The 72,089-nt window shown below is 29.7% G+C and overlaps 4 protein-coding genes and 2 pseudogenes across 7 annotated transcripts; 5 read left to right on the top strand and 1 right to left on the bottom strand.

Moving 5' to 3' along the window:
• The first annotated feature begins 20,324 nt into the window (after positions 1–20,324).
• Positions 20,325–24,995, top strand: LOC111282216 (flavonoid 3',5'-methyltransferase-like). The gene is made up of 6 exons (XM_022870222.2): positions 20,325–20,461; positions 23,323–23,409; positions 23,494–23,579; positions 23,886–24,030; positions 24,166–24,297; positions 24,441–24,995. The coding sequence occupies exons 2-6, from the start codon at positions 23,359–23,361 to the stop codon at positions 24,729–24,731; spliced, it is 705 nt and encodes a 234-aa protein (XP_022725957.2). The 5' UTR covers positions 20,325–20,461; positions 23,323–23,358; the 3' UTR covers positions 24,732–24,995.
• A 1,065-nt stretch (positions 24,996–26,060) lies between these two features.
• Positions 26,061–26,750, top strand: LOC111281510 (caffeoyl-CoA O-methyltransferase pseudogene; annotated as a pseudogene).
• Positions 26,751–28,454: 1,704 nt separating this feature from the next.
• LOC111282399 (uncharacterized) lies at positions 28,455–32,854 on the top strand. 3 transcript variants are annotated; one of them, XM_022870466.2, is made up of 9 exons: positions 28,455–28,719; positions 30,355–30,464; positions 30,853–30,921; positions 31,196–31,311; positions 31,391–31,445; positions 31,699–31,819; positions 32,022–32,069; positions 32,266–32,360; positions 32,507–32,854. In XM_022870466.2, exons 1-9 carry the CDS (start codon positions 28,626–28,628, stop codon positions 32,603–32,605), a joined length of 807 nt encoding a protein of 268 aa, XP_022726201.1. In that variant the 5' UTR covers positions 28,455–28,625; the 3' UTR covers positions 32,606–32,854. The 3 variants fall into 3 exon arrangements, with proteins under 3 accessions (XP_022726201.1, XP_089616813.1, XP_089616812.1); XM_089760686.1 differs by lacking the exon at positions 28,455–28,719 and adding an exon at positions 29,999–30,193 and having other exon boundaries at positions 32,507–32,744; XM_089760687.1 differs by lacking the exons at positions 28,455–28,719; positions 32,266–32,360 and adding an exon at positions 29,990–30,193 and having other exon boundaries at positions 32,507–32,704.
• A 1,542-nt stretch (positions 32,855–34,396) lies between these two features.
• Positions 34,397–39,062, top strand: LOC111282499 (65-kDa microtubule-associated protein 8-like). Its single transcript, XM_022870611.2, has 11 exons — positions 34,397–34,530; positions 34,629–34,832; positions 35,373–35,630; positions 35,712–35,924; positions 36,218–36,373; positions 36,454–36,613; positions 36,702–36,853; positions 36,947–37,034; positions 37,374–37,447; positions 38,338–38,412; positions 38,508–39,062. The coding sequence occupies exons 1-11, from the start codon at positions 34,435–34,437 to the stop codon at positions 38,829–38,831; spliced, it is 1,800 nt and encodes a 599-aa protein (XP_022726346.1). The 5' UTR covers positions 34,397–34,434; the 3' UTR covers positions 38,832–39,062.
• A 69-nt stretch (positions 39,063–39,131) lies between these two features.
• LOC149518695 (uncharacterized) lies at positions 39,132–40,523 on the bottom strand (annotated as a pseudogene).
• On the top strand, positions 40,467–59,306 carry LOC111281509 (mitochondrial import receptor subunit TOM20-like). 2 transcript variants are annotated; one of them, XM_089760684.1, is made up of 7 exons: positions 40,467–40,737; positions 40,815–40,893; positions 40,973–41,142; positions 41,239–41,286; positions 42,054–42,133; positions 42,240–42,325; positions 58,070–59,306. In XM_089760684.1, the coding sequence occupies exons 1-5, from the start codon at positions 40,639–40,641 to the stop codon at positions 42,063–42,065; spliced, it is 408 nt and encodes a 135-aa protein (XP_089616810.1). In that variant the 5' UTR covers positions 40,467–40,638; the 3' UTR covers positions 42,066–42,133; positions 42,240–42,325; positions 58,070–59,306. The 2 variants fall into 2 exon arrangements, with proteins under 2 accessions (XP_089616810.1, XP_089616809.1); XM_089760683.1 differs by having other exon boundaries at positions 42,048–42,133; positions 58,070–59,304.
• The last annotated feature ends 12,783 nt before the right edge of the window (positions 59,307–72,089 follow it).

The following is a 72,089-nucleotide window of genomic DNA, read 5'->3' as shown; positions in this document are numbered from 1 at the left end:
GGCTTTGTCATTTCTAAATAAATGCAAAAAATATATTTCTATAAAATTTTTTCTTCAATTTCACAAATGAGAAAATCTAAATTCGAATTTGGAAATTTAAGGATGTATTAAGGAAACTAAGATAGGATTCGAGCTTTTTATTTAAAATAATTAAAATCAAAGCAAACTCTTGATTGAAAATTAATATAAAATTTCATGATTTTTTTTATAATCTTTGGTTTTTTAGTGAAAGGTGTAAAAAACTGAAGAGTAGTCAACATGGACATTAAGCAGAGTTGTTAATGGATATTTGTTGCTTTCTAGTTGTAGGCTAAAGTTAAATCAGAATCTTATACATCTTTGGCGTATTTGTTCTAAAATATTATTACTATATCAAGGTGCGATCAAATGCTTTGAAATTATTATATCATTATAATGGCAAGCATTTATTAATAGTGAAATGAATTAGCAAGTTTATTAAAATGAAGCATTTACTATTTATTCTTATAAAGACGTCGTAGTTTGGAGATTGAAAAAAAAATAAAATCAAATGACACATCTTAAAAATAAGATATAAATTAATTAAATTTAATTTTAAATTTAATTTTACAACTATTATTAGTAGTCACATCAATCAACATAATTCATCACTTATATGGTAATATTATTGGTTGGTAGGGACAACCTAAAGACAACTCTATAGCTATGATAGTCTCCTTCGATCGGAGGCACATATTGACACGTGTTTGTGTTTAATTGCTTTAATATTTGTAAAAATTTTTTTATATAAATTAAGATTTTAAATCATTTTTTTTTTAAATTTTAGATATTTTTAGAAAAGATTGATTAAAGGTAAATAAATAAATAAGTTTTTCAATGCTTGATTAAAGATTTATTTGAATGAATAGTAAAATTGATTTTAATGAGATTAAAAATAATAATGATATTAAAATTAATTATTATAATAGTAAAATTGAATATTATAGCAATAAAATTAAAATTAATAATGAAATATATGTTTAGATGTAAATGTAACGGTAAGTGTAGTGAAAAAAATTATTATTAAATATATTAAATTTAAATTTATATATAATTAAATTTATATTATATATTTAATACTTATAAAATTAATAACTTTTAAAAATTATTTTTATATATAAAAAATCAAAGTAAAAAAAAAATAAGAGAACAAAAATGGAATGTAAATTTTAGGTGTAATAAGGATATAATAATCATGTAAGTATAAATATAAGGGCAAAGTAAGAAGTGAAAAGTAAACAATGAAGGCAATATGGTCCATAAGTATCACGGTGAGCCAGTAAATGGCCAACATTGAAGACTAAGAAAGAGTCGGTCATTTTCTTACGAAGGCTTATCGGGGATGAAATTAAATGAATGATGCCTTGGATGTCTCGTGTGCCTTTGTTGTATCATGAAGAAAACGAGCCATGGATACTGTTGTTAGGGTTATGAGGTGTTGTGAGTTACGCTCCGTTGATGGTGCTTAGGTAATTTGGTGCAAAGCAATTTTTTTCTGCTACTTATGGCTTGGTTCAGGTAGAATTCATTTACGGGAAATCAAATCCACCAAGAACCTCGGAGCAATTGATCAAAGCATGGAAGAAAACGGAAAGAATGAGATTAAGACCTCTCATCGATAAAATCACTCCTGATTATTAGATTTGAAAAGCAAAACGACCTTAAGACATAGTACTCCCTCCTGATGATAGCTCACACCAATTGGTTAATCTTTCGAAAGAAGTGTAATTATCAGAAGTTAGCTTGTCAAGAAAGAATTAGAAGCTGAAAAAGAAAAAGTAAGAAGAGAAAATTTGAGACTTCATGAAAAGGTAAGACAATTGAAATATGAAACAAAGATACAGAGGAGTAGATTAGAAAAAGTCATAAAAGAATAGGATGTGGCCAATAGTGATTTGAAAGATCTATATCAGGAAAATAAGAGGTACGAGTCCAATTCAAAACCAAAAAAGTTACCAAGTCTTACCTTAGTCGTCAATGCGAAATGGATGAGCTTCAAGAGGAAACAAACCAATGGAAGGGCAAAGCTTAAGACAAGCAAAAGGAAGCCATCAAAATTTCTCAAAAATACTAGAATTGGAAAGGGTTATACTCTACAACCTCAGCAAGATTTGTGAAATGCCAAAAAAAAAAGGAAAAGTTGAAAGTCATGCTTGTAAAAAAGAGAAAAAAGCACTTTAAAGTACTAAATGAAAAAGAATCACTTCACCAGGTGATCCAAAGGTTAGAGATGCGACTGTAAGACCACAAGAGCCATATTTCAGCAATAATAGATGAGTGGCATAGAAGAAAAAAAGATTGAATCTTCACATATGATTTAAAAAAGGATGCTCGCATGAGATGAAAAACAGAAAGCTTACGGAGACAATAGTACATAAAGCACATGACTAATCAAGTTTGCAAGGTAGTGAAGAAAGCATGGGAGATGGTTGAAAATGTATAAGCATTAAAAAGAAAAGTCAATCCCATAGGAGAATGTGGACAGGGCATAGTGAACTTTCTAGATGAGGTGAAAAACCGTTATAAACAAGTGAAACACTTTTATGAATATAATTCTAGGATGGTAAATCTCATGTAATAAAGTTGTATAGAATCAATAAAAATTTTTAGTGTTGAAATTAGTCCAAGAGCAAATATCTTTCACTTGCATTCATGCATCATGTATATCATTTTCATAAAATAAGTGAAAAATAAAATTTTTAACACATAGTTAATTTTTTTTCTATAAAAAAAAATTTATGGTAATAAAGGTTCAAAAATAGCTCACCCATCAAAAATTTTAACCCAACCTACTCGTCATTCATATAATACTAAGACTCAAACAAGAATCATGGAGCAAGAATAAGCCAGTTGATTTGAGAGAATCTAGAAAGTTCAAGAAGAACTAAGAAGAGATCTCAGTACAATAATGGATATGCTCAGGAAACTTGACAAAGGAAAAGCAGTGGAAGAAAATCTTAGTTTTCAAGAGCAATCGCCAGATATGATAGATCCTGTTCACCTTCTAGGGTTTGAGCCATGATCGACCTAACTTTCTCAAAAAACTAGAGTACAAATTTTTACTCTCAGTGGATATCCCAATCCTTATCTAAGAATGATATTCACACCTATTCCAAGATAATTTTAAAATTTTGTTAATCCTGTTATGATGAAAAAATCACTTGAACCAATCTTAGTTTCTTATTTGAATGATCCAAATGAGAGAGAAAAGCTATGGATAAAGATACTTGAGAAAGTGAAAGATATTAGTGCCCAAGAAAAGATGAAGTTATTGAAAAAAAGGCTTAGGGCCGTAGAAGGAATGAATTTTTATGGCTTCATAGATACAGCTGACCTTTGTTTAGTCTTAGATGTGGTCATTCCACCAAAATTTAAGGTCTTTGAATTTAAAAAATATGATGGCACAAAATGTCCAATGACTCATATCTCCATGTATTATAGTAAGATGGTAGCATATGCTCTTGATAAGAAGTTATTGATGTACGTATTTTAAGATAACCTTATGAGATCTATAGTCAGATGATATGTTCAACTAGACAGAACTCGTATTCATTCTTGGCAAAAGCTCACAAAAGCATTTTTTACATAATACCAACATGTCGAGGACTAGCTCCAGATTATCTATCTTTACAAGGTATGAAAAAAAAAAGTAACTAAGAGCTTCAAAGAATATGCACAAAGATGGAGAGATGTTACTACATAAGTTCAACCTTCTCTCATCAAAAAATAGATAACTGTCTTATTTGTGAACACTCTAAAAATATCGTACTATGAGAGATTGATAGGCAATGTAACCAAAAACTTTATAGATATGGTGATAGCGGGTGAGATTATCGAAAGTACCATAAAGAATGGCAAGCTCGATGCAGGAGCGACAAGTGGAGCGAAAAAAGGTAGAGCTCTTAAAAAGAAAGAAAATGAAGTTCAGGTGGTGAACTATGTGACGCAACAGTTTAGAGGTTTCACGCCCTACCTTGCACTAGTTTACCAGACCCATTACCCTTCCGTAAATAATGTTACAGTAATTTCTTATCCATATCAATCATACCAGTCATTACCACAACCAACTTATTCACCTCATTTTCAGTCATCTTTTTGGACACCCACCTACAATCGTCCTGCTGCATCCACCAAACTAGAATGGAGGCCTAATCTTACTAGTGGTCCAAAAGCCCCGAAAACTACCCAAGAAAAAATTACTTTTGATCCCATGCCCAAGACATACATGAATTTATACCCTTAACTTATCGAGAAACATTTACTAGCCCTTGTTATTATTAAACATTTGAAACTTTCGTTTCCCAAATAGTATGGCCCTAATGTATATTATGATTATCATTATGAAAACCCAGGCCATTCTATTAAGAACTGTACTGCCTTGAAGTGCAAAGAATAATGATTAATCAATGAAAGGGTGTTAAATTTTGAAACCAACCAATAAAAAACTCTAAATGTTAATGGGAACCCTTTTTCGAACCATACTAGACCATCAATAAATGCTTTAATTGACGAGCAAGCAAGCTATGTGAGGAAAAGGATAAAGGAAGTTAAAACTCTAATGGTTAAGGTGTTTAAAGCTTTGGTTAAGGCTGATATGTTGAAATCAATAGAACCTCAGCATTGCTCTAAAGTGATTAACCCCATTGAGATTGTAATTATCACAAAAGTGCTTTGGAGCATTCTATCGAGAGTTGTCATCAACTTCGTCAATTAAAGCATCTTCCAACCAATCGTGACAATTAAAGTTTTTTATTTTTTTTTATATAAGAATGATAAGGTAGTACCATGAAAATATGATTGTGATATCATAGTCAATCGAGATATTACGAACATAATGGACGTAAGAGGTATAACTCAAAGTGAAAGGTGTTATATTCCAGAAGCTCTAGAGAAAGTCAAGAAAGAGAAAGCCAAAAAAGAGAAAGTAAAGGTCACAAAAAAAGAGGAAAGTTAGAATAATCCTATTACAGTCCCATAAAAAGAATGTCAAAAGTTAGTCTCTAAGAGTGAAGCTTGTGAATTTCTAAAGTTAATAAAACACAACGAGTATAGTGTGGTAGAATAGTTGAACAAGATGCCAGCTAGAATTTCGTTATTATCATTATTGTTAAGTTCAAAGTCACACCGTAATGCTCTACTGAAAGTACTCAATCAAGCATATGTGTCTCATAATGTATCTATTAAATATGTAGAACAGCTTATTGGTAATCTGATAATTTCAAATTATATCTCTTTTAATGATGAAGAGATTTTTTTTGAAGGTCGAGAAAGTACCAATGCTCTTCACATTACTGTAAAGTGTAAGAGTCATATAATGGCTAAGATTTTGATCGATAATGGTTCATCCATTAATGTTATGCCTATGACTATTTTGGTAAAACTTTTTATTGATGGATCTTATATGAAGTCTAGTTATATGATAGTTTGAGCCTTCCATGAGACCCGAAGAGAGGTGTTAGGAGACATAAAAATGCCATTACAAATTGGCTTGTGCACTTTTAACATGAAATTCTAAGTTAAGGATATCTCTCCCTCATGCAGTTACTTGTTGGAAAGGCCATAGATTCATATGACCGATGTTATTCCATCTTTATTGCATTAAAAAATCAAATTCATTATTGTTGGAAAATTAACATGTGTGGTAGAAAAAGAAGATTTACTGGTAACTCAATCAGTAAATACTTTTTATGTGAAATTAACAGATAAGGCATTATAATGTTCTTATAGATCTTTCGATATCGTTAACGTAACCTATATGGCTGAAAAATCTAAATTGTATTCATCATACTTATCTATGACAACTAAAATGATTGTCAAACAGTTTACCAAAATGAGATGGTGACCTAAAACTGGACTATAGAAGAATCTACAAGGAATTATAAAGCCATTGGTAATATATGACAAGAAAGATAGATTCGACTTAGGATATAAGCTAACAAGAGAAGACAGAATGAAAATGGTGAATGAAAAAAAAAAGATGATAGCTAATCTTGAGGGATATGAGTCGAAGTCAGAGCTTATGGTCATTTCATACCTCTATGATTCCTTTCATTCAAAAGCATATATTTACCTAGATTTACCTGGAGCCCTAAGTGCAAGACTTGTGAAAGAATTTTTAGAGCTGGTCATTCAAATAGTGGATGACGAAGAAAAGAAGAGTTAAGATAAAGAGTTGTTCGTGCACCCTTGTCCTTCAGATTTTGAGCTAGATAATTGAAAAGTCATAGAGCTGTCTGTTGTCTTTAAAACTTATAAAAAGTAATGTATTATGAAACTTTAAATCCCTAATTGCTTTTATAAGCATTGGGTGATCTTTTATGGTGTCTTTATGTTTGTCATTTTAATAAATGACTTAGAAGATGCATCCATATTTCTTCTATTATTTTTATCTTCATTTTACTTTCCATTTTCTTTTTTCATCATTTTTTTATCATTCTATTTTTGTGTGCCAATATTCTTTTCATCTTACCCTTTGTAGGGTCCCAAATAATGAACACGAAGATAATCATGACAATAATCTCAGATTTGATTTTGAAAACTTAATTCATATTGATAAACTTGATAATGAAGAAGGTTTAGATAATTGCACATTACCTCTCGATTTGTTAAAATTAATAAAGCATAAAGATAAGCCAATTAAACCCTACCAAAAAATTATCGAATTAGTGAATTTGAGAGACGGTGAAAATAAAAAATAGGTCAAAATTGGTACATCCATTTTACTAGTAAAAAGATAAAAGCTAGCAGAGCTGCTCCAAGAATATGTGGATGTGTTCGCGTGAACTTATCAGAATATACCAAGACTCAACACTGATATTGTAGAGCATAAGTTACCTTTAAAATTAGAATATAAGTCGGTGCAGTAAAAGCTAAGGTGCATGAAACCAAAGATGCTGTTGAAAATTAAAAAAGAAGTGAAAAAGTAATTTAATGCTAAATTTTTGAAGGTGATAAAATATCCTGAATGGGTAGCCAACATAATGCCAGTTTTCAAGAAGGATGAAAAAGTGAGAATGTGTGTCAATTATCGAGATTTGAATAGGGCAAGCCCTAAAGATAATTTTTCTCTACCTCACATCGATACTCTAGTGGATAATACTGCTAGGCATTCCATATTTTCCTTTATGAATGGCTTTTTAGGCTACAATCAGATTAAAATGACTCGAGATGATATGAAAAAAACTACATTTGTGACTATGTAAGGGATATTTTGTTACAAAGTCATGCCTTTTGGGTTAAAAAATGCTTATGCCACTTATCAAAGAACAATTGTGACTTTTTTTCATGATATGATGCATAAAAAAATAGAGGTATATGTGGATGTTATATTCACGAAATCTCGTGAATAAGAGGATTGCGTAGTCAACCTTAAAATGTTGTTTGACAGGTTGAAAAGATTTCAGCTAAAGTTGAATCTTGCTAAATGTACATTTGGTGCTAAATCAAGTAAATTATTGGGCTTTGTGGTTACTGAAAGAAGAATTGAAATGGACCTGGATAAGATACAAGCCATCCATAACTTATCTCCTTCTCGTACCTCAAAAAAAGTACAAGGTTTCCTAAGAAGATTGAACTATATTGCTCGTTTCATCTCTCAACTCACCTATAAGTGCTATAATATTTTTAAGCTTCTTAGAAAACATGATCTAGGAGAATGGAATGATGAATGCCAAGAAGCTTTTGATAAGATTAAAGAATACTTGTCAAATCTAATTGTGTTAATGTCACCAATCTCGGGGAAATCTTTGATTTTATACTTAATAGTGTATGAAAATTCAATGGGATGTGTGCTAAGGTAAAAAGATGAAACTAATAGGATAGAACAAGAAATTTACTACTTAAGTAAAAAATTCACTGATTACGAGTTCAAGTATTCATTATTAGAGAAGATGTGTTGTGCATTGGCCTGGACAGCTTGAAGGCTCCAACAATACATGCTTTATTATACCACTTGGCTCATAGCAAAGTTGGATCCTATTAAATATATATTCAAGAAGCCTTCATTGATGGAGAGAATAGCGTGGTGGCAAGTTATGCTTTTAAAATATGATATTATTTATATGACTCAAAAGGCTATTAAATGAAGTACGATAGCCGAGTTTCTTGTTGATTGTGCAATCGAAGATTATAAGCCAATGAAACTGAATTTTTCTAATGAAAATGTGGTGGCCATTAAAGAAAATGAACCTGTTAGAAAGTCCTGAAAGATGTATTTTAATGGAGCTGCTAATGCTTTAGGTCATGGTATTGGGGTAATTTTAATATCTTTTGATGAACATTATTATTCCATCACAGCTAGGTTAAATTTTAATTGCACAAACAATATGGCTGAATACGAGGCCTGTGTTATAGGTCTACAAGCAGTAATTAAAAAAAAGATCAAAGTGTTGGATGAGTTTGGAGATTCAGCTCTAGTAATCTATCAGTTACAAGAAGAATGAGAGACAAGAGATTTCAAGTTGATTCGATACCATAAATACGTCTCTGAGTTGGTCAAATAATTTGAAAAAGTTTAGTTTGAGCATCTGCCTAGAGAGGAGAACTAAATTGCTAATGCACTGACTACTCTAACTGCAATGATTATAATAGATGCAAATACTAAAATCTAACCCATCAAGCTGAATGTAAAGAATGAACCAAATTGCTGATGCATTACTACTCCAGTTGTAGTGATTACAATAGATGTAAATACTAAAATTTAGCCCATCAAGCTGAATGTAAAGAATGAACTAGCACATTATTCAGGTATCGAAAAAGAAATTGATGGAAAGCCATGGTTTCATGACATTATGCGATACATTAAAAGCTAAAAATATCCAAAACATGCAACAGAAAATGATAAGAGGACTATCAGAAGGTTGGCTGAGTTTTTTCTTAGATGGAGATGTCCTCTATAAAAAAGATTGAGATCAAATGCTCTTAAGATGTATGAATATAGCTGAAGTGAAGAAGATTATTAAAAAAGTGCATGATGGAGTTTGTGGGGCACATGTAAATGGTCATATGATTGTAAAGCAAATTATGAGGGTCGGTTACTATTAGTTGATAACAGAGAATGACTGTATTATGCTAGAAGATGCCATAAGTGTCAGATCTAGACTGACAAAATCCACGCTTTTCCAATAACATTACACGTTTTGACTCTTCCATGACCATTCTCTATATGGGGCATGGATGTCAAATGTCCCATTACTCCAAAAGCTTTGAATGTGCATAGATTCATCTTTGCGATGATTGATTACTTCATCAAGTTAGTAGAAGTTACATCATATGCTAGCGTGACTTGATCTGTGATATGCAAGTTCATAAAAAAAGAGATAATATATAGATATAAACTTTTAGAGATAATTATTTTTGATAATGCCAAAAACTTGAACAGAAAAATAATGAATGAAATGTGCACTCAATTCAAGATCCATCATCGTAATTCAACACCATATCGTCTAAAGATGAATGGGGCAGTGGAGGCTATAAATAAGAATATCAAAAGAATCTTAGAGAAAATGATTGATACTTATAAAGATTGGTATGAGAAATTACCTTTTGCTTTGCATGCTTATAGAACATTGGTTCGAACATCTACTAAAGCCACCCCATTCTCTTTGTTATATGGAATGAAAGCTATGCTATCAGTCAAAGTAAAAATTCTCTCGCTGAGAGTCTTGATGAAGGTAGAGTTAGAGGAAGCAGAATGGGTTCGAAATCGCTATGAGCAGTAGAATCTCATTGAAGAAAAAAGAGTTACAGCACTTTGTCATGGTCAATTTTATCAAAAGAGGATGATGAGAGTACATGACAAGAAAATCTATCCTTGTCGCTTTAGGGAAGGAGATTTAATGCTGAAAAAGATCATTCCAAATCAACATGACAATTAAAGAAAATAGACACCAAATTGGGAAGGCCCGTACATGGTAAAAAAGACTTTTTTTAGTGGGACATTAATTTTGACAGAGATGGATTGAGGTGATTTACCTACTTCGATAAATTCAGATGCTGTAAAAAAATATTTTACTTAAAAAAATATAAAAAATAAAAAGTAAAAAAAATGACATATCTAAGCTAAAAACCTAAAAATACAGCTTGAATGCGAAAGAGAAGCATCATCAAGAGAAGATTCCACAACACAAGGGCAAGTATAGTTTGAAGAACTATGAAGAATCAAGGAAGTCATCTGATTTAGTTTTAGAAAAAGAATATGAGAATATTTTGTTCATGATTATTTTATGATCATTATTTGGGCACCTTTGTTTATACTCAAACACTTTGCCATGCACTTAATATTAGTATAATGAAATATGTTATCTTTCCTTTGAAAATAATGCCTATCCATTCCTTTATTCTTATTTGATATTTTCATTCACCGTAAAAATAGGAAAAATGTGTGATTGCATTTTGTTTGTCTTGAACTTAAAATGATGAAAAGAAAAACAAACACGAAAGATCTTAGCATTACTTTTTAAAAGTTGATAAAGGCAGATGAAAAGGGATGAGAAAAGCATGACAAGATATTAATGTTGTAGACATTCAAAGAAGAGAAGTATTGTTAGGGAAGAATACAATGGTCAGATGTTAAGAATAGATTGGTCATATGGCAATTTTGATAAAAGAAACTAAAAAGCAAGAGATTTCAAGAACGATTTTACCATAATAAATAATTTTGATTGCATTACATGCATTGCATTTAGAGCACTCACTACATGCATCCATGAATAATGAGGACAGAGACTTTTCATTTCCTAATGAAAAACAAGATTAAACAAAAGATTTCAAAATAAAAAAATTTACTTGTTCAAAAATGAGAACTCAATTTGGAGAACATATGAGATTTTTAAAGTTATTAAGCCTCTGCTGTGATGAGCTTTTTCAAGATGAAATTTTTAAAGTTATTGAGCCTATACTGAGAGGAGCTTTTTCAAGATAAGATTTTTAAAGTTATTGAGCCTTTGCTAAGATGAGCTTTTTCAAGATGAGAATTTTTAAAGTTGTTGAGCCTCTACTTAGAGGAGCTTTTCTAGATGAGATTTTTAAAATTGTTGAATCTCTGCTGAAAGGAGCTTTTTTAACATGAGAATTTTTTTAAGTTGTTGAGCTTCTGCTGAGAGGAGCCTTTTTTATATTTTATATTTTCAAAAGTTGTCGAGCCTCAAGTGAGAGGAGCATTTTTTATTTAACGAGAAAAACTTTCTGAGTAGTTTATGTTCAAAAAAAAAAATCTTTTTGGATTTCGGATAAAATTGTTATCTTTTTCTTTGCCATATTCTTGATTCCCAGCAATGCGCAATAAGGGACAATTGTATACATCAAATTTATTCAAATTTTAATTAATAGTTTTCGAGCTATTGGGTCGAGACCCAATTTCAATTTAACTAGGCTTCAGGCATGATTTCAATTCAACAGGGCTTAAAGTCTGATTTCGATCGGGCCCGAAGCCTATTTTGTTCTTTAAAGCCCAGCCTGCCTTTTATTTTCTTTGTTTTATTAAATTAAACAAAACTATAAAAATACAAAAAAAAGAGGGGGTTGATAGCAGTGGTGCCTTGCACGGCACCACTGGCCACCCACCCCTCTAGTCACCTATACCCTGTAAATCTTATCATAGCCATCATACCCTACCACTACCAGATAAGATAAAAGAAATAAAAAGGGTAAGAGGGCTCGTGCTTGCATCTCCATGTCGAGCCCTATGCCACCTACTCAGGCACAGGGCATGGCTGAAGCTCTATAAATAGAGCTCCTGGTCGAACCCAAAAAAAGACAGGATGAAGGGATGCTGCCAAAAAAGGAAGAAAAAAAAATACTCTACCAAAAAATAAACACAAAACAAAGAAAACACAAAAACTCAGTTCCCTGGAACGGGAAACCCAGCGCCGAGAGCCTTTGTAAAAAAAAAAAAAACAACGAAGTCAGTTTAAAAAAAAAGAAAAAGTCAGAATAAAAAAAGGTTTAATCGAAACTTCAAGAGTAGATCTAGGTTATTTGGGTTTTTTTTTCAATGAAAAAGAGGTTGGATCTGTATTCAAGTGATCAAGATGAGCATTTTGGTGTTTTTTTTAAATTTTTTGACATTGACAACGGTGGTCGGAGCTCATCGTCGGCGATGACTATAACGGTCGTCATGGCGGACAGTCACCTACCCCAGATCGATCTAAAAAAAAAAAGAAAAAGAGATTTTTTTCAGACAGAGGGGGTGAAATGAAGTAATTTTTTTTTTTTTTATAAAGTTGCCAATAGCCAAAACGACGTCGTTTCATTTAAACACCAAAACAACATCGTTTTAAGCTCAGGATCCGAGCGTCAACCAGTCGACCCAACCCGAGGTCCACACAACCAATCCGACAACCCGACTCACCATTTGACCTATGACCGGTCTAATTGAGCTGGACTGAATCACTGAATCAGATTTGAATCGGCCCGAACCGTTGAACCCATGCCAAACCAACCCCAAACCGTTGAACATTACCAGACCGTTGGACCGACATTGATCGAACCGTTGATAAGTTCGGTTCAGGTAAAAAAATTTTTTTTTTTTAATTTTAAAATTTTTTTTAATATTATTTTTGTTATTAATATTTATGCATGCTAAAATGTTTAAATTTGCTAGAATAAATTTTTTTTTGTTTTATAATATTAACAAATAAAAATAAATAATGAAATATATAGTAAAAATCTGTGATAATTTTTTTAAAAATAAATCTTATAAAATAATAAAAAAATAAGAAATTTTTTTTTATTTGACAATAAGATTTAAAGGTGTTTCAAGTAGTGACACCTACGAAATCTCTAAATAAAAAGATTTTTTTTGAATACTGTCAGTGTATTGGAGTATTTATTAAAAATTTTTAAAACAATAAAAAAAATTTTTTGTTATAAAATAATAAATAAAAATTAACTAATAAATTAAGAATAAGTAATAAAAAATAAGAAAAAAAATTTATCCAATGATGAGATTCTAAAAGTATTTCGAGTAGAGATGCTTTAAGAACTCCCTAGGTGAGAAGATATTTTTTTTAAATATTACTAGTGTCTTGGAATATTTATAAAAAATCTTTAATATAATAAAAACTCCTCTTTTCTCTATTTTTTTAAACGAAAATATTAATAAAAATTAATAATTTTTTTAAAATAAAAAATAAGATGTGTGCATCAACATGTCATTATTTGCATTGCATGCATGATATAAGTTTTGTGAAAAGTAAATTCAGGCCTCCGAGGATGGGATTTTAAAGTATTCCGAAAAACGGTGCCTAAGAAATTTCTAGGTGAGAAAAACTTCTTCTAATGTTACCAATGTATTGGAACATTTTAAGAATTATTTCAACAAAAGGGTTCAAATTTATTTTTCTCAAATTAAACTTGAATAATAAATATGAAATAAAATTAAAGGAAAAACCAAAAAATGCAATAAACAAAAAAAAATCAAGGAAATTACTTTATAAACACTGAAATTAAGATTGTTTTCTATCAAAATCAAAGAATAACATGTAGTTAATCGGTATCATTTCTTAAATGGGCACTGTGGAGGCGTTAATCCTTCCTCACACGTAACTGACTCCTGAACTCAGGTAGACCCTAAAATTATCCTTTTAATAAATTTTAATTAATTTTAAGATTTCATTAAAATGATATGCTTTAATAGGTGGCCAATCACACCTAGTCAAAAAAGATTGATAGCGACTCCGTTATTTTTTTATTTTTATTTTTAAATTCGTTGGGCGGACACAAAACTATTACAACAATACTCAAAACTCAGAAGTCAAAATCTAATGTTGGCCAGCTTTACCGAGCTCATGAGCTACGATGTGTGGTTTCAATCTTTTCACCTCGTTATTTTTTGACACTATAGTGAAAAATACACTCAATTAAGATTTATTCTTAGTTTTTGATCTAGTAATAACTAATAATGTTTTTCATCATTTGATAGCACAAAAGAGAGTTATAGATAATATTGTAATGAGATTTGATTTACACAAGTCAAAACATACGAAAACTTGTTTCTAGTAGGTTTTAGAATTTGCATTCATATATTGTATAAAGTTAAATATAAGATCTAGTTTAGATGATTCATATTTCTTTAAAGATAAATTTTTTTACTATAAAAATAAGTTTCTTTTTTCTTTATGATGCAGCTCTTTCAAAAATGCTATAGTATAGTCGATAACTTTCAACAATTGCCGCGAGCTATAGCTAAAGAATAGAACAATAAAAAGACGAAAAGGAAGCATAGAAGAGAGAAATATAGAAAAAAAACTAGAGAAATTAAAGAATGTTAAGCATCCAACTTACTACCAATTGGCTATAAGTGGAGATATCTAACTTAAATATAAGATTACAGGATATTTGATATTTATTAGACACGAATAACCCACTTTAGTAAGCTCTCATCATTTATAGGCAGAAATAAAAGAAGTTTACTACGTGACAAATTTGGAAAAGGTAATAAAAATAAAACCTGGCTCTGATCCATATTAAGCACCTAATTTAAAACCAATTGGCAATAAGTGAAGCGACTCAACCTGAATATAAGACCACAAAAAATTGAATATTTATTAAATGTAAAACAACACCATTTTAACAGGCCCCATAACGTATAAATAAAGATGAAAGAAACATTTCATGTGATAAATTTGAAAAATGGCAACAGAAAAAAATTCTAACTTTGATATCATGTTAAGTATCTAACTTACTACCAATTGGCTATAAATGGAAAGACTTAACTTAAATATAAGACTATAGGATATTTGATATTTATTAAACCTAAAATAACCCACTTTAATAGAGAAAAGAATTAAAATTGTATTTTCAACAGAATAAGTGTACAATTCTCATTTCTCCTATTTTATGCTTAGAGTTCATTTGAACAAGAGGTAAGATTGATTCTAGTGAGATTAAAAACTGTGATGATAATGAGATTAGCCATTATAACGATGAGATTGAGTACTATAAGAGTGAAATTAAAATCAACAATGAGATATGTATTTAGATGTAAAAACAATAATAGCGATGAGATGAAGTATAATGAAAATAAAAAATAATTATTAAAAACATTTAATTAAAACTTGTATATAATAAATATATAATATATATTTGATAGTTTTAAATAATAAATTATTAAAAATATAAAAAAATTTATATTAAATAATAATTTTATTTAAAAAATGAATATGCTAAAAAGTATTTAATATTAATTAGTTTATTATATAATTATAAAATCTTATTTATTTATATTAAATTAATAAAGTTATTTAAAATTTTTAAAATAAAAAAAAAGAAGTTAAGTCAAAACGATATTTTTGGCTTTACATTATAATTTCAAGGGTAAAAGGGAAAAAAAAAAGGAGGAAGAATATGGTTATTTTTGGAAATGATTACTGCAATGAGGTTAAAAATTTCTCACTTAACCCAGATCCAATTCAATTTTTACTTTCAATACGTTGAAAATACCTCAGCTGCACTGAAATCCTATCATCCAAATGACAAATCCCAACACAATTGGACCAAAAAAAAAAAATACTAATCTCACCACATTGACACTTTGGTAGAATCCAGATCCACCCTTAGCTGATAGCAACAACCAAGATTCTCGGTTGCCATCTCTCCTCTTTCTTTCCATAGTTATTAACGTACAACTAAAAAAGTAAAATAGTGAAATGTAAACAAAGGCCCAGCCTGTTAACAGGCCTTACAAATATATAACCAAATCCACTAGGCTCAATGAACAGATGACATGTAACAATTTAACAAATATATGCAGATGATGTCATTATTTACACAGTTCTTGGTAGGGCAGAGAGCTGTTGCGAATTCGTCGGATGCAATTTTGTTATTAAGGATTTATTTGAATGGGCAATTGATTTTGATAAAATTAACAGTAGTAATTACGATGAAATTAAAATTAATAATGATATATGTAATTTTATAAATTTTTTTGTCATCTTAATAAATAATTAAATTTTATAAAAAATAATAAAAAAGGGATTAAAAAAAGAAGAAGACTGCACTGAAAATATTTAGTAGTGTTTAGTTTATGAAAATAAGAGTGTTTTTCATTTTTAATTTTATAAAAAATGAAAACAAGTTTAAAAATTTATTTAATTGAAAATTTTTAAAAATATTTTTAGAAAATGAAAATAAGTCCAATTTAGAAAAAAAATTGTTTTGATTATTTTTAATGAAAGCAAATTGAAGAAAATGGAAAAGTTGAAAACACAAAATTTTTTTTTTTCATTTTAAAACAAATATCTATAGAGTCCAAATTCGAATCATTAGATCTTAAAAAAAAAAAAACCTCTCACATTTCTTCTCCATTTTATAACCTTAAAACCCAATTAACCTTTCATTCTCATCTTTCTTCGTAACCTTGGGATTTTATGAATTTTTTAAACCATAGCCATCCAAGCAATTAATGAGTGCCTAGGAACGTGATGCTGGAACCCTTTGCCAAGCCACTTTCATCTGTTGAGTCTGATTTCCTTGCTTTAAAAAGCAGTGGAATAACAAGAAACGGGAGCTTTTCTAAACTAGTCTCCCTTTAGTCTGCTGTTGCAAAAAAAAAAAAAAAATCTAGTTTTTTAACAGTCTCAAGAAAATTATAGTTAGAGCATTATTTCATTTTAGAAAGAGATGAATAAGTGTCATGAATTTAAGAAAGAGTCCTGAATTTCATATCGAACATAATAGAAGGGTCATTGGGATATAAAATAGTTCACACAATCTCTTCATTGTGAGATACCTTTTGTAAGACAAAATCAATGAAGTCAGAGGGACCAGAGCGGACAATACCTCACAAAAGTATAAACTGTGACGGTCAGACTGATTCAGGACGTTGGATGAGTGGATGCCTGGGTCCCGGAGCCGCACGGGTTCGGAGCTTAAGTCTCGACCCGTGACAAGTGATATCAGAGCCAGTCCTAAACCGTTTAATCTACGCTAAGCGCCTCGAGAGAAGTAGACAAGGTGGTCAGCCTCCGTAACGAGGACGTCACGAGGTTGGGTACAGGAGAATGTCTCCCGCACCTAAGGGGGAGTCCTAAATCTCACATCGAACATAATATGATGGTCACTGGGATATAAAAAGATTCACACAATCTCTTCCTTATGAGATGCCTTTTGTAAGATAAAACCGTAAGATCAAGAGGATCAGAGCGAACAATACCTCACAAGAGTGTGAACTGTGACGATCAGGTTGATTCGAGACACCGGATGAATGAATGCCAAAGTCCCAAAATCGCATGGATTCAGAACGTAAATCTCGACCCGTGATACAAACACCAAGCAGACCGTTCAGTTTGGCAACAACATAACAACATTTACATTACAGTTTTCTCCTTTGAATAAATATTCACAAAATGATATTATGAATTCTTCAAAAGCTTTTGATATTAAATATTCACGAACCCCTCAATCAATTACCTAACACCCAAATATGAAGAAAATGTGAAGATTCAAAATTAGAAGCCCTGCTGCTGCAAAAATTAATTTGAAGCAAAAGACATAACAAGAACCACTTAATTATTTAATTATTATTTTTATATTTTTTATTTTGAAAATGAATATACCAAACATATTTTTATAATTTTTATTTTTGAAAATAAATTTTTATTTTGTGTACATATTTTCTAAAAGTTTAACAACAAAAAATAAAAATAAAAAAATATTATCATTAACGAATCGCAGCCTTATTTTTTCATTGATCGTTAAGTCTCCAATCACAAATCACAGGTACAGCACTATTAAAAAGGCAGCATCACTTATTTATGTTATCCAAATAACATCAAAGTGGTTAGACTCTCCAACGACACCTAATTGGAATGAGTCGGTGATCCAATTGGACTGGACTCCAAATGCTGGTAAAATATTGCTGTCATGTTGAAATTCTGGAAACCCAATTTTCAACTGCTCCAAATGAGATCTTCAGTGCTGAAGATCTCATTTGGAAACTGTCGTTTCTAACGTAGAAAATCATTCGTGGGCTTAGCGTTTAAATTCAAAATCACCTGAATATTGAATCATCATGCCCTGTCTGGTTCATTTGATTGGATTTCAATCGTGAAAAAACTTTGGAAATGTTATCAGCCAACGCGTTGTTGACTAGAGTTAGAGATTCAGGGCTTTTTTTTTTTTTTTTTAGAGCTGGTAAAGAAAGCATTAACTCATTGCTGACTTCAAAGAGTCTTTTAAACCATTTTTTTCAAGTTCTTGGTGAAGGTTGGCTTACCAGCTACACGTAAAATCCAAGCATCCAAACTACCAAGGACAAAAAGAAAGCCTTTAACGATTGAAAAAACTTGAATCCAGACCTCCTTCTCAGCAGCAATCTGGGACTTTTTTTTTTTTTTCTAGACAAATACTTCTCAACTTTTCATACAACGAAGCTTAAATATTATACAATACAATTAAATTTGATAATTTATATATTTATATTATATAAAATATTAATAATTAATATATTTATATTATATTTTATACAAATATTATATGTCATAATTTGTATTAACATAAAATATATTTTAATTTTTGTCAAATTTGTTTATAATATTTATTAAAAATTTAAATTATATTACTTTAATATTTTTTTATTAATTTTATCTCATTATCTCTTTGTCTTTTAAATTATCAAGTCAACACATATCCTTTAATAACTTTAAACACCGAAAGGATTAATAAAGGAAAAAAATCAACCTTGGAAATAAAACCTCGACCTAAACCACTGTTAGACGGGACGGCTATAGAAAAGTAAGAATTGGAACTTACAAAATTCAAAACCGAGTTTCTAGATAATGGGCCTTGATCCATCTCTGTACCTAAACATAGAGAAGAGCAATATGGTTTCCAACTAAGTATTTCGTACAAAATTTTACTTTTTTGACTTTTGTTTTTTTTTTTTGAAGAAAAATTAAAAAATAAATAAATTATTTAATTTTTTATATTAAGATAAAATATAATGTATCTATAACTTAAAATAAGTTATTATAAATCGTATATTTAAAATAATTTTAACGAATAATCACAGACATGATTCAAACTTAAAGTTTTTTTATTAAAAAAAATAAATTTTAATCGATTAAACAAATCATTTTTTAATTTTTTGACTCACTATTTAATGATATAAAAAGATATAAAAATTTTGATTTTGAATTAATTTTTTACTATGTTTATCTTATGTATAAAAAAGTGTATTTCGTAAGAGAATGTAGATATAACATAATTTATTTACTTTAAAAAATAATATTTAATAAATTTAAAATTAAAATTTCACAATATGAGAATTTTTATCTTTACTATCTTTGTTTTTATAAAAAAAAAAAATACTCGATAAATTACGAGCTAAACAAAAAGAAATATACTGTACCGTATAGAGAAATGGGTAACTCAAAAAATGACATCTTGTTTTCAATTAAACTAACAAGCAATAATTATTCCTAATTATTACTCTTGTTTTGCTTTTAAGGACAAACTTTTACAAATTACTCCGCCCTTTCCGGCAATCCGCTCCCTAGATTTCACATCTTTGGAACTTTTTCTTTTAAGATTTTACCTACTTAACGGGTAATTTCTTTCTTTTTCTTTTACTCTTTGGTATTGGATAAGTAATTTTTTATTTTTTTATAGCAAATCTAATTTTAAAATAAAAAAAAATTATAAGTGCTCAAATTTGAAATTTAAAATTTTTAAATATTATTTCCTAAAAATTATTTATACAAAACAATTTAATTAAATTTTAGATTCAAATAATTATAATTTTTAAGTAATAGGTTCTTTCATAAAAAAAAAAAAATACAAGCAAATTAGTCTTATTTCTTGAACTACATAAGTCTTGTTATACCAAACCCAATTTACAAGGCTGACAAACGAAAAATGTCCAAAAAAAAATTCACGTGTCTCGACTTCGACTGAATTTTATTTTTGTTGCATTAAAAATTACATCAATAATTTTTTTTTATAATATATAAGTTGATTTTTTTATATATCTTATACATGAAACTTAGTTATTCCTGCATTACATGCGTTGAATAAATTAAAACACTAAATTAGACATAGAAAATTATAGTAAGAAATATTTTATTTTAGGACAAAATTCACAGGGGTAATTATTCTTAACCTTGAAATTTACAAACTAAGAAAAAAATTTTAAATCATTTTACAAAAAGATAAATTAAAAAGCAAGAAAAACGACATACTTTAATAAAGAGTGTCTTAATGTCAACATGCAAAGTTGTTGGATTAGACACTCTGACGTGTTTTATTTAAAGTATGTATCACATGAGAATAAATATGGCAATAATAATAAAATTCAAATATGGTTTGCCTATAAAAGGATAAAGAGAGGGAGAGAAAATTTCTAACAAAATCATTGAGAGAGTTAGTGAGTGAAATTTGTCCATTGTTGCTGAGTCAGTGTTGGAAGAGTTTCCAAAGCTAAAGAGTGCTTAGATATCAAGCAAAGGTAATTCATTTCTCTTTTCTCTTTCTTTTTTTTTTTTCTCATTTATTTTGTAACATTTTCTTCTAAATAAATATTGGGTATAATAATAAATTCCATGAGTTATGAGGTTCTTCAATCTCAAACATCATTTGAATTGTTTTGTTCAAAATATTTTTCTAAATCAAGTGATTAAGAAAACATTAGTACTATGTTAATTTTTTTGCTTGTGTTATAATTTTGCCAAAGGCTATTTCTTTTATTGGCTTGATTATTGGATGGCAAATGACTCTTAGCTTTCAAAAAATGGAGACACATCAGATATCTTATCTTTAATCTGTAGAAGAATCTGCCACGTGGCTATAGTTAGATTTTTTTTTTCTTTTTTTTTAATTAATGCCAAATTGAGATAATTTAGATTTTTGAAAAATTTTCAATCTAACTTTTAAATTTTTATTCTATTACTATTTAATTCAACAAAATATTACGTATATAAATTTTTTTTAAATCAATAATTTTTAAAAATCAACTTTAATAACGTATCAATCTATTTAAAGCTTAGCCTACAGAGATAATTTAGAATTTGTTTCCTTCATGTTAAAATTAATTATATTTCACTTTATTGTTGGTATAAATGTAATGTAGTAAGAATCATTGCGGGACACTTGCATTTAGGGTTGACATCACCTCGAACCCGATCCGACTCGAAATAAATAAAATATTATTTTTTAATTATAAATATTTAAAAATATTATTATATAAATATATATAATTAAAAATTTTAAAAATTATTTATATATATCGGGTCGGATCGGATCGGATTTACTTAAAATTTGATCTCAATTTTTTTTTTCATGTCACTTGATCCGATCCGACCTGATACTCGATTTTTTTTAAAAAAAAATTAACCTAAAAGATCAAGTCGAACTGAAATCCATGGATACGAGTTGTTTTTACCTTCTCTACTGCATTGGCTAAAAATATACAGAGAAAGAAAGAGTGAAGCATATTTTGTGGAGTACCACAAAGAAGGATACAATTGGGATTTTGGCGAGGGTAATTATTTTATTATTATTTAAGGGCAAGAGGCCCCTGAATAATAAAAATATTTAAATATTATCGTAATCAAAACTTGGAAGACTTATCATAATCTTAGACTCTTGCTTCTTCCTTGTAACTACTACCACTTTTTTTTTTTTTTTAATATTGTTGATGCCATCAGTCCATATGTATTTGACTGGCAATGAAAGTGAAATTAAAATCATTACAAGAAATATTATCTTTAATAATAAAACTATATATTTGGAGTAATTTATATAAATATTGTAATTTTTTTTTCAGGCCATAGTTTTATGTTGTTATAGTCAAGTACAAATTATATTTTACAACAAAAAAATATAAATTTGTTACTAATACTTTTAACGACGTTATAATTTTATAACACGTTGTAGTGATTTGAAATATAAAAAATTTTATGTTTTAATAAATATTGCAAGTCATCTTTTGCAATAAAATCATGCATAGAAATTACTGTAAATATATTTTCTAACATAATTATTTATATTAATATAATATAATATTTTTATTATTAAATAAAAGAGATCCTTTCGTTTTTGGACTCTCCTTCCTCCTTTTGTCAAACGAAGTTGTTAGCTAGAAATTGAACCATAATTGTGAAATATTGCTAGTAATTAAATCATTTTTTAAAAAGATTAACTACTACTAATAATTAGTAGTACTGCGATAGGTTGCTTGTAAACTGAGAATTTTGGGAGGGGAAGGGGCCCAGTTGGGTGGATTGATAGAGATAATGATATCAATGATGACACTTTGGACTCCAAATTAAACTCTGCTTTTGCGGACAGGGGAAATGTCTAACAAATTCTCGTGAATGACTGTGACGGATATAAAATTTTTTTAAAAATATTTATTTATAATTTATATAAAATATTAAAATAATTAATTATTACTATAAATTTTTATATTTAAAAAATAATTTCATTATTGTTAGTATTATCAAAAACTCCACATCATTAATTAAATAATTATTTAATAAAAAATTAAAATTTAATTTCATAAATTTATCAATTCTATTAATAAAAAATATTTTTAAAAAATTTTCTTTTAAAATTTTTTATTTTCTAAAATTTGAAAGTATTAATGAAGGGCGGCTGCTTTAGGGACCATCTTTCCATATTCTCTATAGAACATGGTTTTATAAAAATGTTTGACAACTTTGATTTGGTGATTGGAATAGTTACCACCAAACAGGAGGTGTTGAATAGTTTACAACTATGGTGTAAGATAGCTACTGTTTTGGGTAATAATATATATGGTATGCCGAAAGTTACGTGCATCCTCAGTCACTCTGTCTTTTTTGGTTTGATATGGAGAAAATAAAAAAAATAAGTGAAAATACATATTCAACTTAAATTAATATTTTATTCTTTTTTTTTTCATTTTTTATTTAACATTTTTTTCAAATATTGTAATTTTTTTTTACCAAAGATGTTATAGTTTGAAAATTAAAAAAATATTATAACTATTAAGATTTGATTTTTATATTTATTAAATATCACATTTTAAAATAAATATACGAATCAATTAAATTACATTTTAAATTTTAAATATATTAAATTTATTACTAGTATTTTTCATTTTGTTTCGTACTAATAGTGATTTTTGTTGACTCTTTTCCATTTTTCTTTTATGTTCATTCGTGGATTACAACATAATAAATCATTTATGAAAGCGAAATGCTAACTTAAAAATATTCATATGCTTTATACAATTGACCCAAGTTAATAATCAGTATTCATCTCATCTATTATAAAATAAAATCACTTGCAAATTATTTGCTCGTTGCAATTCATTGTATAAAAAAGGAAGAATCGGTGAAGCGATTGCAAGAGTTTTAAACCATGGCAGATTGGAGCAAGAAGGCCATCCTTAGAAACGATGCCCTTCTACAGGTATTTCATATCACAAGAGTTATCTGCATGGTTTTTTTTTTTTTTTTATATTACCATGTCTTTAATTTTCTTATTTAATTGTAGTACATCTTGCAAACAAGTGCCTATCCGAAAGAACATGAGCAATTGAAGGAATTAAGAGAGGCCAGTGCCCAGAAGTATAAAGAATTGTACGTTGTTCTTTTTTTATGGTCAAATTAATGGTGATAGTTTTATCTGGATTTATGGTATAAGTAGAATCAAAGTTTTAGACGGATTTATCTTGTTTCATATCTTGTTTTGCATGATTCAAGAATCAAAACATTAAATTCTTCACTTGGGATGTATTTTGGGATGATCTTTTTTCTAGTGTAACATTCTTGTCAACTCCTTGATGTTATAATTTTTATTTGTAATTTGATAATGTAATAATTCATAAAAAAATTAGAGAAAATACCACAGTTAAAAATGCCATATTTACTTGAATTTCTATACAGGAGCGTCATGAATGTGCCTGTTGATGAAGCTCAGTTTATATCTATGCTTCTAAAGCTCATGAATGCCAAGAAGACCCTGGAAATTGGAGTTTTTACGGGCTATTCTCTTCTTGCTACTGCCCTTGCATTGCCTGAGGATGGCAAGGTATTATTTTATGTCATTGATCTCTCTGTTTTTCTTTTTCTTTTACTTATCATTAATTTACCAGTAAAACGATCTTGTAGCTACCTGATTTGATTAATTTCTAAGTACCAATTGAAAAAATTATCCTTTTGGCAGGTTATAGCAATTGATCCTGACAAAGAAGCTTATGAGACCGGATCACCATTTATTAAGAAAGCTGGAATGCAGCATAAGATCAAGTTCATCCCATCAGATGCCTTTTTAGTTTTAGATGATCTGATTAAAAATGTAAGTATATATATAATAACACTTGATGTTTTACAAGTTTGAAAACTCGACTGCTAAACATAAAATGGGTTGTCTTCAATCCACTTCGTATCATGCTATTTACTTAATTAATATCTGCTTTGATTTAATTTCAAACTTTGCAGGGCGAAGAAGGGACCATCGATTTCATATTTGTGGATGCATATAAAAGCGATTATCTTAAATTTCATGAGTTAACGCTGAAATTGGTGAAAATCGGAGGAATTATAGCTTATGACAACACTTTATGGTATGGCTCAGTTGCAGAATCAGAAAAGGAAGTGATGGACGACCTTATTAAGAGGTTCAGAAATTTTGTGATCGAATTCAATAGCTTTATTGCAGCTGATCCTCGAGTTGAGTCGTCGCTCCTTTCAATTGGCGATGGCCTAACTCTCTGCAGGCGTCTTCACTAGAGAAAAACCAACCATAACTCAGTATTTGACTCTTCCATGTTGGTGAAGTAGTTTGAAACATAATAAACTTGCATATTGTTGCTTCAATCAGTTAGAATAATCTTTGACATATATATTAGCATTGCTTTTGAACCTTGGACATTGTCTTGTGAAATTGCATGTGCGGGCTTGTTTAGATAGAAAATTTGTATTGTAATTGTCAACAGTCATGTAATCTATAAATAGAATACTAAATTCTTAAAAAAAATGAATTATATTTTGTCATTTGAGATGGAGTCTTGAAGTTTAAAATTATATTTTGCACTTTTATTAGCAAGGTTTGTGTTGGTGCCAAACTAATAGCCCGAGTAAAATTTTGAAATTAAAAAAAAGAAAAGAAAAAAAGCAATGAAAAATAAGGAAATGGTTTCTGTGTTTGTATTCTAATATTTAAATTAAAGTTCGATCAAAAAAATAAATAAATAAGAATATTAAAAAAAAAAGAAAATGAAGATTGATTCAACAGTACTTGAAAGATGCTATTTATACTGTAAGGTGACTGGTCTAGGAGATCTTATATAAGCCCTAGGGTCAAAGAAAACTTGGTAAGTTGATAATGTGTTAGCATCTAGGGAATTCTAGTGAGTGGACTGATGAGGTGGTCAGATTGATATCACGTCGGAGAATTAAGTCGGCTTGATTCGTCAGTTCAATCAAAAAATTAAAATTACTCCTAATTATTTACCATCTCTAATAAAGAAAAATGGCTATTCTACCTTTTGGATAAAAAAATGCACCTAACAGTTTGGACTCCGTTAACTCTGAACCAGAGCGACCCTCAAGTGATTCTTCTCAATTTGTAAATCCCATGGATTCTTCACAATCTGAGAAAAGGCCCAGTTTGTCAAATTACTCACTGTCAACATTTAGTAGGTTTCTGGATTTTGCAAAAGAAACACTGGCAAAATCTATGCTAGTAGGAGTATAATTTATACTTTCATCATTTTTTTTTTTGGTGAGCATTCTTTTATTATATCAATTCTAGCAATACAAGACTGGATTTAGTAAATTAATTTGACAAAACTTAGAACAAAAACCACCTCTGGAAAGGTCTTGATGAAGAGCCATATATTCTTCCATTCATTCTCAGTAAAAATTTGCATTTTCCGGAATTGTAAAATCGTGAAGAGAGCCCAGAAAAAGGTGGAGTAAAACAAGGGGAAAAGGAATTTATTATTTATTTGCTTTCAAGCTAATACACGCAGAAGACAACGCTTAATAGAAGCCACCTAGAAAAACCCAGGGAGATCATAGAAAAAATTTATTAGAAAAAGTAAACAGAAAAATGAATGGTCGATTAGCCTTCTCCAATGATGAAGAAATGGAGAAAATCAGAAGAACATTTGTATTAAAATAGTACTATTGGCCTTCTCTAATTAGAATATTGTACTCTGACAAGTCCAATTTTGGTTCTTTTTATTGCAGGAGCATCATGAATGTGCCCGCTGATGAAGCGCAGTTCCGATCTATGCTTCTAAAGATCATGAATGCCGAGAAGACAATGGAAATCGGAGTTTTTACAGGTTATTCCCTTCTTGCCGCCGCCCTTGCATTGCCAAATTTTTGTCATCTTTCTTTCAGTTGACAAAATTAATTGCAAGAAGATGAATTGATGACCTTCGATTTAATATTTGTGTAAGCCGAAAAGAAGGATTCTATGAAATTTCATGAGCAAGTGCTGAAATTGGTGGAGGTAGGAGGAATAATAGCTTACGATATCACCTTACAGTTTGGGTCAGTCTTATGCCAGGTGGAGAAGGATGAGATGCCTGAAAATGTATGGAGAACCAGGGAGTATGTAATTCAATTTAATAGTTTATTAGCAGTTGATCATCGAGTTGAATCATCCCTCCTTTACCATCGGTGATGTTGTCAGTCTCTGTAGGCGCCTGTAATAGTGAAAAAATGTTGGTTATATGGCTTTTTCTTTTAGGCTGTAACTTGTAAGGATAAAACAGCAAAGCTTGGCTCTAATTTCAACTTTCTCAACAGGGACAATAGCATAAAACATGGTAAATTCTCTAATCTATAATGGGGAATATTTGCCATTGCCTCTCGAATTTCTTTATTACTAGGCAAATCCTTCAGCCATGTGAGAAACAAAGACAGCTGAGGCGGTGGCGTTTGTGGAAGCAGTGTGGGTGACATCCATGATTCCTGTTGGCCTGTTGCCCTGCCTTTAAGGCTCAAAAGGGTCTCCTCCAAAGCTTCTTTCTTTTTAATTTGCCTTCGCTCAATCTCGCCATGTAAGACCATTCGGCAGTCTATCAAATCTCAAATTCAGAGCATCCGTAGATAAAAGACATTACACAATCAAGTGAACTTAGCCAGCTTGCTTAACTTCCAAACACATAAAGCCATTTTTATGTTTTCTTTTTGTCGTCAGGGTGTTTTTATCAATTGCAAAATTTCATGATTAGTCCCCACCCGACTCACGCGTTTCCCCGGCTCGACAAAACACCTCCTTCGGCCTTCAATAATAAACACGGATGTGTGTGAACCAATCTCTTGAAGGAGAGTGGCGTTGGCTTAAACTCTAACATGGATATTTTGTTTTCATTGTTGAAACAGTTTCTCCGACTTTAATCAATCCATGGTCGGAGTGTTGCCTGCCATGTGGAATCTAATGGATTGCTTTGGACATCTTGCCTTTGATCAAGGGATACATACACTCTCTACGCTCACAAGAGTTTTCAATTCTCATATTCCCAAAAAAAAAAAAAAAAAGAGTTTTCTATTTTCACAGAGTTTCCTTCTCCTTTTAAAGTCCAAGTTTCCTTTTTTTTTTTTTTAACAATAAACGAAATTTTACCATGTTGGATCAATTGATTGGAGAATTTGTTTGAATGACGTATAGTCAACTCTACCTTGCATATTAAGCTTTCGATTTAGAAACTATATTATCTATAATTTTTTATTACAATATTATAATTGTCTAATTACAATAAAAAAATTATGTAAAGATTCACTATTCATAAATGTAAAATCTATATTTTAATGGATTTTATATAATTTTATATTATAATTTATTAATTGTACTATAATTATTGTAAATAAAATAATTCCTTTAATTTAGGACTGATTTATAAGGAGAAATTGAATGAATTTTAATGCAGTCGGAAGTATATTAATCCCATAACATTCAAGAATAACATCACATATTATACCATATCTAAAATATTAAAAGAGTTTCTAAATTTTATCACATAAATTTTTATATTTTTATTAAATTCAAATAAATTTTTATTCTTTTATTTGTATCAAATATGCTCTTATTCAAAATAAAAGATTGATTTATATTAATAATTTCTTTAGATATAAATTAAATGATAAGAAATTATTTATATACAAATTAAAATTTAAGTGCTTATTTGAATATAAAAAAAAACCAATAACTTATTGGATACAATAATATAAGAATTTATTTAAATAAAATAATAAAATTTATGTGCTTTTTAAAATATTTTTGCTATACTTGATTTATCCAAAAAAAAAAAAGATATTATGCACACGAGCTTTCAATTAACTATTATAGAATATGCGAAAATCAATTGAAAAAAAAAATAGTTTACCACTTAGAAAGTTAATCCAGAAGCAAAAAAAGCCTATTCCCCCAGGCAAAGCAGAAAAAATTATCAGGGTAGTTTTGACTTTTGATATTGAGCCCACTGCCTCATTTGCATAAGAAGTCTGGGGCCAACCTGAACCGTTTCCCTTCTCTCTCTCTTTCATTCTTGTTGCTTTCTGGTTGCATTTTTTTTCCTGTTTTATGCTCTTATCATCCGAGAGTGCTATAACTAGAAGGAATAGAAATAAAAATATTGTGGTGATTAAAGGCGTTTTCTGAGATTAGGAATGAGTGTAGTTAGGACTCAAGGAAGCTGCCTGGCGATCCGCTCTCTCTCTACTTCTTCCATCAATCGTTGCCCTCACGGCTCTGCTTCTTCAGGTATTCTCTCTTAATTCGATGCTCATTTTATCAATTGAAATATATATTTCCAGCGGTTCTTAGTTCTTAATGCCCCCTGCAATGGTGTAAATTATAGAATTTTCAGATTTGCTCAAATGACTAATAATCAGTTTCCTTTTTTGTCGGATTTATGATTCTAACGTAGAACTCAAAATGGTTTTTTTTTTTTTTTTACAACAAAAACGAAACCAAAAAAAAAGAAAAAAGGGATAATGATGAATATTTTTCAATGGGGGACATAAGCACTATCTCAACGAATCTGATGTTTTAATGGGTGGACATTCTGTCATTTCCTTGTATCAGAAGCTAGAAGTTTGACGCTTATTTCAAGCCCACGAAAAAAGGAAAAAATTTTTTTCTTTACTGATTAATCTACATTAGAATCTTCCTCCATTGCCCACTCATTGATCTCTCTTGACTTTCATTATGTCGGATTTGGCGCAATTTAGGGTTTCTGTAGCAGTCCAACCGTTTTCCCTTAGTTCAATCATTATCCTTCTATTTCTCCGTGACCCCCACAGTAACGGACCATGATTAGCCGGTGGACGCAGGCCACCCCATCCGAAGCCTAGACGAATCCAACACTATTTCTTCTTTTTTAATAAAATATTTTTGAAGATTTTTTTGTGTTCACAAGATAGACCACTTTCATGTACCCCATTTTGGTACGAAGTTGACCATCTGATGTGACGTTTGATTTAATCTAGTTATACTATGATTAAAAATCTTTTATCTTTAAATATAATCCCTTTTCTTTTTCTTTCTTCTACTAATATTTGCTTAGAATTTACTACACCCGCTTTCTGTTGGCGATTCCCTCACGCCTGCTCGTAGAGCGTGTTGTACAGATTCCGACCATTTTGGATCAAGTGCTCACATGGGAGACGATACTGACGTGTCCATCTGGTCGGGGAAGGAGGTCCCACGTTAACAGCTAATGCGCGTCCATATTCTAAAACTCATTGTTTTTTTTATTCTTTGAGTTTGTCGGGTGAATTACGACAGTGCCATTGAGATTAAATCTTCTAACTTTCTACACTACCATTGGCAAAATATTAACTCTTGGGGCTTTGTCGTATAAATTATGTAAGTTTAGGAGCGCGTGCACAAGAACCTCGTCTCTCGGTTGTCCATGTCCGTTAACGGCAGTAGCCACTAGGCCAGTCATCTGATGTTGGTACTTGGGACCCACAAGTTTATAGAGCAGTGCCTCTGAGAAAAAGGTAAGAGCTGCTGTATCCACTGCAATGATTTGTTTCATTAAAATACAAAAATCATGGACCAATTCTTGCTGGACGCAACAAAACGAGCTGTGGAAAATGGAATAGGATGTTTCTGGACCACCTGATTTTTTCTTCTTCTTTTTGTCGAGTGAAAAGTATTAGGAGCTTTGAGAGTCGAGGGTCTTCGACGTCGGCTGATATGAAATGGTTTGGAGTAGCTCTTGAGCCAGGTTGCTAAGAACCAAAAAATGGTCTATCTACTGCTTGATTTATGATATATATATATATATATATATTTTTTTTTTTTTTACTTTTTTGGATTGAAGCTGTGACTCTAGATAAAATTTGGATGGCAAAGGTAAAAAGAAAGAGCTCAAATGGTTGTGTGCAGATGCTGCTACATGTGGGACGCCTACTTGGATTGGTAAGGGCCTTACTTGTGTTTGTTTCAAGCGAAAGGAAGCTTATGAACGGATCTACATTAACTTGACACCCCAACAGGCAAGTACATGATGATCATTTTCGTTATTAAAATTGACAAACAAAAACTTTATGCATTGAATGTTGCATACAATTTGTAACTAAAATTATATTGAAAAAAAGGTTACTTCTTTACTCATGGTAATCCTGAACAAAAATTAAGTTTCTCAGAGTTGGCCAGCTCGCCACTTTGTCTCGATTGTGCTTTTTAGGAGATCAACACCATAAAAATTATCACATTGCACTTTAAACCATTTTGAGCAAGAATGCAATATGCATAACATTAGGCTACCTTTTTTTTTTTTTCCCTGATTTTTCGTTTTTCTTCCAAAATTTCTTTACATTGTTTTATTGTTTGACTTATTCATGTAAATTCCCTATATGTGATAGTTATGTTTGCAAATTGCAGCAAGAAAGATTGAAGAGGTTGAAGCACCGTATGAAGGTTTACTTTGATGGTTCTAGGCCAGATCACCAGGTTTGCTTTTTACGTTTTCTTTTTCTTTTTTTTTTTTTTTTCACAAATTTGATATGTTAATGTGAAGGTGCTTTAAACTATAATATTGTCCATGGAGGACACTAACTTGAATTGGAGGGCCTATGTTCTCCTGAAAACAATAAAATCTCCTTACACATTAGGATGCAATAGCTATATCTAACGATGGTGTAATCTAAGTTATCAGTTCTATTTACACTTTTTGTCAGAAACTATTTCCTGTCAGCCAACTTATAGAAAGTTTTCATGAAAACAGGAAGCGCTGAGAGCATTATGGTCTGCTACGTACCCTGGACAGGAGCTCCATGGCTTGATATCTGATCAGTGGAAAGAAATGGGATGGCAAGGAAGGGATCCATCTACTGATTTCAGGTTGGCTTTACTCTACTGCTTTTGTTTGGCTTATTCTTTCTTTTGTTCTGTGTCTGACCTTTTTTTCCTGGTCAAACAGAGGTGCTGGATTCATTTCTTTGGAGAACCTGTTATTCTTTGCCAAGACATTCTCGGTAAGTAATGAATCTGAGATTTCTAATCAGCTAGCCAATTCGCTTAAGCACTGTCAAGACTCTAGAGCATTGTTTGGTATAAGTTACAGTTCTTGCTTTCAAGTCATTTGCTCTAAACTCTGTTTATGGCATCAGATAATACAGAAATCACTTTGTGAGAGGATCAACTATATAGTTTAGGAGCCGCTGCCAAGTAAATTTACCACCACTATTTTGCATTGTTCAATCTGAGACTTGTCACTTGTTATTGCAGACATCATTTCAACGTTTATTACAAAAGCAGGGAGGAAAGCGAGCTGCATGGGAGTATCCCTTTGCTGTTGCTGGTGTAAATATTACATTTATGATCATGCAAATGCTAGACCTTGATGCCTGTGAGTGGAAAATGAATACCTTAACTATGTTCATTTTGAACTTCTGAATATCCTATCAAGTAATTAATTTTTGAAGTATAATAATTTGGTGTGTGATTCCTTGTTCAGTAGTCTGGCTATATTGCTAATGCTCACTTACTTTTCCTGAAATTAGTTCATTTAACATGAGGATGCAAGCTAATGCCAACATATTCATTTGCAGCGAAGCCGAGGACGTTTATCAGATCAGTTTTCTTACAGATGTTATCAGGTAAGAGCATGCAGCTAACCCTAGTAAAAAAGCATGAGGGTTGTTTCCGGTCTAAGTATTGCCTTACCTATCGATGGTGAAATGGCTCAGATAAAAATGTACAGCAGTTGGCAAATCTGCTTGAATATAAACTATTACATGCACCAATTGACTGGATTATTTCTCTGTGATTCCCTTTTCTCCAATAACTGTTCAGAAAATGAATGGGCCTTTGACTTGCTTTACTGTGTGGCTTTCGTGGTTATGGACAAGCAATGGCTGGAGAGAAATGCCACATATATGGAGTTCAATGTGAGAAACTCGCTCATAATGTTGCATCTGCACCTATGAAAGTTCTTTTTCCCCAATTAGTGCTTGCAAAGGCAATTATGGCTAAATCTTTACTAATTTTCCTGCTGGTTGCTGGTTGTAAAACCTTGTCTGCCTGTTTTCTTCAGGATGTTTTGAAATCAACTCGGACTCAGCTGGAGAGAGAACTTCTAAAGGATGATGTCCTACGGATTGAAGACATGCCTTCTTATAGCCTTCTCTGTTAGCAATAACCCAAACACCATTTCAGTCCCATGATATATTTATTTTTAACTTTAAAGTTGTACAATCCCTCGTCTGTTCCTCTTTTTCTCGTAAATGGATCCATAAACTCATCATTTTGATACTTGTTTCTTCTTTGATGGATTCCACCACTCCAACCCACTAGAAATTCAAAAGGTAGTCAAGGGTCTATAGTTGTAACTCTTACCTATAACTCTGCCTTGTGAAGTTAAAAATTATATAATCAATGTATCAAAAACGAAATTATATATTATTATGCTATATATTAACGGTAGATTTCTAAATTGCACAATTGAATCAAATTTATAAGATTGACATATATCTGTTTAAAAGGCTGCAAAAATTAAAAAATTAAATCATTCTAGAACATTATATAAAAAAAATTAAAAACTTTATATTTTCCCTAATGCCCATGGTCTCTAATCTTAAGTTGGAAGCTTTTTGTCCGCACAATGAGGTTGCAAAGCAGCTGCATGATAGACAAGTTGGAGACCCAAGTTGGAGATCTCACTTTTCCTTTTCAAGACAGGTACTTGTAACTATAAAGTAAAAGAGCTTGGTTTTAAGATTACTTCTTTATATAAGTAGGCCCTGATTTAGCCATCCTTGGCACCCTTGGCATCTAATCCTCAAAATCCCCACACCTAAATTCATTCTTGAATGAGGGCTAATGATAAGGAAGAGACACCTTAATTCCCATTATATCTTGTTAAAAAGGTGAATTAATGAGGTAGAATGTATTGGGTTGAAAATGATTCACTAACTAATCCCAAACAGCATGAACATTATGTTCCTTAATCAAAATGGGATCTCAAAATTATTGCAAATTGGGATATCTTTGAGCCTTCACAATTATATGGTACTACTCCATGTTAGAAAAGATCAATTGCTCAAGACTGAACCATTGCATCAGATGGTTCAGATTCTCCAAACCAGTGCAACGAGGCCTCCCTCAAAGTCTGATCAGTGGCATTTTGCACCTGAATCACATTATGAAAGCATAACCGTTAAATTAAGAATTTAATTTAATTAATTTATGTAATCACTTTTAAATGATGACATTCAGTAAGTTAGGGGTTTAAATTTCAACACTTTAATTTATTTTTTTAATTTCAGACCGACCTTTTAAAAGAAAAAAAAAAAAAAAAAACAAACATAATTGCTTTTGAGTCTGACATTTTAACACTGGGTGTAAAACTATTCCATTCGGGCACTGGTTGCGTAGGAATCAAAGTTCCCCTTAAATCTAAATCTAAGACTTTACGTATGCTATATGTTCATAGGATACATAAAATCTTGATTATTGCAATAAGAAACATCACTTTTTTTTTAAAAAAAAGAATGTAGTACGAGAATAAAAGAAGAGATTATAAATATTAAGATTTGAAAATATTATTTAAGTAAACCAATCGAGTTAAATTACATATTTATAAGAAACATCACTTTACTATATTCAAGAAAGAACCTCATCTTAACTTATTAAACTGGAGAGAGTCATATTGTCATTTTTCATATTTAAAATCAAAATAATGAGGAGAGGGAAAGGCTGAACCTGGAAAATCCACAAAACTGGATGACCCTTGAACCCAAAGCTTTGGGAGCACCCAGTCACCCACCTCTGTCAGCCTTGTCTTTTAAGCAAAAACTCACACCCAAAAGCTGACAGCCCATTATTCTCTCTCTCAATATTGCTTGATTGCTTATACAAAGAATTCAAACCAACAGCTTCCACCTTCTTGTATTCCAAGTGTCCTAGCCAAAGCGTCCAGTTTCTAGCAGTTTCAAGTGTCCCAGTAAAAGCTGTCATCGATACATGGATCATCAGATGGGATCATTTCAAGTGCCTCCGGGAATGAGAAGCTCTGCATTGTTAGAAACATCATGTGGATATCTACTCCAAGAACTGCAGGCAAAAAATTTTTCTTTTTTTTTTTTTTGCACCTTTTAATATTTGACATAAGCTGTGCTTGTAATCTGCTTTACATTTTCTGATATTGTAATGGATAGATGATATGGGACGAAGTTGGAGAAGATCAGTTAGAAAGAGAAAAGGTTCTACTAGAATTAGAACAGGAGTGTCTGGAGGTCTACAGGAGAAAAGTGGACCGTGCAAATATATCAAGGGCTCGCCTGCATCAGGAATTGGCAGAATCTGAGGCTGAATTTACTCACCTTCTTTTGTCACTTGGTGAACGATCTCTTCCTGGACGGGTACCTTTCATCAATCTATGCCCTGTTTGAAGCCAGTATTCACATTTAACTTATACAAAATAAAAAACCCCAAAAATGCATGGTGTTGCATATATTTCAAAACATTAAATGCCCAAAAGGAACAACATTTCATTAATTTTTGTCACAAGGAACAACAGAGAAGAAATTTCCCCTGTTACTCTAAAAATTAGGCAAAAATGCAGAGCTTTGATTAGAGGTGTAAACAAATTGAATATGAATGATGTTTGCTACGTTGGTGATCTATTCGTTTGATTAAAAGAACCTTTCATGAACCAATTTCGTTTTATTTGTAATCTATTCATTTAATTAACGAAACCTGAATATTGTTGATTCATTAAGTATAATAAATGAATATAAATAAACAAAAATCGAGCTCACAACCTAACTTTGACGTACACCCTTAGCTTTGATCCAGTCAAGATGCAGAGTAGGAGCATCTAGCATGGGAGTTGTGACGAAAGTATTTCTTAATGTTTATTGCTTGGTTTCATGACCTCCTTCTACTTATTGTCTCTGCAGCCAGAGAAAATGTCAGGAACACTAAAGCAACAGCTCGATTCCATTTCTCCAGCATTGCGAGATATGCGGTTGAGGAAAGAAGAGAGAGTAAACCAGTTCCTTGATGTACAAGGGCAAATTCAGAAAATCTCTGCCGAAATTGCTGGCCAATCGGAGTATGACGAATCAATAACAAATGTCAAAGTGAACAAGAATGATCTTTCTTTGAAGAGACTCGAGGAATATAAGAATGAGCTTCAAAGACTCCACAATGAAAAGGTACAATAAAATATCCTTGTACTTGTATCAAGGAAGTTGTACAGATCTAATACTTTTCTTTCCTGTTTCGTTCTTCCGAAGAACAACAGACTCCAGCAAGTGGAAAAATATATAACTGCTGTTCACAATTTGTCTGCCACCTTGGCGATAGAATCCTCCATGATTATTACAAAGGTTCACCCGAGCTTGAATGAATTGTGTGGGATTTCAAAAAACATAAGTGATGGCATCTTGGCCAAACTCAACAGCACTGTGGAGTCTCTCCAAGAAGAAAAGCAAAAGCGGCTTGAGAAGGTAAAATGACATGTTGGCATTCTTGTGAATAAATCTTGTTAGAGGAGCTGCCACTCTGATGTCGGTCTGTAGTAAAAAGTACACATAAATGACAACATAAACATAAATGATGGTAAAAACAGAAGACTCTGATTACTGGAGTGACCGGCCTTCCCTTCCTCAATTTGCCATGAATAACATAAGATTCTTCCACAATCACTTGTTCTTCCTTTTCCTTGATAGCCTACAGCTCAATCATAAGGTAAAAGTTTTTCATGACAAAATCTTTTGTTTGATTTCTGTCAACTTTGCAGCTCCACCATCTTGGTAAAGCATTGAAAAACTTGTGGAGCCTAATGGATACATCCTATGGAGATCGCTACTTGTTTTCCAACATTATTGATCTATTATCAGTTCCATCAGCAGAAGCATCTGATCCTGGAAGCCTTACCCTGGATATAATCCAACAGGTTGGTCTAGAAGATCATCATCACTTCAAACTATCAGAACAACTATATATCTGAAAATTTTTTTTTTTTAATGTTTCAAGGCTGAAGCTGAAGTCAAGAGATTGGATCAATTAAAGGCAAGCAAAATGAAAGAGCTATTTCTAAAGAAACAGAAAGAGCTTGAAGAGATATGCAACAAATCACACATGGAGATTCCTTCAAGATCGGAGATGGAAAATATACTAAACCTGATAAACTCAGGTGGGATTGAACACTTAACATGTTTTTCAAAATTTATTTTCTTGTTTAAATCTGAGGTAATCAATGATCTAACTATAACATACAAAAGGGGAGATTGACCATGCCGATCTCCTCATGAGCATGGATGAACAGATATCAAGAGCAAAAGAAGAAACCTCTAGCAGAAAATTCATAATGGAGAAGGTGGAAAAATGGATGCTTGCCCGATATGAGGAGCGCTGGCTTGAAGAATATAGCATGGTTAATGATCTTACAACAATCTATCTGCATAATTAGTTGGTTATATCTCTCACTGAATCTGTTTCATTTTCCCTATTTCATAAATATTTTCAGGATGATAATAGATATTCAGTCAGCAGAGGTGCTCACAGGAACCTAAGACGTGCAGAAAAGGCGCGAGTAACAGTCAACAAAATCCCTGGTAAATTAGAAAAGCTCCTTCATATCAGAAAAAGTCATTCTCCATAGAAGCTGAAGCCCTTGTTGCATTGACCTACTTTTGTCAAACCAGAAACTTTTTATAAGGTGCATAAGCATAAGTAATAGAACACTGAATTCATTAACCAGCCAGAACTACACAGTTATAAAAATGTGCCGAGTTAATCACTGAACTATGGTACATAATCAATTAGATTGTGTGAAGCCTTCAGCATTCTACCTTGAAGCATGCAGTGTCAAACAGTGAATCTTATTGTGTGCATGAATGTTTGTATTTATGTTTTTTTGGACATATAAATTCTCACAAAATAGTTTCATGCAGCATTGGTGGATTCACTCATAGCAAAAACTAAGAGTTGGGAAGAAGAAAGAAGGAAAGTTTTCTTGTATGATGAGGTAAGATCATATATTCCTTTGATTACATATTGACAAAACGTCCGTTTCTTTGATAGTGTGACAGTAATGTGCATGTACTAAAAAAGGAAAAAGAAGCACCATTCTTCACTTATAGTTAAGACCCAGGATGGTAGTTCAAAAACAGAAAGATCAATATAAATCCAGCATAATCAGAAAACAGTTAGCACCTAAATCCAGCATAAGTGGTTCAATTTTTTTGTTCTGGACTTCAGATCTAACATTACTCCTCATTAGTTATTTCTGAACTTCCACATGCTATTACCTTTTGGGTCAAAATTAAATAAGCAGTCAAATTCAATTTAAGACACACCTTCCCCCTGAAAGCGTATAGAAGCTACTCATACAGTGAACCAATTAATTCCTTGACAAAACCCTTTTTCTTAAGATCATTAAACCAGCTTCAGGAAACACTAAACTACTTCATTCTTAGTTAATGTTGAATAGCTTCATCAGCACATTTAACACTAAAATTAATTCATTATAGGTCTAGATTGCCTCACAGCAAGATTCAGATCTATGTAAAGCTGATATAATGATACCCACTATTTCTTGTCCTAAACTTCAAAACTTAGGCAATTAGAAGGTTCTTTTGTGAGTATGATTATAGAACATTAATCAGATATTCTCCACAAGAACACTACTAAAATAGATCATAAGAAGACATTAACAAACCAAAAAAAAGTTATAGGCAAATCACTAGGGAATGCATCAAGGCATGGAATACTCAACACTTGAATGGATCACTGGGATACTTGGCTTTAAAACTCTCTATCCAGTGACTTGAAATTATGTTTTTGATATGGTATCTCAAGCATGACCTAATTACTAAAGAAGCCGCTATGTGGAAAATGACATCTATGGTTATCTAGGTACCTCTTTTGGCAATGTTGGAAGAGTACAACCTGTTTAGGGAAGAAAGAGAAGAAGAAAAGCAAAGGCAACGGGTTAGTATAATTCCACATTCAACCAAACTAGAATTCGACATTCACAACGACCGGCTTACCCACACCTACTTTCTAACAAGGTGATATATTTTCAGGATATAAAGAAGGTCCAGAGCCAGGTAGTCGTTGAGCAGGAAAACTTCATTTTATCCAGCCCAGCCACCAGTAATCGGCGCCTTCCAAACAAGAGTTTGAATGGAGGTTATGGCAATGCAACCCCTTTAAACAGGAGGCTTTCTCTGAGTATCCAACAGTTGGGGTCAAACAGCATAAACTCAGCAACTCAAGGTATATCATTCATAAAAGAAGGAAAGAAGGTGCAAGGAAAAAGTACATTTCCTCGACCCAATTTCGCCTCTCAGTTAAGAGATGAAACAGCTTCAGTGGTGTCAACATTTTCTGGGCCCTTTTCACCTTGAAATCATTAAATCCCATTCTGATTTAATGCAAAATAAATGGAAACAGTTTATCATACGTTTTGTAGAAGGAAAACAGATAAGTCTGCAGAAAATAAGTTCAGTTTGTTAAGTCAGTTTAAGGGGAAGAAAAACTCACTATATATTTATCTGTTGTCCTTTTGTCCCAATTCTTAGGTTAACAATTGTCATTGCAATGAAAAATAAAATGTAAAATATTTTCATTTCTTTCCATTTTGGTGCTTCATAATCAAATAGCTAGAGTTTCCCATAAAAAAAATGCCCTAATTTTTTTATTTTACAAAGAGGCCGCGGCAAAATAACAGAGATTCCAAATGCTAAAATTTAAATTCATTGCTGCTGCATGAATCAACTGTCTAATCCCAGTTTGATTAATTTAATAATTAATAAAAAATTGACTAACAAGGAAATTTGTCAAAAGAGCTATGCATCATTTATCTGAATCGGAGCTTCATTTCCAGGCCTATGAAAGAAGTGGTCTATGCAGCGAGTTACAACCGGGTGGGTTTATCAGCAAACGGCCGGGAACGATATCGATCGGTCACCGAGCGAGCAACGAATTGCGTAGACTTGCCGGAATGGGAAGTGAGTCAAGAAGGAAATCGCTTGTTAGTAAATGCCTTCTAACGGCGGTTCTCAGGTGATAAAGCTTCACCTTCTTTTCTTTCTTCTCGGTGGCAACTTCGGCCGATCTCTCGGCGAGGAATCGTAGGAAAAGATCGGTGAAACAGGAGACCAGGAATAAGCCTCCGACTTAACCTTGTTGATTTCCTTGTCAAGTTTCATGATCCTTTTGACTCTTCTCATCCGGAATCGGGCCTGATCGGATCAACACCTCATCTTCGCCGTCGATGGAACGTAGTGAACAGTAATAAGAGTGAAGCTAAAGGTCAAAATTGCCCTTAAACTATAATTTCAATAATTATTGAAATCTTTAATATTTTTATTGAAATCAATTAAAATTTTAATTTTAATTTAATTAAAAAATTAGTTATCTAATAAAATTAAATTAATTAATTTCAAATTATAATTAATTAAATTTTTAAAAAATCTTAAAATATATATAAAAATAAAATTTAATCATTTTAATTTTCACATATATTATGTGATATATATTTATTTTATTCATATTATATAAATTTTATTTTATCTTAATTGATAAAAAAAATTAATTGTATTAATTTTATTTATTTTATTGATGTTACATTAATTAACTGTAAAAAAATTTTATCTTAATTATGTCACATATTCGTTTGGCATGCACTAGCCTTTTAGCCATGCCCTCGTAGGCTACTGCGACCAAAGATTGGTCAGCGCCATCTGTTGGTCCTACGTACAAAAGAGCTTGGTTCCTCAAAATTGCTTGATCCCTAGTGTCTTTTCTTGATAATGCTACCGAGTGCTGACCATCGATGAAATAAAGTGCTTAAAAACGCATGCTTGGAAGTTTGAATATGTTGATTATAACGATCATTTTCTTCATTGCAAATTTATTTTGAAGTTTGAAAACAAAACCAATTTGAAATAATTATTATGAATGTAAATTTTAAATAATCAATAATTTATTATATAATAAAAATAAATAAATAATTAAAAACAAAAACAAAAAGGGTTGAATTAGGGGACATGTTCGAGCTTAAAATTAGGCTTCGGTGTGTGCGTCGTTGAGGCCATCACGGTCTATTTGTCCAACTTCGCTTTGCTCCTCCGTTCCGTTCGCTACTTCTCTTGCCGAATATAAAAGCCCCTAGCGGCTACGCTCATCAGTTGGAAACTGAAAAAAAAAAAAATGGAGTTTTCTCAAGCCGACTTCGATCGCCGAATAGTCGCCGAACACACTTGGAAAACCTCTGAACTTAACTACGCCAAGGACCCTCTTGATGCCGAGGTTCTTTTTTTCTGTTTTATTCTTTTTCTTTTTTTTGCTTCAAATTTCATCTTTATCTGTTAAAAAAATGGTTGCAGAATTTAACCAAATGGGGAGGAGCATTACTCGAATTACCTCAATTTCAGACTATTTCAGATGCAAAGAAGATGATAGACGGTATTCTATTTTGTTCTTGAATTTATTTTCCTTTTATTAGTATTATTATTTGCTAATGCAATGAATATTGGTGCTATAGATGCAATTTCGAAATTGGATGAGGCTTTGATGATAAATCCCTCAAGGCACGAAACTTTATGGTGCATGGGAAATGCACTCTCCACCACCGCTTTTATGACTTCCGATCTTGATGAGGCAAAGGTTTCTTCTGATAACGCTGCTCAGTTTTTCCAAAGAGCAGTAGATGGGGTAAATTCGTCCTTTTTTTTCCTCCGTATTTTTCAAAATTTCTCTGAAGGTTTTGGAAGCTAATTTTGATTTTATTATTATTTTTTTTTTTCGTAGCATCCTGGCAATGAGCTATATCAAAAGTCTTTAGAAGTTGCAGTAAAGGTGAACTTGCCTTTCCTTGTTGTACTTAGAGAATTTTCACTTGCGTGTAAATAAACCTCAGAAATTTTCCTATAAATCTTCAGCTCGTGTATGTTTTAACCTTTTAGCAGTATTGTTTGATATGTTAATTATTTTGAAATAAACTTCGATGATGTGGTAATTTGGGCTTAGTTTTTTTGGACAAAGCAGGTTGCTTCATAAATGATAAGGTTATAGCTTGTTAGAATTACATAATATGATTCTTTTTATTGCTATAGGAAGTTATAGCAGCCTGTGTGTCATGGTCTGAGCCACGAATCTCACATCGGCTTTGTAATAAAATTCGACTTGGGACATAAGTATGCATACCATCTTCAACTTGAGGCCTCCTTTTGTGCCTTTTGTGAGACAAAATCATGAGATTCAATGGATTAAAGCGGATAATACCTTGCAAGTTGGTATGGATCATGAAGCTGTGCTTATTAAGTTTAGTGTAGATTGGTGCTTTCCTTTTGTTTTACCTACATTAGATTGGTTTGAGTTTCTTTAATCCCCATTTGTGTCTAATGGTTGTGTTCATATTCCTGAGAAAAAGAAGAAAGATTATCTGACTGCGTGTGGAGGAGTGGGGTCATGTTGATGCCACATGCTTTGACTTTGTGCATACAGTTATTTGTGATACTATATGCTATGAATTGGCTATGTTTTTAATTAGGGGGATATCTTGTTTATATGATGTGTGATGACGAATATTTGTGAACAAATTTGTTTGTTTTCTCAAGCTCCAGAGCTGTATATGAAGTTCCAAAAAGCTGCTGTTAGTCAACAAACTATGGGTGGGGCACCTTCTGCTTATTCAATTACAAATGTGAGATTTTTATTATTATTTTTTTTGTTCATATATCTCTTTGAGTCCTAAACCCCCTTTCTTGCTTATTCATCCAATTGCTTTCTTGTTTGTTTGTTTTCTCAAGCTCCAGAGCTGCATATGGAGTTCCAAAAGGTTGCTGTTAGTCAACAAACTATGGGTGGGGCACTTTCTGCTTCTTCAATTACAAATGTGAGATTTCTGTTTTTTTTTTGTTCATATATCTCTTTGACTCCTAAACCCCCTTTTTTGCTTATTCATCCAATTGCTTTCTTGTTTGTTTTCACACTTCTTTTAGCCTTGGAAGTGCTTGTATTCAATATCCTTTTTTATCACATGATCTAAATTTGTTTATATGATTGTCTTCCAGTGTCTTTTTTCTAAAAATTATTTCTCTTTGATGATGCTTTTCCTTTATATTTCTTTGTTTCTGTCATTTTGTTTCCCATGTTAGCAGGTACTTTCAAATTTTGCTAACCTTTAACTAGATTGTTGTGCATATACTACAATTTATGCATAAGTTCACATATGCATTAGTTAGATAAAGATACTGACATAATTCCTATATTAATATGTAAACATTAATCATGAAATTGTTGGATTCAAACCATTCATCCATGTTTTCATATCATGGAATATTTCCACTTTTGTGAGACTATATCCTATTCATATGTGAAATGGACATATCTTGCATTTGTGACTGATCCATGAGGCATGATTACCTCTTCATTGTAGGATCATCTTTATAATGGAAGATGATTTATCTGTCTTAACAACTGTTTAGGGTTTATTTTTTTCTTTATTGTAATTAAAGGTTAAAGATTTGACATTGTGTAGGGCTCTTTCTGGGACTGGCAATAATTTCCCATGCAGATAAACTATCTTTTTGTTGACATGGTCCACATAGACGTTCATTAGGATTTGATAATGGCTTTTGAGAGGTTTAGGTAATAAAATAGTGTTGCTTAGCAGATCTGGATTCTAGTTCAAAGAACTGTAATTGACAAAAAAAAAAAGTGTTTGTTATCACTCCCAGTTTCTTCAGACATCAGGCTTAGGATTGATTCATTCATTAAACTACTACAAAGGCATAATTGCTAAAAAGGTTTTTTAACTGTTTCTTTAATTAGTGAAGGCAATAAAATTCTTAATGAATGGATTCCTAGAGTTCACTTCTGAGCCTAAAACAACTTCACTTGCACTACAAATAAAGGAAGTAGCAACAACAAATATTCAATAAAGCTCCCTTATTACCTAGCCTAAATATAAATCAAAATTAGTATAGTTTATTGGAATTCCTTAAGCTCCCAACCAAGCCTTCTATTATCCAATTAAGGCTTAGGCATTGCAATCATTGTTAACACATTTTTAACTAATAATTTTAATTTTTATAGAATTATCATAAACTTATTTGATTTAATTATGTCAATTACTTAATTAATTTTGCTTGATTCTTAGCAATTTAATTTAATTACCACCAAATTGTTTTTAATTGTTTCATGTGTAGAAAATTAGAAGATTAAAAAAGACAAGGTGAAATTTGCTTGATTCCATGTTGCATGTGCATGAAAGGAGTTGACCACACTTGCATGGAATGCATGGCATATCATTTGGTAGATCAATGGAATAAACAGACAAAGATGTTGAGCTACTTCGACTCATATGTTGCATGAAAGGGAAATTAGGCTGTTTTGTGTCCATCCAATTTAGCAAACGAGCTTGATGAGGATGAAATTGAGGAATTCTTAAATGATGAGGATGAACATATAGTCAAAGTGTTCTTTAATAGTTTAGAGGCTCCCATATCTTTTGACCCTCAACTTGACACTTTAGATACCTCATTCTCTACACTTTTTTAGATTGTCTATGGTAGTACTTTCACTCTAGAACTAAAACTAATGACCATTATTCCCAGTTCAGTAGGTGACACATATAAAATTTGGCCAGATGAAGGGTCGAAAGTCTCTGTTCAGCATCATCGATTTGAGCTTATTGTTGAAGATACGTGAAAAGAAAGAAGATTAGAAAGTGGATGGATGTTGGTACCAAATGTGGGTGATTACTTAACCCTAGTGATAGTCAAGTTGTTGTTGACTATAAATCAGTGTTTCTTGGGAGGTGACCTATTCCTCTAAAATTCTAAAGGGTAGGGTTCCATAGCATCACCACAAAACTCTATCATTTATAGATTAAAAAACATGACATAACTCCTAATCTTGCCTCTTTTCATTTTGATCTCTACTCCAATTTGTAGTTTCCTTTAAAGGTTTTATAGGTCGAGGCATTTTGTGCTTAGGCTCCCTGTAGTACTCCTCCCCTACTCCTAAAGGTAAGGACTCGATATTTCTAAGTGAGGTATCTTGATGATAGGGGCTAAGGGTGTTATGAATTTGACGTACATGAATCTTTAGATTCCTGATAGAAGTTTCTTGTTCTTTAAGAAAAGTTTCTTGCATTTGAGGCATGGCAGATTGTTGAGATGCAATTGTGTTGAGCATTTCTTCTATTAGTTTTTTAGGTGAGATAATGATTCAAGAATTGGGTGAATTGAATTTTTAAAAATTTTTTTCAAACAATGATTTATAGAGGTTTGGTCTTTTTTACAAGGCATTTATGTTCTCTCTTCTTGGTTGTTTACACCAAGGGTTAAATCTACTAATCTTGAATTAAAATTACATTCTTATCTTTTTCTTTTTAAGGCTTAAGATAGAAACCTTACACTCTCTACTTTTTAGATTAAGTAACAACCTCTCAATCTCACAAATTCAAGATGATAACTTATCTCTTAATTATAAAATCACTTAATAAAAATACAAACTTAAAATACCTTACAAAGGTTAAGTGTTTGCCTTATAAGGTACAAAGAAATTTGATAAATGAACAACAACAATGATTTGGATATAACAAATACAAAAATATAGACTTTAAAGCTCTAAAAACTCTTGATTTTTTGAGAGAATTAAAACATAGCTTGTTGACTCTTTCTTTCTTGATTCATCAATCTTCTTGGTGTGTTGGAGTGGTCAATATATAGAGAAATTGAAGAACTAATTGTTGGAGAAGCTTGAGAGAAGAAAATAGCCATTGAAGCTTGATAAACTAGTCGTTGGAGATGTTTTTGAGCAGACCCAATCGATCTTTTCCCTGAAGGGATCAATTGGTTCAAGTTTTGAAAGCCAATTCATACCTTAAAAATTCATAACTCAATCGATCCCTTTATATAGGGGATCAATCCTGTCAAGGGGGTGATCGATCCCTTATATAGGGTGATTGATCCTTTTTTCAACTTGGAGCACAAAGATACGTTCTTGGTAAAAAATCAATTGATCCCTTCCTTAAAGGAATCGTTCTTGGTAAAAAATCAATTGATCCATTCCTTAAAGGAATCGATTCTATCAAAGCTGCATGATTGTCTCTTATTTTACACTTTACTTATTAATTTGATCATGTCTTGAGTTATATAATTTCAAATAAAAAATCGTTTGAAGATTTAGACATTAGACTTAAATGGCTTTCTATCTATATAAAATTTATCGCTTAATTCATTGCATACGAATTATAATGAATTTTCAAAACTACCTATTCTATAGTATTTAGATAACTGCAAAGTGTAGTAAAAATTTAAAATATTTTCTTAAAAAAATTAGATTTAGATTTTATTTGATCCATTAGTAAGTAGACTCAAAAAAATTTTCAACCATATAAAATTCAAATATTAAAGTTTTGTAAATTAATACAGAAAAATAAAACAAATTCAATGTTGAAAAACTGTGTTTTTGTAAAACACCTTTCTTAAGTTAATCTATTTCTTAAAACCAATATTATTAAAATTATATTAAGTCCAAAATGAATAAGTTTACTTTAAAAATAACAATTGGACTTTCATTTAAGCTCAAATAAACAATCTTTAAAAATAGATTTGGTTTGAGAAATATGAAAACAAAAAAAGAGTTGTTTACACTATGAAAAATATATTATTTATTTAGTACAAAAAATAAAACTTAAGAATATGTACTAAATAAATCTTTTTCAAAATTTTGATTAAGCTTATTTAGCTTAATGTTTTATCATTTCAAAATAAAGATTAATTCAAGACTAACAATCTTTTCTTTTTTTATATGACAAAACTTAAAGATAAATTTACTTGATAAGAAAATTTTTTTAAGACATTTAAGATTTTAAAAAATATTTTGAAAAACTCCTCTTTAAACAATTCATGGTAAAACTCTCTTTTAATTTATGCATTCTAATAAAGATAAATTTACTTGATAAGAAAATTTTTTTAAGACATTTAAGATTTTAAAAAATATTTTGAAAAACTCCTCTTTAAACAATTCATGGTAAAACTCTCTTTTAATTTATGCATTCTAATCCAATACAACTCAACTAACATATGTTAGAGCATATATAAAATAAGCACAATCAAACATATGCATATTAAGCACAAGCAAATTTGTCTATATGATATTTCTCTATTTTTTTGTTATGGCAAAAAGGCTTGAGTAAATAAACTCATAAACACAAAAAGAAGGTATTAGCAAATATATTCATTAAACGTTTCTCTCTTTTTTTGTTTAAACTCTTTATACTAAATGTTTAAGCTCTTATATCAATTGCTATAAGCATACAAGAAAAAATATCTCTAAACTCTCTTTTTTTAACATTTCAAAAAAAGGATCAATTCAAGGCATATGACAAAATGTTTGATAGCAATAATATCAAGAGTATTTTAAATGCATGTAATCAAGTGTAATATGTACAATAAAGTTCACATACATGTATTCAAGCACAAAAGCATAAATGTATCCAATTAAAATATTATAACACAAAATCATTTGTTCAACTTAACCACATAAAATTTATGAGCAAAATGATAATAAATGATATGCAACCTACTCATAAATCATGTTATCATAAGATGTGTTTAGAACATAAAATATCAATAGCAATTAAGCATAAATTCAAGCATATGCATACAAGCTCATATAAATTATTAAAGATACAATTGTTTAAGATATGTTATCACAACACATATCAATTGTTATCCGAAAACAAATCAAGCAAAATTATATTCTAAGATTTTTCTTCATTTTCAAAATAAGAATTAATCAATTTAAGGTACACATAATTTTGCATGAAGGTATAAGCTATATCAAAGATAGGTACATAAATAAGCATCTATGAAAGTTTAAAAAATCTTTAGTAATTTGATACCAATTGTTAGCAATTTTATGCACCAACTTTCATAGAGCACACATATTTCAAACATATGAAAGATTCATTCAATACATGCATAAATAATAATAGTAATCTTTTATAAGCTATCATATCCAAACAAGAACCAAAAGCTCATATGTATTTAATAAAGCATGAATACTAATGAGTAATAAGGTTCAATTATCATCATATCATAACAAAGATTATTCAAGCATTTTTTAAATATGACAAACGCATATGCTATAGCAAGGAAATAATGAAAGCATAATTATTCAATTATAATCCAAATTATTTTAATGCATAGCATAATATTTAACTCAAGCATATACAAGTATTCAATCATATATTTCGATCAAAATCATACAAGCATATGCAAAATATATAAGCAATATATCTAATTAAAAAAAATATGCAAGCATTTAGGCACAATTTGGTACATCAAATGGACTCAATCAATGAATATGTGTATAAATTTTAAATTTATAATTCATAATCTATAAGTCAAATCAATTTAAAGATCAAGCAATCAACATCTCCAACTCATAGTTATGTTCAAAGATTCATTTTAAACAAACATTTATGTAAAAAAAATTTATTAATCACATTAAGATAATCAAGAATTAGACGTGAATATTAATCAATCCAATCATTTAACAAAGTTAAGAGAAATTTTGTCAAGTAGCTTGGTGATTAATTTATGCAAAGTGTTCACAAATTCATATACAATATCTAATTTTTGTACATATAAAAGCAAGCATTTATCAAATCATGCATTAAACATTATAAATCATAAGCACATAGCATAGATTCAATACAATTACCTTCATCCTTATCAAGCTAAGTTGTTGTGCTCATCGTAGTTGAGTGAGGCTTTGAATCTTTGATTCCACATCATTTGGGCTAAGTCTTTGATGCATTTGAGCTTGATTAATGAAGATGACTTGCTTTACTTGTTCCACTTAAATTTTCAAAAACGTTAGTTCATTCATGCTCATTTCAAGTTCTCATAGCATAGACTTAGAAAAAATTTTTGAAAAAAGATTTTCATTGAAAGCATCAAGAAAATCAATTAATAAAAATTATACCAATTATTAAAAAATAATTTCATATTCTAAGTCATAGATAAAAGAAAATTTATTCACTAAGTATAAGTTGCCAATTGCAAGGGAGATATATATTTAAGCTAAAGGTCTTATATCAATTTAAATATCAAATAGCACAAGAATGACACTAAAGCAAAAATTCTCATGTAATGTGTAAAAATCAAACTTTTTAAATCATTCATGAACACAAAATAGATATTTAATATTCATGTATATTCAAGAAATCACTAAAGAATAAGTCATAACAAATTATAGGCTATATGAAAACTAAAAACTCAAGGAAGACATATTTGTCATTAAAAACATATTCAAAAAAATTTTAGCACAAAGCATAAATATGTTTACACAAATTATAGGTCATAATCAACAGTGACTTAAGCTAAAAATAAGTATCATAAAAAAATCATTTAATTAAGTCATATTGTAACATGTCAAGTAAAAAAAAATCATATTTATCATATATGCACACACTTGACAAGAACAATAGATGAACTAACAACACATATCATTAAACACAATTCGTTCATCAATACTTAATCTCAAACTAAAAGATAAGTCAATATACACAAGTTTCAAAATATTTCATAAAATTAATGAATTAATTTAGCACAAGAGCAAGTATATTTATAAATTTTTAAAATTCAAAAGATAAAAAATTTAAGTATTTTTAAATCATAAGCATTAAAGTCAAGTTGAATTAATGATCATATGAGCACATATCTTGACCAAAAACATAGATGAATAATGAATCAATATATATTACTTAAGCACATAAAATTCATCAACATAAGAAAAAAATAAATCTTGAATTAATAAGGGTAAAGAATTAAAGCATATTTCAAGATTATTTAAAAAAAATCAAAAGATGAACAATCAAACATCAATATTTATGATTTAAGCTCAAAATGATCATCAATTTTTAAAATCCCAAATCAAGAGTTAAAACAATTATGTATAACACAATCAAGTTTAAAAAATTCACAAATCCAAGTATTATAAAAAAATTGAGCAATTTTAAATATCATGGTCATATAGGTTTGTTTAACAATGACAAATTAATATGTATAAAAATCACAAAATCATTCAAACAAATATATTTATGCAAAATACAACAAGATAAATCATTCAAAGCTTAATATTTTCAAGATTTTTATTTTTGATATTTTGAAGCTCATTTTTGCTTAAAAAAGACCTTAATAAATAGTCAAGCTTATTTTTAACCATCTTGAACCATTCCAACAAGTTTTAAATGACAAAATAAAGTTGTTCAAGTGATCACTTGGCATTAGAAATAAGAAAATTAAAAAGTCAACTCTTAATCTCATATTTCTTTGAAAAAGGTCATTAGGATGGATAAATATGTTTAAACGCACATTTAAGCTCTTCAAATTATTTAGAAAAGTTTTATATCATAATTTGAAATTGTCTAAATGGTTTTTATGCCCATGTATGTTCAAAAATAAGATTTGATCTTTTAAGCTCTAAAATCCTTTAAAATTTGCATGTAGCACTTATGAAAAATTTAAACTATTGCAAGTTATCAAGTTATCTTTGTTTGAAGAAGTTTAAATTATTGAATTCAAAATATTCAAATTCAGTTTACAATTAAAAACTTATTAAAAAAAAATTTCATATTTTAAGGCTTGATTTTAGCAAAAATTATTTTCAAACCAAAACATAAAGTCTCAAAATCATTAAGCTTTGAATGCTCCTTCTAAGTTTGTGCATAAATATAAAAATAATTTAGAACATAATTAATCACATGAAGCACTAATAACAATTTCACAAAACATGCATAATATCATCAATATCCAACATTTATATACATAATCATGCATAAACACAAGTTTTCAAAAATGTCAATTTCACAAATAATATCAAAATATTAAGATTATTCATACAATCTCAATATCAAGAGTATTCACATGTAATCTCATAAATTCATTAGAGCATTCATGAATTCTCTTAAAAATATATCTCAAGCAAATAAATATTAAACACAATATTATCAAGCATGAGGAATATATTAAAATCATACATTTAAGAGAAAAAAATAAATGCATACTCAATTTAAGCTCACATATATCAAATAAAATTGGTATATTCAAGATATATCAACAAAGCATATACCAATATCCATTAAGCACTCAATGTTCAACAAGAATAGGCAACTGATATCATATTCACTTAAAATAAAAGTTTAGAGGTTACCCATCTCCATTGTCTAGAGTATTCAATTTTCAATCTCACATTGTATTGCTCTAGTACACTTATAAAAGACAATCTCATTTGATTTTTGATACTCAAATTGCTTTGGGTCTTTAAAAGTTAGTGACCAAGTCTTTTGTTCTTTTAGGAGCCCATACTTGTCTAATTTTAAATGAAACTTTTCTTCCAATAGGACAAGTATGTATAATATAATCATGAAAATTATAAAAATTACATTTAATTGTTTTAATATCTAATGAACTCTTTAAAAGCTGTTCTTTTTCATTCATCAAATTTTTTTTTCAAAATAATATTTTTTTTAGAAATTTATTTTTACTTTGAGAGGTTTCAAAATCTATTTTTCATTTTTCATTTTCTTTTTCCAAAGTATTTTTTGCATTTATCAAAAAATCATTTTCAACATTCAATTTTGAAATTATTTTCTTGTATTTTATTTTTATCAACTTAAATTTCATAACTAACTCATCATAAGCATCTAGCAATTTATCAAAAGTATATGAAAATCAATTAAATTAAAGATTACTTTAGGCTCTTCAAGAGCCATGAGATATGATGCATTTTAGTTAGAATTTATCTTTCATATAGCTTATCCAATTTTCTTCATATCTCATTTGAAATGAAGCAATTTGAGACCAAGTTAAAGTTTTGAGAGTCAAGAGCTCCATAAAGTAAAAACTTTGCCTTAGCATCATTCATCATTTCCCACATATAATTTACATAATTTGAAGGAATTCCAAGCCTTTTCTCTATCATGTTTCAAACTTTAAAATCACGGGCTATTATGAACACCTTCATCTTTATTCTTCATTTACAAAATTCGTATTTATCGAACATTGGAGCTTTGAGAATTTTTTCACTATCTTGGAACTTAAATTGAGTCATTGAATCTTTACTTAAGGTGGTTAAACCTACAAAAAGATACCAAAGCTCTGATACTAATTGTTAACTTTTTAGATGAGATGGTGATCCAAGAATGAGTGAATTAGATTTCTTCAAATTTTTTCTAAACAATAATTTTAGAATAATTGAATGAAAAATTAAAATCAATATTATAATATAATGCAAATGACAACAAATTAATGAACTTGAAGCTAATATGAACTATAAGCAAAGTAAAGAGATAGGGATAGAGAAATCAAACACAATGATTTATAAAAGTTCAATATTTTTTCACAAGGTACTTACGTACTCTCTTCTTAGTTGTTCACACCAAAGCTTCAATCTACTAATCTTGAATTGAAATTATAATCTTATCTTTTTCTCTTTAAAGTTTAAGATAGAAACTTTACACTCTCTACTTTCTAGGCTAAGTAACAACCTTTTAATTTCACAAATTCAACAGGATATCTTATCTCTTGATTACAAAATTACTTAATAAAAATACAAACTTAAAACACCTCTCAAAGGTTTTGTGTTTGCCTAATGAAATATAAAGAAATTTGATGAAATAACAACAATGAGTTAGATACAACAAAAACAAAAATATAGATTTTAAAGCTTTAAAAATTCTTGATTCTTTGAAAAAGTAAAAATATAGCTTGTTGACTATTGTTCTCTTGATTCATCAATCTTTTTGGTATGTTAGAATGGCCAATATATAGAGAATTGAAGAACTAGCTATTGGGGAAGCTTAGGAGAAGAAAATAGCCATTGAAGCTTGATAAACTAGTCGTTGGAGATGTTTTTAGGCAGACTCGATTGATCTTTTTCTTGAGGGGATCGATTGGTTCAAGTTTTGGTAGCTAATTCATATCTTGAAAATGCATAACCTGATCGATCCCTTTATGTAAGGGATCGATACTGTCAAGAGGGTAATCAATCCCTTATATAAGGTAATCGATCCTTTCTTCAACCTGGAGCACAAAGATGTATTCTGGGTAAAAAATCAAATGATCCCTTTCCTGAGGGAATCGATCCTGTCAAAGCTAGATGGTTGTATCTTATTTTGTATTTTACTCACTAATTTGATCATATCTTGAGTTATACAATTTCAAATCAAAAATTATTTGAAGATTTAGAAACTAGATTTAAAGGGCTTTCTATTTATATAAAATTTATCACCTAATTTATTGTATATGAATTATAGTAAATTTTTAAAACTACCTCTTTTGCAGTTTTTAGATATCGACAAAGTGTCTAGTAAAAATTTAAAATCTTTTCTTAAAAATTTAAAATTTGATTTTGTTTGATCCATTAAAAAGTAAACTCAAAGACCTTTTCAATCATATAAAATTCAAATATTAAAGTTTTGTGAATTAATACAAAAAAATAAAACAAGTTCAATGTTAAAAAATTTTGTTTTTGTAAAATAACTTTATTAAGTTAATCTATTTTTTAAAAACCAATATTATTAAAATTGTATTAAGTCCAAAATGAATAAGTTCACTTTAAAAACAATAATTGGACTTTCATTTAAGCTTAAATAAACAATTTTTATAGATAGATTTAGTTTGAAAAATATAAAAATAAAGAAAGGTTTGTTTACACTATGAAAAACATATTATTTATTTAGTATCAAAATATAAAACTTAAGAACATGTATTAAATAAATCTTTTTTAAAATCTTTATCAAGCTTATTTAACTTAATGTTTTGTTATTTCAAAATAAAGATCAATTCAAGGCTAACTTCTTTAAGGGATCGTTTCTGCTCTTGAAGAGGAAAAAATTGTGGTAATGAGAATTGTTATGAGGTAGAAAAGTAATCTGGTGATATGGGGTGGGATGGATATCGTGGATCTTGAGGATATTGAGAAGACAAATTATAAGGGGGAGAATACTATAGTGGATTGGGATACTATGTTGAAGGATATTGAGGTGGGGAAAATTCAGTTGGGGAAGTCGAAGAATACATAGGTATAGAAATAAATGATTGCCTGACTCATGTCCTATGAGGGACTCGAATGATTTTCCCTCCCTAAAGTATAGGTATTTGGATAGAATTCAAATTATTGACTATTTGGATAGCCCACTGAATATGTTTAATAGTAATTGGACACCTATCATTAAAGTGATCTCCACCACAACTATCACAATGTGAAAATGGGCTTAGGGATGGATGGACAAGATTGGGTTCATTTGAGCTTCAATGGCATCTATTTTATCAACTAGAGTTGCTATCTAAAGGGTCAAGGCTTTAATGGGATTTGATTCACAATCATCAGTAGCACTCTTAGACACTGAAATCTCATATGACCATTGGTTTTGAAATTTGGATCATTGGGGAAGTGAAATCTCTAAAGGTACTATGCCTTAAAGGTTCGCCCATAGGGTTTTGAAATCCATCAACTTGAGATAATGTATAATCACTCTAAAACCTGGGCTTAGAATAACCTAACAGATTATGCCAATTCATTGAAGAGAAACTAAAAGTACAAAAGTTAAGAAAAAAAATGGTCTAAACTACACCTAAGTATGCTTGGTATTGATATTAGCACTTAATGATGCTTATAATCCCTGGTAATGGCGTCAAAACCTTGTTGCCCACACCATAAGTATACGGGTCATACAAGTAATAAATGGTAGTATTCTCTTTGAATATCGTCTTTCGAGGATTACGATGGTATTTAAAGCTAACTACTAAAATCAGGCACCCAAGATATAATCAAACCTAACAAAAATTAACTAGCTTGAAATTTTAAATAAACATTAAATTTAAATTACGAATAATTAAATTGCATGAAAATTTAAATTGCATAAATTTAAAAAGCTTGAAAAATAAATTGCATAAAAAGTAAATGAAGGCATGAAATTTAAAGACTTGAAATTAAATTATAAGAAAAGTAAATTGCATAAAATTAAATAACGTAAAAAATTAAAATGTTTGAAATAAAAATGCCATCTAAATTTTAAATTCCAAGAAAATTAAAGAGCAAGCAAATAATGATGAACATTAAAAACATACAGGACACTTAAGGTGAAAATCGAAATACAAGACCAAAAGATTGCAAGGAATTTACAAACACTCTAAAAGACATGGTTCCATAAAATCACCACAAAACTTTTTATCATTTCTAGAATCAAGAACATGACACAACTCCTAATCTTGCCTTTTATAATCTTGATATCTACTCCAATTTGTAGTTTCCTCTAAAAGTGCTATAGGTCAAGGTATTTAATGCTTAGGCTCCCTATGGCACTCTTCAATTACTCCTAAAGGTAAGGATTCAGTATTACTAGGTGAAGTATCCTGAGGATAGGTGCTAAGGCTATTATGAATTTGACATACATGAATCTCTAGATTCCTAATGGAAGTTTATTGCTCTTGAAGAAAAGTTTCTTGCATTTAAAGTAGACCTAGCAATTCATGTTTTCGTGTTATATTTCGTGTCATGTTTGACACATGTAATGATATGAATTATTAAAACATAAAAATGACATGAATTATAAAACGTATTTAAATTCTAAATACAAATATGACACGTTTATTATACGTATTACACACGACACGACATGACTAATGAATCACATTGATAACACTAATATACACAAATAACATTGATATATACAAATAACATTAATATACACAAATAGATAATAAATACATATCATCAAACATTATACCCAATTCAAGGCATATCAACCTACTAGCTTCAAAGTATTCAAAAAATAATAATAATTTATAAGTTACATTTTAATAATATCTATCATGTAATATAAAATAAATTATTTAATTTTTTTATCATTATTCATATTATTTAGAATATGTATAATTTTTAATTTCAAATGTATAACATCTTATTTTAACTCTTATAATTTAAAGTAATCACATATCATGATCTATATGATTTAGTACCAGATCCAAAATGATGAACTACTAAAGATTAAAGAATAAAATAATGATGTATTATATTAATATTATTATTTATATTTTATTTATATTATTAATATAAAAATGATTTTATAATAATTATTAAATCAATATCATAATTAAATATTTAAAATAATCTTTATATGGGATATTAAATAGCTAATTAGGTATCATAATTAAATGATTAAAAATTAAAATAATTTTTATATGTGTATATTAAATTAAAATAAATATAAAAAATAAGTTAAACTTGTTTTTATGTCGTATCACGTGTTAAATGTGTTTATGTGTAACATGCTTTATTTAAATGTGTTTTTCGTATCTTATGTGTTTAGATGTATTAATACATATAAAACACAAAATGTGTTATATTGAAATTCGTGCCAACACGAATAAACACGAAACACTCTTTTTTTAAAACATAGTTTTTTCATATTATTTTCGTATTGTATCATCATGTCATGTCTAATTTGAAGCATGATAAACATGGAGGAGCTTCAAGTTTGAATTAGAGCTTAAATGGGAATAAAATGGAAGCTAAACAATCTTTAATTTGACCAAAAAAATTCAGCAAAGAAGGAGAGAACAAGAAAAGCCAAACCTGTCTTGAAATTGGTTGATGGGGAGTTTGCAATTTTTCTTTGGTTGTAAAGTCATTGGTTAGGTAGCATTTTTTTCTAGTATTTTCTTGACTTTATGCCTCATTTGACAATTTGTTGTGGAAAAAAATTAGTTGTGAAAAAAAAAAAAAACACAAAAAGAGCTTAACATAGAATACATTGGAATTTTTCTGGTTGTAACATCATTGGTGAGAGGTTGCAATTTTTTTGGTCTTGACTTAACTTTTATGCCTCTTCTTTGGACATTTGGTTGTGGAAAAAAACAACAGACTAGGGAAGGCTTTTGCTTTTAATACGGACTAGTCTTGTAATTTGAGGAGACAACCAGCACAAGAATGAAGAAATTTCACAAGTTGCCATCCTACTTTCAGTAGTACTCCTCACTACTCCTAAAAGTAAGGTCTTAGTACTACTAAGTGAGGTTTCCTAAGTATAACGGTGTTAGCATTGAATTAATCTTTATTTTGAAATGATAAAATATTAAGCTAAATAAGCTTGATCAAGATTTTGAAAAAGATTTATTTAGTACATGTACTTAAATTTTATATTTTGGTACTAAATAAATAATATGATTTTTAAAGCTTAAACAAACCTTTCTTTGTTTTCATATTTCTCAAATCAAAACTATCTTTAAACATTATTTATTTGAGCTTGAATGAAAGTCTAGTTGTTGTTTTTAAAGTGAACTTATTCATTTTGGACTCAATATAGTTTTGATAATATTGATTTTGAGAAATAGATTAACTTAAGAAAGTTATTTTATAATAACAAAGTTTTTCAACATTAAACTTGTTTTATTTTTTTGTATTAATTCACAAAGCTTTAATATTTAAATTTTATATTGTTGGAAAGCTCATTGAGTTTACTTTCTAATGGATCAAACAAAATCTAAATTTAAATTTTTTTAAAAAAAATTTGAATTTTTATTAGATATTTTGCTGTTGTCTAAAAATTACAAAATGGGTAGTTTTGAAAATTCACTATAATTTGTATGCAATGAATTAGGTGATAAATTTTATATGAATAGAAAACTCTTTAAGTTTAGTTTTTAAATCTTCAAACGATTTTTTATTTGGAATTGTATAACTCAATATATGATTAAAGTAGTAAGTAGAATATAAAATAAGATACAGTAGAGTAGCTTGATCGATTTGATCCCCTAAGCTATAGGATCGATCCCCTAGCTGAACCAATCGATCAAGTCCTTTACCTGATCGATCGACTCTACCCAAAAATGTACGTAACAGTTAGTTTTCAAGCTTCCAATAGGCATTTCTTCTTTCAAATAATCTCTAATAGCTAGTTTTTCAGTTCCTCTATAAATTGAGCACTTTATCACACCAAGAAGGTTGATGAATCAAGAAAGCAAGATCAAACAAGTCATATTTTCATTCTTTCAAAAAAATCAAGAGTTTTAAAGCTTAAATTCAATATCTTTTGTATTTCTTGTATCTAAAATATTATTGTTATTTATTCATCAAACTTTTTTATACTTCATTAGGGAAACACTCAACCTTGATAGATATTTTAGTTTGTAAAAATTATTTGGGTTATCTTGTAAGTAAGAGATGAGGTATCTTCTTGTTATTGTAAGTGTTAGGTTGCTATCTAAGCCTTAAGAAAAAATAGAGTTGTAATTTCAATTTAAAAATAGTAGATTAAAATGTTGGTGTAGACAATCAATAAGAAAAGACATAGGTGCATTGTGAAGAAGAACTGAGCCTCTATCAATCATTGTGTTTGATTCTCTATTCCTATCTCTTTACTTTGCATTTGGTTTAAGATTATCAATTTATTATTTTTTGCATCATATTTTGATATTGATTTTAATTTTTCATTCAATTATTTTGAAATTATTTTTTGGGAAACACTTGGAGAAATTCAATTTATCCCCTCTTATATCATTATCTCACCTAAAAAGATAACAATTGGTATTAAAACTTTGATCATTTTTTGTAGGTTTAACCACCTTGGATAAAGATCCTATGGGTTAATTTAAGTTTCAAGATGGTGAGAAAGTCCTCAAAGCTTCTATGTTTGATAAATTTGAATTTTATGAATGGAAAATGAGGATGAAGAGGTTCATAATAGCCTAAGATTTTAAAGATAGGAATGTGATAGAGAAAGAGCTTGGAATTCCTTTAAATAATGCAAACTATATGAAGCAAGTGATGAATGATGCTAAGGTAAAGTGCTTTTTCTATGGAGCTCTTGACTCTCACAACTTCAATTTGGTCTCAAATTGCTCCACTTCAAATAAGATATGGAGGAATTGGTATGAGCTACATGAAAGATAAATTTTCAACCAAAACATATAATGTCACATGGGTCTTGAAGACCTTAAGATAACCTCTAACCTAATTAATTCAAATTCATATACTTTTGATGAGTTAGTTATGGAATTTTAGTCAATAAAAATGAAATATAAGAAAATGATTTCAAAGTGGAATGTAGAGATTAAGTTTTTGATGAATGCTAAATTTGTTTTAGAAAAAGAAAATGAAATGGGGAAAATAGATTTAAAAACCTTTCAAAATATGTATGAAATTTTAGAAAAAGAAAATTTTGATTTAAAAAAAAATTTTGATGTTTTGATGAATGAAAACAAGAGTTTTTAGATAAGAGTTTAAGTGCTAAAATAATTAAATGTAATTTTTGTAATTTTCATGGTCATACTATACATACTTATCCCATAAAAAAAAAGTTTCATTTATAATTAAGCAAGTATAGGTTCAAAAAAGAACTAGAGACTTGGTCACTAACTTTCAAGGACCAAAAACAATTTGGGTATAAAAAATTATATAAGATTGTCTTTTGTAAGTGTGCTAGAGCAAGGAGTTACAATATGAGATTGAATGTTAAATATTCTAGACGCACAATGGAGATGTGTAATCTCTAAACTTTTATTTTAAGTGAATATGAAATTGGTTGCCTATTCTTGTTGAACATTGAGAGCTTAATCGATATTGATATGTGCTTTGTTGATATATCTTGAATATACCAATTTTATTTTATATATGTAAGCTTGAATTGAGTATGCATTTTTTTATATATGATTTTAATATATTCCATATGCTTGTTGATATTTTGTTTAATACTTATTTGCTTAAGATACATTTTTAGGAGAATTCATGAATGCTCTAATGAATTTGTAGGATTACATGAGAATTCTCTTGATATTGGGATTGCATGAATGATCTTGATATTTTGATATTATTAACATCCTTGAAAACTTGTGTTTATGCATGATTGTGTACATGAATGTTGGATATTGATGATATCATGCATACTTTATGAAATTGTTATTGGTACTTGATATGATTAATTATGTGCTAAATTATTTTTATATTTATACACAAACTTAGGAGGAGAACTCAAAGCTTAATGATTTTAAAACTTTATATTTTACTTTAAAAGTGATTTTTGCTAGAGTCAAGCCTTAAAATATAAAAAAAAAAATTTAGCAAGTTTTTAATTGTAAAATAAATTTGAATATATTGAATTTAATAATTTAAATTTGCTCAAATAAAAAAAAAACTTAATAACTTGCAATGGTTTCAATATTTCATAAGTATTACATGCAAGTTTTAACGGATTATGGAGCTTAAAACATCAAATCTTATTTTTTGAACATTTATGGGCATAAAATTCTTTTGGACTTTTTCAAAGTGTGATATAAAATTTTTCTAAATAGTTTGAAGAGCTTAAATGTGTGTATAAACATATTTGCCCATCTTAATAGCCTTTTTCAAGGAAATATGAGATTAAGAGTTGACTTTTTATTTTCTTATTTTTAATACCAAATGACCACTTGAACAACTTTGTTTTGTCATTTAAAACTTGTTAAAAATGTTTAAGTTGGTTAAAAATGAGCTTGATTAGTTTTGAGATTTATTAAGATATTTTTCAATCGAAAATGAGTTTTAAAAATCAAAATTCTAGACATATTAAGCTTTGAATGGATTATCTTATTGTATTTTGCATAAATATGTTTGTTTGAATGATTTTGGCATAATGAAAATGATTTTTGTGACTTTTATGCATATTGATTTATGATTGTTAAACATGCCTATATGATTATATAGTTTAAAATTTCTCAATTTGTTTATGATACTTGGATCTTACGAATTTTTTAAACTTGATTATGTTATATATAATTGTTTTGATGCTTGATTTGTGATGTTGATGAATTGATGAACATCTTGTGCTTAAAAGATATACATTGATTCTTAGTTCATTTATGATTTTGGTCAAGATATGTGCTCATATGAGCATTGATTAAACTTGACCTTAATCTTTGTAACTTGAAAGTACTTAAATTTTTTATCTCTTGATTTTTAAAATATTCTTAAATATGTTTGCTTTTGTGCTAAATTGATTTATTTTGTGAAATATTTTGGATCTTGTGCTTAATTGTTTTATCCCTTAATTTTTTTTAATTTTGATTTTGGATTAATGAACTACTTATTTTTTTAAATGATATGTGTTATTGGTTCATTTATTGTTCTTGTCAAGTGTGTACATATATGATAAATGTGATTTTTTTTTACTTGACATAGTTGCAACATGACTTAAGCAAATTAATTTTTTATTATGCTTATTTTTAACTTAAGTCATTGTTGATTATAATCTATAATTTGTGTAAACATATTTACGCCTTTATGCTAAAATTTTCTTGAATATATCTTTGATGATAAATGCCTTTTTGGAGTATTTTTTTAATTTTATAGGGCCTCAAATTGATTTTGACATATTTTTTGGTGATTTATTGAATATATATATGAATATTGAATATATCTATTTTATATTCATTAATGATCTAAAAAGTTTGATTTTTGCACATTACATGAGAACTTTAGTTTTAGTGTTAATATTGTAATATTTGATGCTTAACTTGATACATGACCTTTAGCTTAAATTTATATATATCTCCTTTCCAATTGAAAATTTGAACTTTGTGAATAAAATTTCTTGTCTATAATAACTTAGAATATGAAACTCATTTTCTAACAATTGGTATAATTTTTATCAGTTGATTTTCTTAATGCTTCTAATGAAAATCTTTTGTTAAAAATTTTTTCTAAGTCTATGCTAGAAGAACTTGAAATAAGTATGAATGGACTTACATTTTTGGGATTTTAAGTGGAATAAGCAAAACAAGTCATCTTCATCAATCAAGCCCAATTACATCAAAGACTAGCTCAAATGATGTGAAATGAAAGATTCAAAGCCTTACTCAATTACAATAAACACAACAACATAGTTTGATAAGAATGGAGATAATTGTATTGAATCTATGTTATGTACCTATGATTTATAATATTTAATGCATGATTTGATAAATGCTTGCTTTGATATGTGCAAAAATGAGATATTATATTCAAATTAGTGAATACTTTACACAAATTAATCACTAAGCTACTTGAAAAAATTTATCTTAACTTTGTTAAATGCTTAGATTGATTAATATTCATGCCTGGTTTTTGATTGCTTTGATTAATAGTTTTTATTGCATAAATATTCGTTTAAATCTTTAAACATGGATATGAATTAAATAAATTGATTTATTTGAACATGTGCATTGATAGAGATCATTGAGATAGCATGTAACACATTATGTCTAAATATTTGTATCTCTATTGATATATTACTATATGCGATTTGAAATATTTTTGCATATGCTTGTATAATTTTGATTAAAATATATATTTAGATACTTGCATATGTTTAGATTAAGTTCATTGCCATGCATCGAAATAAATAAGAATATATTTGAATAATTATGCCTTCATTATTTTTTTGCTATAGCATATGTGCGCATCATATTTGAAAAATCATGCTTATATAATATTTGTTAGGCAATGATGATTGAATCTCATTACTTATTAGTACTTATGATTTATTATATACATATGAGCTTTGGGCTCTTGTTTGGATAGGATAACTTATAAAATATTACTATTATCATTTATATATGTATTGAATTAATTTTTCATATGCTTAAAGTATGTGTGCTCTATGAAAGTTGTTGAATAAAATTACTAACAATTAGTATCAAAATCGTTAAAGATTTTTTTAACTTTCTTAGATGCTTATTTATGTGCCTATCATTGATATAGCTTGTACTTTTCATGCAAAATTGTATGCGTCTTAAATTAATTAATTCTTATTTTAAAAAATAAGAAAAATCTTAGAATATAATTTTGCTTGATTTGTTTTGTGATAACAATTAGTATGCTTTGTGATAACATATCTTTAACAATTAGTTTCCTTAACATTTAGTATAAGCTTGTTAGTATTTGCTTGAATGTTTGTTTATATGCTAATGATGTTTTAAATTCTAAATACATTTTATGAAAATATGATGTATTCTTTTATCTCTTTACTCATAACAATCATGATATGAATGATTTTGTGTCAAAATGCTAAAATTGGATATTTTTATATTATTATGCGTTTGTGTTTGAATACATGTATTTGAACTTGATTGTGAACATCACGTGATTACATGTATTCAAAAATACTTTTAATATTATTGGTATCATGCATTTTGTCATATGCCTTAAATTGATCTCTCTTTCTTTTGCTATGACAAAAAAAGAGAGAGTTTATGAATATTTCTTCTTGTATGCTTATAGTAATGTATATATGAGTTTAAGCATTTGGTATAAAAAGCTTAAACAAAAAAGAAGGAAAAAGGTTTCATGAATATATATGTTAATGATGCCTCTTTGTGTTTATTTGTTTATTAATATGCTCATGCCTTTTTGCTATGACAAAAAAGAAAAAAAATATTATATGAACAAATTTACTTGTGCTTGATGTGCATCTGTTTAATTGTGCTTGTTTGATATATTTGACTAATATATGTTTATTGAGTTGTGTTAGATTAAGATACATAAATTAAGGAGAAGTTTTGCAATGCATTGTTTAAGGGAAAATTTTTCAAAATCTTAAATGTTTCAAAAAAAGTATTTTTTTATCAGGTAAATTTATCTTTAAGTTTTATCATACAAAAAGGAAAGAGATTGTTACTCTTGAATTAATCTTTATTTTGAAATGACAAAACATTAAACTAAATAAGCTTGATCAAAATTTTGAAAAAGATTTATTTAGTACATATTCTTAAGTTTTATATTTTGGTACTAAATAAATAATATAATTTTCAAAGTTTAAATAAATTTTTCTTTGTTTTCATATTTCTCAAATCAAAACTATCTTTAAATATTATTTATTTAAGCTTAAATAAAAATTCAATTGTTTTTTTAAAAATCAATTTATTCATTTTAGACTCAATATAATTTTGATAATATTGATTTTGAGAAATAGATTAACTTAAAAAAATTATTTTACAAGAACAAAGTTTTTTAACATTGAACTTGTTTTATTTTTCTGTATTAATTCACAAAGTTTAATATTTAAATTTTATATGGGTGAAAAGCTTTTTGAGTCTACTTTCTAATGGATCAAACAAAATCAAAATCTAAATTTTTTAAGAAAAGATTTTGAATTTTTAGTAGATACTTTGCAGTTGTCTAAAAACTGCACAAAGGGTAATTTTGAAATTTTATCATAATTCTTATAAAATGAATTAGGTGATGAATTTTATATAGATAAAAAGTCATTTAAATTTAATTTTTAAATTTTCAAACGATTTTTTATTTGGAATTGTGTAACTTAAAATATGATCAAATTAGTGAATAGAGTATAGAACAGGATACAACAGAGTAGCTTGAATGGATTGATCCTTTGGGTTACAAGATCGATCCCCTAGTTGAACCAATCGATGGAGTCCCTTACTTGATCGATCAGGTCTATCCAGAAATGTGCGTAACGGTTAGTTTTTCAAGCTTCCAACTGGCATTTCTTCTTCCAAACAATCTCCAACGGCTAGTTCTTCAATTCCTCTATAAATTGGGCACTCTAACACACCAAGAAGATTGATGAATCAAAAGAGCAAGATCAAACAAGTTATATTTTCATTCTTTCAAAGAAATCAAGAGTTTTAGAACTTAAATTCAATATCTTTTGTATTTTTTGTATCCAAAATATTGTTGTTGTTCATTCATCAAATTTATTTGTACTTTATTAGGCAAACACTCAACCTTGAAAGGTATTTTAGTTTGCAAAAATCATTTAGGTTATTTTATAAGGAATATGTGAGATGTCTTCTTGATATTGTAAGTGTTAGGTTGCTATCTAAGCTTTAAGAAAAAGATAAAGTTGTAATTTCAATTTAAAAATAGTGCATTGAAGTCTTGGTACGGATAACCAAAAAGAGAGGATGTATGTACGTTGTGGGGAAGCACCGAATCTTTATAAATTCTTGTGTTTGATTTCTCTATCCATATCTCTTTACTTTGCATTTGGTTTAAAATTATCAATTTATTGTTATTTGCATCATATTTTGATATTGATTTTAATTTTTCATTCAATTATTTTAAAATTATTATTTAGGAAGAACTTTGAGAAATTCAATTCATTTTCCTCTTAGATCACTATCTCACCTAAAAAGCTAACAAAGGGCTAAGGTTGCTATAAATTTGACCTACATGAATCTCTAGATTCCTGATGAAAGTTTCTTGCTCTTTAAGAAGGATTTCTTGCATTTGAAGCATAGTGGACTGTTGAGATGCAATTGTGTTGAGCATCTCTTCCAAGGATTGCCTTTGCTCTTAAAGAGAAAAAAATTGTGGTGATAGGAATTACTTTTGCTTGTCCTCATGCAAAATAAAAATCATGCTAGAGCCAAATTCAGCTTCGTAAAGATCAATCTACAATAATTTCCATAAAAATTACATAGTGATTATAGCTTAAAGAAAATCATAAACAATGGCTAACACAAGACTTACTCATAAATAACTACTAATTGAAGTTTCATTATGTGTGCAATGTTCATCACACTTCATCACATGAAATTCGGTTGTAATAATGCTACCAAGAAATCAAACAAAGCATCATCAAAGAACAAGCATATATCATAATTTGCCTTTCACATTTCTCTCCACTAATGTAAACATGCACACAACCAAGGATCCTTAAGTCTTTACAAAGCTTGTAATGTTAGGCTAAAGAATAGTCCCCATTAAATTCAAGAGTTTTCCCAAAAATAGTCTCTATTGTTTTTTTTTTTTTTCACAACCAAATGTCAAAGGAAGACACATAAAAGTCAAGTCAAGACCACAAAAATTACAATCTTTCACCAATGACGTTACAACAAGAAAATTTCCAATGCACAGGTTTGGCTCCCCTTGTTTTCTCCTTCTTTGCCGAATCTTTTTTGTCAAATTACAGATTATTTGGCTTCCATTTTGTCTTCATTTAAGCTTTAATTCAAGCTTGAAGCTCCTCCAATAAGCCTTCATTTTTAATCCAAGTCAGGCACCAGGTGTCAAGTAGCTTTAATATGTCTCAAGCTGGGGGTGTTCGAGATCCAATCAATGGAGGTAAATGGCACCATTTTAGCTCTACCTTCGCTTGGCTAAACAGCTGGTATCCCTCTTTAATGCATGATAAAAAATAAATGAAGGCATGAAGTACACATTGTCCTCGATGTGTGGGCAATATAAAAATTAAGTGCAAAAGGTGAACACAACTCTCCTGATTGCTTGTTGATTGCCATTTTAACGCCTCCAGGATCGACAGCTGTTATTATTACTACAAAACAAGAAACCATCCCCAAAACTGATTAAAACATGCAGAAAAAAATTTAGTGCAAACCGAAGCTGGTAAAATGCAAATACACTAGACCTATGGCCTAGAATGCTATGCAAAATTGACCCTACCTAAGGAATTTACAAAAATTACTTTTTTACCTTAAAATAAACTTAAAAATAAACAAAAAGATGCATGTGACTTTTCCCTAAAACAGAACACAAAATGCAAAAAATTAAATGTAAACCGAAATACTATAATGCATGAAAACTAAGACCTATCAACTAAAATGCTTGGTAAATGTAACCTTACCTAAGGAATTTGCAAAAACTGTTTCACTAGCCTAAAATAGACATGAAAACATTAACCTTACACATACAAACTAAGGTAAACTATGAAATGGTCTCCTGACATTAGCCATTAATAGGCAGAAGCCTCTAATGTAGCATAGATTGTCTAATTTGTCTAAAGTACACTTCACTTTAAGTTCATAGAAGATTCTTGCTGATTTGTTTGTTTTACTTTCAGGCTGCCAAGAAGAGCAGTGGTTTAAAGTATGATATATTTGGATGGATAATCCTTTCTGTTGGCATTGTTGCATGGGCGGGAATAGCAAAATCCCACGTTCCTCCACCTCCTCCAAGATAAACTCCTTGCTTCACTAATCCTCGAGGTAACCATTCTGGTAATTTTGGTTGAAGGTTCATACTTGTTCATTAGAAGGTTCACCTGGTGCAATTGTAGTAATTGGAGCAAGAGGCTTGTTGTCACATTTTGATTCTGATAATGTTTTCTTTTTCCTTGCTATTATTACAATTTGATTAGGATGGCTATCTTGGATATTGATTATGAATTTAGAGTAATAGATATAGTGAATATTTTTCTTTAGAATGTTTCGTTCTTGACCTTTGATCATTTCATTTATGGAGGGATACACTGTGTTTCTAATAATATTACAGTAATTTCTTTCGGCTGCTGCAAGACACAATGCAATTTGGAATTGAAGAATTCTTTCTTATTCCTTACAAAGAAAGGGATCAAATTGAATCAAATCAACATAATAAAATAGTAGATGAAGAAGGGAATGGCTAGCATTGTTGCCAGAACAGTAAACAGTGAATCTGTGTTCAGATTTAGCATATAGGATCAAAGAGAAAGAAGGAAAGAATTCATCTTACATGCAAAGATGTTTGAACTTTAAATTGACCTTTAAAAGTTCAGATCAAGTTGGTCCAACCCAGTTCAACCATTACTTCCATTGGATTGGGTTTCAACGGCTTTTAGTTACCGTCTTTAAATATGAACTGGCATGGATAGCTAAAGGGATTTTAAGATGTCTATCATATAGACTCTATCTAGTTCATTTTTTGTTGCCTAAAATTTTCATGCTGAGAACCTGCATCATGCTATTTTCAGTTGGGATTAATGCATGCAGTAATGTTCTATAATAAAGTGTCTTTCAGAGTATATGCACAGTTTGGCACATTTATTTTAAAATACTATTAAAAATTATTTTTATTGATATTTTAGTATTTAAATAAAAACTAATTTTAAATTTATAAAAATAATTAAAAAATAATATTCTAAGTCGGGTTTGGGTTTGACATGTCCTATTCAAGGCCTGACAATCAGGCCCGAGACCCTGGTGGACTGTCTAGTTTTAAAGATCATAAAGCTGTTTATTTTATGTTAAATATTAAGGTGAAATACATTTATTTCTTTGGTTTGACAAAAAAAAAAAAAAAAACCCTTTCGCTGAAAAACGCCTTCTTATATTCTGGTTTGATAAAAATCAACACTGACCCTTTTGAGGTATATTTACTAAGTTAATTTTAAATGAAAAACAAGTGTACCTTTGTTAATTATTAATTATTTATTGCTCTATTTTTTTTTCTTTCTTTCTCATATGAAAACATTTTTTAACTACAAAATAATAAAAATTTAATTAATTTAAAATTATTTTTAATTACTATCAAATTAAATTTTAATTAAGTTATATTATAATGCAAGTGCGTATTAAATATTTTAAATTTATCTTTAATTCAATTATACATTAACTTTGAGAAAAATGTAATGTGTTATTTTTAAAATAAATTAACTAAAATAAATTTTTTGTGATAAAAAATTGAATAAAAATAAAAAAATTTGAATATTTAATGTATTCTCATGGTCATCTTAAATATGCATATTGACGTTTGTGGATTTTTATGTTTGGTATCTGAAATTGGGATTGTCAATGGGAAGAAGAGAGTCCTTGTTTGATTTGCAATACCCCTGCTGTAAGTACGTTTCCTTTTGCTTATTCTCAAGATAGCTTGATCCATATGGATCATATCTGTTGATTAAAGCATTTCGTTTTATGAATTTCAAACGGATTCCTTAATTTCTGATCACATGCATTCCCAAAAGAACATGGGCAACAAAATTTGCTTTTTATATATCGATATTGTTTTGCAAAATTATATATTGATTTAGGTCCTCTTCATAATACCTCGTATGTATGTGTTCCTTGTTGACAACTGATTTTCTTTGGTCTGCAAAACTGTTCAAGATTAAATCAGAAGCAACTAAGCCTGTTGCTTTATTCCTTTTTTTGTTTGATTATTTCTTTGTTTCCTAAGTGACAAGTTCTGTTCACCATATCATAATTTTATCTGACTAACATAATTATCCTTCTTAGCTCTACTATTTTTCTAGTTTAATTTTGGGATTACGTCACCAATAATTTTGAATTATAATAAAATATTTAATATGATTCTTAAATTTTAAAAATATTTAATGTGATACTGAATATAAATCTGTTAATTAATATAATACTCAAAGAACTTGAGTTAAAAATATTAGGAGTAAGTATTACATTAACTAATAGATTTATAATTTAAATTTTATATTAAAAATTTTTAAAATTTAAATATTACATTAAATATTTCATTATAATTACTATTACTGACATTAATGTTTACTTTTCTAACTTCCTCAGAGCACATCTAGTATTTGCTCCACCAAAATAAGTGGAGTTGTCTATCTTTATCAGGCTTCATTATTGGAGGATACCTCTTTTATGGTCCTTGCCCTGCCTTTAGCCTCCCTTTTGGTGGGATCCAACATAGGTTGTTCATTCCTTGTCAGGAATGACACATGGCTTCCCTCATGCATTTCTTATATTATCACAATCATAAGTGATTCTAGGCGTCTCTGGACCGTTTGGACCATTTCTTATCCTGCATTTTGTTGTCTTACCTTAAAAAAGATCCACATTTTTTTTGTCCTCTGTTCTTTACACCCTTCTGACCCAAGAACGATGAATGTGCTTAGTTTTTGACCTCCAGGATCATTGAAAGAGTATCTGAATGCCTACAACTTTGGTAATTATTCTTGCAGATTATAGGCTTTCTATGATGCACAGGTTACATGTCTAAAGCTGTTTCTAGTCTAATTCTAGAAGTGACTTTATGGATGGTATAAAGGGGGATTTGTCTTGGTCAGTTGAGTTCGATGTTGGTTTTGGCCACTAGCAGATTCTAAAGTTCTGACCAATGAAACCTTAAAAATTGGGGAGTTGATTGTGTACTATTGTCTTAGTATGTGCAACTTAGGTCTAATTAAATAAGTTTTCAGTTGGATATAGCGGAGTTATCTTGCTAGGTTCAACCCCACCACTTTCTCCTCTTGGAATGATGCTAATGGTGTAAGTTGGCCAATGTGTGCTGTACTCCTTGCCGTTAGTGGAAACAAATCTTGCCAGGCAAATTTGTGGGAATGGCTTCATGTATGGAAATTCGGAAGAAGCATGATGATAAATGATAATATTAAAGTAACAAAAGCTAACAAAGCATTCCACTTTGGTTGGCTTTTCGGGCTCAAGAATGCTCCCAGAAGGGTCTGCTGTAGATTCTTTTTTTTTTACCGCAAATATATCTTGATTTCTTCCAAATAAATCATCTTTAATAGGTTTTGCTTTTGTCAAAGATTTGTTTTAAGTTTACTCCGCATATCCGGTTATGCGCTTCTTTTCTCGAATAGATACAAGGCCATTCAAGTAATGTAGGAGTGGCTGTTCCTTGCAACCAATCATTTGGCAAAGCAGCATATTTGATATCCATAGTAGATTCTGTGCGTTAGAAGTCCATTTACTCGTGTTCTCTAGAATTAAATTTTTATGATGATTCCTGGATTAAAAATTTCATAATCCAATGTGATATCGAAACGTTCTTGTAGGCCCCAGTCCCAGCAGTACCGAAGAGTTGGGCAGAGAGAACAACAATGGAAAACTGTTAGATATAGACACATTACTTTAATGTAACTTTTGGCCGAGACTCTTCATTTTATATTTTTACGGATTTAAGATTAGTTGAGAGTAGTGGTGGGGTATTTCCTGTTCAATTATAAAGAATTTGATTCCTGATCTTAGGATGTCCCAGCAAATTAAGATGTCTTTGATGGCAGCTTCACTGCTGTAGCCTGCAGTTTGTGCAAAGGCCTGTGATGCTTAAATTCCATTCCATTCGATGGATTTTCTGAACCGTGCTGATCCTTTTCATAATTAATATGGGAAAACTGGTGCTGACCCTATGAATGAAACTGCAAACATTAACTTGCCTTGGAAGAATCTAAATTGGAGTGTTTATGGGACTGCTTTAAAGTAAGACTGTTTGTTGGAATGACGCTTATATCGTTTGAAAAAAGTTAGAGAATTGGGTGTTCTAAAAGGGTAGAACTGTCTTCTTGACTAATAGCAGACAAATTTCATGCAAATTGCAATATTTTGTTCAGACGAAATCTAATGTTGCCGATTGTTCCTGTTCAATTTCCCTCTTTTGATTCTTCAGTTAACACAAAGGGTATTCGCATCCTATCAGCCGTTCATGAAAGACATTTTTTTTATTTTAGTGTAAAAACATCAAAAAGATAGATTGCTATAATTTTCAAGTCAGATTAAGATGCGCATCTCAGAAAATTTTATTAACTGCATTCGAAATCAATAAAGAAATATCAACGACACTCGAACTTAGATATTTATGAACTAGAAGAGCAAACTCCACCAATTAAGCCAATTCTTAGTTAGCCATGTAACACCTATTCAAATGAGGGAAATTCTAAATAAACCCTAACAATTTCTTTTAACACCTCATTTCTAAAAACTCTTCATTTTTACTCATTACACTCCGCACCTTAAATTCAAATTTTCATAAATATCCTCACACCCCATCTTCCTCTCTCTCTCACCCCTTTGATTCTCTCTTCCCTCAAACCTAATTTCTCAAAAAAATCAACCTAAAATCTAACTTAGATTCAAAGGAAATTAATGGAAATCAAGTTATAAAACTGCTAATCAGAGATAATTGATATGTTTTGTGTTAAGTTTGTCGTAAATATTTTATGTCCGTTCGACGAATTTAAAAACGAAGTAAAAAATAACAGAGTCGTCACCAATCTTTTTTGGTTATGTGCGATTGGTCACTTATTAAAACTTATCTTTTTAATAAAATTTATTAAAAAAGATAATTTATGATCTGCAAAATAGTCTGGATTCGGGAGTTAATTACGTGTGAGGAAGGATTAGCACCCCCACAGTGCTTGTTTAAAAACGGTACCACTTAATTACGTGTTATCTTATAATTTTAATAAAAACAGTCTTATTTTCAGTGTTTGAAAAATAATTTTCTTGATTTTTTTTATTGATTAAAAATTATTTTTTTTTATTGTTCAAATTTTATTCGAGAAAAATAAATTAGAACATTTTTATTGAAATAACTTTTAAAATGTTCAAGTACGTTAGTAACATTAAAAGAACTATCTCTCACCTAAAGATTTCTTAGGCATCCCTTTTTCAAATACATTAGCATCTTATCTTCGGAGGTTCAAATTTACTTTTTGTAAAAAATTATGTCATGCATGCAATGCAAAATATTATCATGTTGATGCACATATTTTATTCTCTTTTTAAAAATTTTTATTAATTGTTTTATTTAATTTTTTCATTTAAAACTTTGAAGAAAATTGAATTTTTATTATATTGAAGATTTTCTATAAATATTCCAATACACTGATAATATTTTTAAAAAAAAAAACTTCTCACCTAAGGATTTCTTAAAGCATCTCTACTCAGAATACTTTTAGAATCTCATCATCAAATAAAATTTTTTTTTATTACTTATTCTTAATTTATTAATTAATTTTTATTATTCTATTAAAGAAAAGAAAATTTTTATTGTATTGAAAACTTTTTATAAATACTCCAATACACTTGTAGTATTTAAAAAAAAAAATCTTTTCACCTAGAGATTTCGTAGGTATCACTACTTGGAGTATTTTTGAATCTCAT

Source organism: Durio zibethinus, chromosome 5, assembly GCF_047325235.1.
Source record: "Durio zibethinus cultivar Kanyao isolate XHJ-2024 chromosome 5, ASM4732523v1, whole genome shotgun sequence".
In the NCBI taxonomy this organism is placed as follows: domain Eukaryota; kingdom Viridiplantae; phylum Streptophyta; class Magnoliopsida; order Malvales; family Malvaceae; genus Durio; species Durio zibethinus.
The sequence above is the reverse complement of the archived record's forward strand: the minus strand, read 5'-3'. Positions and strand labels throughout refer to the sequence as shown.

Excerpts from the sequence above, each read along its gene's own strand:
- LOC111282216 (XM_022870222.2), top strand. The coding sequence starts at position 23,359 with ATGGCAGATTGGAGCAAGAAGGCCATCCTTAGAAACGATGCCCTTCTA. Across the intron at positions 23,410-23,493 it reads GAAACGATGCCCTTCTACAG|TACATCTTGCAAACAAGTGC; the intron begins GTATTTCATATC and ends ATTTAATTGTAG. Across the intron at positions 23,580-23,885 it reads GCCCAGAAGTATAAAGAATT|GAGCGTCATGAATGTGCCTG; the intron begins GTACGTTGTTCT and ends ATTTCTATACAG.
- LOC111281509 (XM_089760683.1), top strand. The coding sequence starts at position 40,639 with ATGGAGTTTTCTCAAGCCGACTTCGATCGCCGAATAGTCGCCGAACAC. Across the intron at positions 40,894-40,972 it reads TGCAAAGAAGATGATAGACG|ATGCAATTTCGAAATTGGAT; the intron begins GTATTCTATTTT and ends TTGGTGCTATAG. Across the intron at positions 41,143-41,238 it reads TCCAAAGAGCAGTAGATGGG|CATCCTGGCAATGAGCTATA; the intron begins GTAAATTCGTCC and ends TTTTTTTCGTAG.
- LOC111282399 (XM_089760686.1), top strand. The coding sequence starts at position 30,070 with ATGTTTCTGGACCACCTGATTTTTTCTTCTTCTTTTTGTCGAGTGAAA. Across the intron at positions 30,465-30,852 it reads TTAACTTGACACCCCAACAG|CAAGAAAGATTGAAGAGGTT; the intron begins GCAAGTACATGA and ends TGCAAATTGCAG. Across the intron at positions 31,312-31,390 it reads GATCCATCTACTGATTTCAG|AGGTGCTGGATTCATTTCTT; the intron begins GTTGGCTTTACT and ends CTGGTCAAACAG.
- LOC111282499 (XM_022870611.2), top strand. The coding sequence starts at position 34,435 with ATGGATCATCAGATGGGATCATTTCAAGTGCCTCCGGGAATGAGAAGC. Across the intron at positions 36,374-36,453 it reads CCCTGGATATAATCCAACAG|GCTGAAGCTGAAGTCAAGAG; the intron begins GTTGGTCTAGAA and ends TAATGTTTCAAG. Across the intron at positions 38,413-38,507 it reads AAGAAAAGCAAAGGCAACGG|GATATAAAGAAGGTCCAGAG; the intron begins GTTAGTATAATT and ends ATATATTTTCAG.